The following is a 65,436-nucleotide window of genomic DNA, read 5'->3' on the forward strand; positions in this document are numbered from 1 at the left end:
AGTTTCAGATATTTCACCTGATTGGTCCATGGCAGCACAAACATTGGCTGAGAGAGTACGAGAGAATGTGTGCAGGAGCTTAAAAAAAAAGCTGCCTTGACTTCTTCATTTTCCTATCTAGATGGCTCCCAGCAGAGTGGAGTGAACTTTGTGCCATGCAAATGATAAAACTACACACTTTTGATAAAAAGCTGCTGGGTCTTTTCAACATGCTCTTAATTCTCATGGTTGGGGTTTCTGGTTTTTAAATCGACTGTGGAGAACCTTTGTTTTGTAGAATTACATACCGGCACATGTCATTTGTGCATCGGTGTTTGCGTTATAATCTAAAACACAGTAGGACCACAGTTTTGGGCTGCTCAGTGAACTTCAAACACTCCAGGTACTGGAGGTACACTCCAATACCTGGAGTGGACAATAAGGGGAGTAATGTCATCTGTCCTTATTTCACAAGTACCCACACTTACTTAAGTGTTTGCTTATATTCTGGCAGCCTATCTTTATCTCTATCTACTCAATTATAGTAATGATGTCAGGCTGTCATAGAAAGCGCTCTCGCTGTCACAAACAGGTCGGTAACCAGACAACTCATGCATAGTGTGATATGCACATGCTCTCACTGCCTGGAGAGTGGTTATACTGTTTATCTCTAGTATCTGCAGGTGCTCAGACAGAGCATTTATTGATAAAATGAGTTGTGGTGGGCGCAGGCGTAGGATGCTAGGCTTGATCAACCAGTTGGCCTTGTTTAGGCTTTTATTTAGAGCAGTTCACTGACTGAACTACATGGCAAAATCCAAAAAAAGAAGGGGAAAAAACATGCTACAAAATCAGGACTGGAACAGAATGAAATTCTGTGTCAACTGTGTTGATGTTTCATCTAATTTCCTCTAGTGTGACAATGGGAATAAATCATCCATGTCCAATTTTCTGAAGTTTCCCTAATATGGGTGTCAATTAGTCGAAGAGTGCTGTGGACACAGCTTTACAGCCTGCAAACTGCGCTGCCGCAGGCAGCACAATGCATTAGCGCACGATGAGCTGTCAGAGAGGATTATTTCAGCCACCACAGCCAGCGAAGGGGGTGGGCACCGCTCTGCTGCACTAAACCAAGGAGAAAGAGTGGGCGGGAGACACAGAAAGGGAGAGAGACACACCGAGGAAAGAGGGAAAGAGAAGAAAGTGTCCGTTACACCGGGTGGATTTTTCCAGAGCACCGATGTTGGAACACTCTTCTGAGCTGGCCCTGGTGCAGAGTCTGTATGCCAACAGCATGCGCTGTCCCCCCTCTGCGGCCGGGATCTCAGTCAGGAATGAGGACCTGCCTATGAGGTACGTTGGGTTGGCCCCTCATTCAAATTTGGGCTAGCTTTTGTGGAGCAGCCCGTATTTGGACTGCCTCTTTGTCTGGGCTGGATATTGTCATAGGATGTATTGTTTCCAGCTGAGTCGTTCTCCCATGCTGTGAGAGTGTGCCTGTGGGCAGGGTAGTGTTCCTCTGGTGCGCCTATATGGTTTTCTTTTTAAACAGGAATCTAGAAGCCATGTTTAAATTGAACGCATTTTATAGTTTATGTCTCCTCAACTTCCCAAGAAAGATGTATCACTAAAATTGAATAAAAATGTACCTCCCTTTTTTATTTTTTCAAACTTCCTCAAGGAATTGTAGATTTGCATGAAATATAAATGTTTAAAAAAAAGGTGGAGGTGTCAGTGATGTAGGTGTTTGTCTTCGAACTGCACGGCCCACTGAAGAAGAGCAGTACGAGTGACTGGATGTCTGCTGAAAGCTGCCCAGGCCTCACTGTGCTGAGCCAGTCAAACACAACTGAAGATATCAATTATCTTTAAATGCAAGAAAAGGAAACATTTACATGTGCATTTGCATACATTCAGTGGAACTTTACACTGATAAGGCAGCGCTATATTTATTTAGTACATCCTGAAACAGTTGATTTCCTCTGCAAAGGAAAGATAAGATGAAGTTCACTCTCTCCATTTTGAGAGCACTTCAGCTGGTCGGCCATTCGACAAATGATTTCATGAAAGGCAGAGCTAAGAATAAGTGCACTTTCAAGTTAAAGGCGTCCTGCTTAAAAACACACGATGTGGCCTCTTTTTTGTTTTTAGTTGAAGCTGGCCTATTTTTACACCTTGTACTTTTTTTTTTTTTATCACGAAAAGGTGCACATTTAAATGCTGGGTGAGTGGGCTCTTCAGCTCCCACTGCATGAGGGAGAAAACATTTGATGTAAACAACAAAAGGATGGCACATGTGGAGGATTATGATAGGATTAGAGTAGTAATCATCTGAGATTAAGAAAGACAGTCTAGTATTAGAAGGTGCCAGCAACTAGACATGACACTAGGCATGTAAAATCCAATCTATTAAACATCTTTTTAGAAAAAAACAAATAGTACATACCAACACAGCTGAAATGTGTTGGATGCTGCAGATGCCTCCGTCTTAATGAAACCCGAATCTTCAGAGAGGTTTAGCGTACCTTTTGATATCAGCCCCTTAAGCTAAAGGTGATGCATGTTGCACAGTGGGCTCGTCCGCACTTATGGAAAAAGAGTTTGCATTATCACATTATGCACACAAGCCTCTTTCAGGCACTGTTTAATAGAGCAGACCCGACACTGGTGCCAGGTTGCCTTGAAATTGCTATGGATACAGGGATTAAGTAGGATTTCATAAATAGGATGTTTCTTAATGCTCACTATGAAGAATATTTTAGGACTGTGCAGCTGCTGAAGCAGTAATGAGTGGTTTGATAATTAAGCTAGCCCCCCAACTCGTCTCTCAAACAGCACTTGACAACAGTCCACCTCCCCCCGCCCCCCTCCCTCCCTCCCCGGCCCGTTTACCTTTCCCTCCACGTGTAGAGGCCTCACCTTGTAAGTCCGGCACAACAAAGGAAGATAGGCTCCCCCTCCCCCCTCTCCCCACCTTCTAGGAGATAACAGTCCAGCACAAAGGGGGAATATGACCTGTGACCCTGAAGGGAAGAATGGATGAAGGCAGACAAGAACAGCTACATTTTTACCCATCTAACTTTTTGACTGGGAATTGATTTATGGACCGATCTGCAGTGCAAGGCAATAAACAACCTGGAAATAATCTTATTTATTTAAGTAATCCAATAAAAACAAAAGGCCCGGTTGCCTAATTTAGAGTGCTGGGAAGATATGGAAACAGGAGTGGCATTAGTGTGATTGATAGTAATAGCCTGGATACTATATTTAAACATTTTAAATCGCTCACCAATTGTGATTATTAGATCACTGATTCATTCTCAGATAGAGTCATTTCACAATAAGGCTCGACATGATCTGATTAATACGTTTTTTTGTTTTTTGTAAAAGGGTTGCAGAATGTGGGTCATTATTGGAATGCAATGGCGATGCTAGAGCAGATAAAAGATCGTAAACTAGAAAACAGGTTAGTAAACTCTCCATAGGGCACCACGTGTGGTCTCTAAAGGGACATTGCAGTCATTTAGATAGGGGTATTTAGATTGTTGAGCAACACGCAGCGTGTCTTTCGGACTTTTGTTGACGAGGCCACGCCTCTGCTTTGCTGCAGCTCGGTGTGCAGTGTTGACGGCGGCTCGCCTGAATTTATTTCGCTCGGAGACAGCGAGAGAGAGAGAGAAACAAGAAGGAAGGAATAAGGCGGATACCGGTGCCCTCGCGCTCTCTCTATATATCTCCCTCCCTCCCTCTCTGCAGTTTTAAAGAAGACGCCCCCTCCCAGCACCTGCTCTGCTTCGTCTTCTCGCCGTCTCACAGGAGTTGAGTGGACGTCGCTTTTCGTTGTTTAGACGCTGTGTGTGTTGTTCTTTTTTTTTTTTGGAGCATGACTTCGGCGTACAACCTGGATTTCCTCCCTCTCACCGAAAGTCGGTTAATGACTTCGAGCGACACAATGTAAGTAAATCAGCTAAAGACATGTGCCGAGTTCTCGCCTCGCCTCTTCAACATCGTAAACACAGACTGGCATTTTTATTTTTTTTAAGCAGGCGAGGCGAACAAAACAGTTGAGGGCTAGTTGAGTTAGCTAACGCTAGCTAAACGAGCAAACTGGGATGCTAACGTTGCTAATCACGCAAGCGGTGAGGATACGCTCACCTGGAGTTTAAGTTGCTAGCTTAACTTGGGTAATACAGGCATGTGACCACAATAAATTGTAGTTAAGTAAAGTGTGGCCCTGCTGCTAATCTCTTATCTCGTCACTTTGAGTGGAAACGCAGTTTGCTAACAGCGGTACCCGACGCTTGGGCGCGCTACAATAGTCAAGTGACATGTGCTTCCGGAGATCACACGTTCAGTATCAGTCCAGAAAAAGAAACCACGTAGCTTTAAAAAATATGCAAATAAATAAACATGATGCCCATTTTGTGCCCTTTACGTTGCATTAATGGCACAGACATATTTTTTGGTTTTTTGTTTTTGCTCTGACTTCGGGTTACTTCGTTACAGCTGATCAAATTCTCATTTGAAGTGCGGTCGATCGAAACAAACGGTGGATGTTTAGACGATCAATTGTCGGGCTTTGAAAACAAGCGCTTTTAGCAGACGAAGTGTGAGAAGTTGCTTTAAAGTTCCATAACACTATATGTCGTTGCCAAGCCGTTACTAATGTGACTTCAGTTTCTAAAGTCCAGCAGCGTGCGTGAGCCTGTTTGCAGGCAGGATACGGCACACTTACTCCCGGTCCCTCCCTGTGTCTCTTGCTAGCAGCCGAGCCTGCTAACATGGTTAGCTGCAGCTCACATGCATTTGTACCCCCCTCCTCCCGTCCATGTTGGTTATAGAGTGCTGACTTAACGATAGAAAACACGTGGTTTGCTACATTATTGAGCCATTAATGGAAATCTTGTGACGGGGCATGTAAACAAGTGGGAGGAAAGGTATTTATAAAGTACAGAGGTCCATATATAACTCCCCACCCCGAAGGTAGTATCGACACAAAGTCAGCTAATCCTGTTTGACAAAAACATTTCCAAAATCACCGCCTGCTTTACGACACTGTTTAACATTTAAATGTTTGCAATTCCAGCAATGCTCTCTGTAGTTTGCAACAAAATGGCTGTTATTGCATGGTCTCACAAATGAGGAAACTCAACAGCTGAACAAGGATTCTTTAAATGTTTTAATCACGTTATCCTTTGCTTGTTGTGCTTTTTGTTTTTTGCTCTAGAGCAAACTATAAATTAAAAAGATTAAACAAGAAAATATTTTTGCTTCTAGTCTAAAATGTTGCACTATTTCTAAATGATTTGCTGATTGGGTTGTAAAACGCTTCATATTAAGTGGCCTTTTAAGCTTTTAGAAACTTTTTAAACGTGCCAGTAAACTGCAAATATTTACATTTGTGGCTTTGTGTGTTATATAAACTAAACTGATATACTGAGGATCAATGGCCATTTATGTGACAGTGATCGTTGTAGTTCCACCTTTTTGATATCCTGTTTTCTTGTGTAAAATAATGTGTGAATATTGTAAGGGGTTTTCCCCCACTAAATAAATTTCCCTCCATCCATTCTGGGCTTGTGCCAAAGGAAAATGACCAGGGATATGATAAGAAATAACCAGTTCAGCCTTTTTTTTTTCTTTTTTTTTTCTTCTTCTTTTTGTTTGTCTTTTGTGACTATGTTGACTGCATCTTGACTGATTTTTGTCTAATTGTTGACAGCGAGAATGGCTTTCGGGGCTTAAGCATGATCCTTTGGCAGCCGACACTGCCATAGTGCAATGTCAGTTAGCTAAGTGTCACAGTGATCCCTTTTTGTTGCGGTCAGGGAGTTGTTGATCTGTGTGAAGTCTCGGATCTTGGCGCTGAGTTGGATGGCTGCTCGGGCCAATTGTTCACTCTCCTTGCTGTCAGGGTGCTGGTGGATGAATGCCCTTGTAGCCAGATGTTAAAGGCCAAAAGAAGGACCACTCTGATCTGGATTGTTACTTTTTCCTTTTTTTTTTCTTTTTTTTTTTTTGCTACTGCTGCTGTTGCTGCTTGCCTTAGCATGACAGTAACTGCAAGCCTGTCTGTCCTGGAGCCACAAAACACTCAGTGAGATCCTCTATCTCCACTGTGGGGTGGTGTGATCGAAGGTTGAGCAAATTCTTCTGCGAGCTTTGCAAACAAAAGACGTTGAGGCACAGAGTGAGTTGCATAAGACCACAGTCACCCACTATGTCCATGACTCTATCAGTAGTTGGCTCTGAAGTGATTAACAAAGAGGTAAGAGGTCTGTTTAAGCAGAAAACTATGGGATTAGTTAGAGTAATGGATTAGATTAAAGGCATTTGAGAATTACAACCCTCATTTGGTACAACCCTCATCTTTTGCATAGCATTGAGTATCTGTGCTTTAGATAAATTATAAGCTAATGATTGATCTATCAGTGATCACAGTGCAAGTTTGAATTTTGTGCATAATTGGAAGCCTTGTTTTAAAGTATTGTTTCTTCAATGTGCAGTATTTTCTGCAAACTCTCCATTGGAGCCTGTAGGGGTGAAACTGAGACTGAAACGGAAACACGTCTGCAATATTGTACAACGATAGTGCTATTAATATTAGTTAAACCATACTAGTGAAAGCTGTGGGGTTTTTTTTTTTCTTTTTTTTCAAGATCATTTCCACAATTACTGAAGTGGAAATGTTTACATTAATGGCGTGTGTGGGTTTGTTTTTGTTTTTTAGTTCATGAGAACACACAAAAAAGCCGTATTCACCCATCCCCAAACCAAGGTATGGGCCACAATGGTACAGTAGTTGCTCCAGTTATTGTTGCAGTTAAAAAAAAGAAAAAAAAGAAAAAGTAAAGCATTGAAAAATAATGGATTTATCTGATCAGCTTTTAGTGTGGAACTATTTTTGGTGGAAAATATCGCAATTATTGCAATAACACTAAGTGCAATAATCTTTTCTGGCATCGTATTTTTACTCAGTTGTATATAGCATTTGTATTCTATTTTTATCTTATTGTATATTTTATTCTACTGTATATAGTATTTTATTCTATTCTGTACAGTTGTGTGTACTGTATTTATTCTTATTGTATTCTAATTTTTGCTTCATAACTTTTGCACTGTCCACTTCCTGCTGTGACAAAACAAATTTCCCACGTGTGGGACTAATAAAGGTTATCTTATCACACTGACTAAATTTCTTAAAACCAAAAGGAGGACTTATTAAAGTGTGGGACAAAAAGACGTCTGGCTAGTTTGTACATAAATAAGCTAAAGCTGAGTTAAGCAGACTAGCATTTCTGGTACCAAGGCAAATATCTGTTATTTCAGACATGTTCCGACATCTCGGGACAGCCCTGACAAACGCTGGCACCTTTCTCCCAAGCTTTAGCAGTATTTTAATTTAAAAAATGAGCAGTTGTACTCGGACTGTCAGTGACCTGATCTAACCACTGAAATTGATGTGACTATATTCTGTAACTAATCTGACATGTGTGCTTTTGATGTACACACATTTCAGTTATGGGCTTTTGGTAACTGTTTATCAGATAGCTAGAAATAACAGGAAGATAGTCTTGTCCCAGCAAAGGTAACAATGCCTTATCTATATGTGGAACGGTTGAGCTTACATGCTCCTCCTCAGAGGCCCATTTTGAACAAGGAAGAACCCTGAACGGGTAATTCCCCATCCCACGTAAGCAGGAACATCAGTAGTAGCAGTGCATTTGTGTTCGACCTTCTATGCTCTATTTTGATGATGATAATTTAAAAAAAAAAGAAAAAAGAACAGGTTGGATAATTAAAACGAGTTTTATCTCAATCAAAGCTGTTCTGTTTTCTGTTACAGGTTAGTGTAATGAATGTCAGAGTAAGTCACCACATTCAGGCAAATTGATTGTGCTTGATTGCTGCATTTAGTTGGCTGTTGGTCTCTTCACTTGAGACTAATTGCTGACGCTCTGTCTGACACTAACTGAGGAGAGTTTGTAGTTGCTTGTTTTGACTGTTCATGCAAGCTTTACTTTAGCATCGCCATCTATAACCGCTGGGGACTCTTGGTGTGATTATGTAGCTAATGGGGCGGGCCTTGTCATCAGATGCTGGCCGTCTGTTAACACGCAGCCCACTCAGAGGCTGATTGAACACGTCCGTCTTCATCAGGGCAAATGCAACAATGAAATTAGGCCATTTTGAGCTGAATTGGAGTTAATGCCAGGGGGAAAAAAAAGATTTCAATAATTTTCTCATCAGAACCACAGTGTGCTGATTAGGTCAGCCACTTGGTATGGAAATCAAATGACACACAGTTCTCCTGTTTCTGCCTTGAAGTTGTAAAACAATTTTTTTGTTTGTTTGGGACCAAAAACAAGGAGTTGTATTGATTTTTGATAACAACAGTTATTCTGTAAATCCTGTTGTCTGTGGCCAGTCTTTTAAGTTGCATCTTCAAGCTGTCAGGAGTTTTTATTTTTTTCCCCCCAGGCTCATTATACTTTATTGAAGCTATCAAAGAATATTCTGCCTTTTCTTTTTTTTTTTTGTTTTTTTTTTGTTTTTTTTTTTTTTTCTTCTAGTGTTAGGGAAAATAAATGGAGTTGAGCGAGAGAGAGAGAGAGACTTTGTTCTACTTGACAGCTGTCAGAGATATTACTGAGGCATTAGAGGCATTCTGTGTCTCATTGAATCAGCTTATAAGGCCACTGGTTTCCTAAAAGGAAAAAACGGCTCACGATTTTTTTTTTTCTTTAAGGGTATTACTAGCAAACAGCTGTTTCAGTCGACTGATTTCTCTCTTTTCTTTGAAGCAGCATGTTCTTTGTGTGAACCTTGACTTTAATACTTTATTGGGGATAAAATAAAGTGGCATGCTGCTGATTACCAGGTGATGAAATGAGTTTGGTCTGTCATTTAAACGGGAAGAGACTCATGGCAATTTGTAACATGTCTTTAGTAAGACTTGATCAATATTTTTATTAAAGCAACATTGTGATAGTTTGACATTGAATGTACCACGTTAGTGATTTTCTAGTAATGATAAAATGCTAGCTGGTATTTATTTTTAATGATTGATAATAGCAGGCAGTGAGATTGGTTTCCATCAGCAATGGTGGGGGGAAAAAAACTCTACATCATGTGACATTTGGTGTTGCTGTGACCCTCCTGAGGGTTTCGGAATGAGTAATGTCCACAACCACGAGTATAACCAGGCAAATTGGCTGGCCTTCTATTATGGGCACAGGAAAAGGTGTCGCTGGCATACTTGCGCGGTCAGAGCTCACCAACAGGACAGACACATGGTCTAGATAAATCACCTGTTTTTATGGGTGGCGCAGCAGTGGGCATGCAACTGCCGTGGCTCTGGATGGCTCGTCAGCTGCTGCAGGGTGTCTTGGAGCGCGACGAACTGCCACAACACAGGGCTGTTTGTGGAAGCTCAGCAAAAGACTTCATCACTGCCGTCTGGGAATACTCTGGCAGGTGGTGCTGGGAGCGGAGCTGGGCGGTACTGACAGAATCAATTGCAGTATTTATTTTAACCGGTACACTTGGAGTAAAGTATCGACATTTTGTGTAGGTCTAATAGTTTAATACAATGTTTAAGTGTCTGACATAACTAGCTTATTATAGTTACAGCCAAAAACCGAAACCATGTCTGAAAAGGCATCAAAATAGAAACTTGACTCTGAGAAGAAAAATAAAACTTTGTACTTGGTAAATTAAATAAAATGAATATATACAGTGAAGGACTTTGAATTTAGTCTTGTCCCAGTTTGATTAAATTTTTCCACACAACATACCTGAGGTGGTCCACCTGCTGAGGCTTGGATCACTACATGACAAAGTCAACAACACCCACAACGTTGTCTTATATTGCATGTTTTGAACTTGATAAATTTTAGTGAAATTCAGCTCAGCCTCTGCTTGTCTCAACAAACACACAGATAACAGCAAAGATGATGGCGTCATAGGTGCAATTTACACTTGAGCTGCAACCTTGAGACGGCAAACAAAGATTGTTTCCCGTTTTCACAATCTAAAGCTGTGCAACACAATCAGAAGTGGGAAAAAATGTTGTTTTTTTTTTTTTTCCCTTCTATCAACAACCAACTTGTTTTAAAACTGTGTGGCAACAGTGCATGTTAAACAAGTTGTTTAATTTGCCAAAATCTTCAAAACTGTCAAAAGCTTTGCAGCAGGCTGACAGCTGCACCACCCAAATTGCAGTAGCTTTGAAAAAACTTGAGTTTTGGCAATTCACACAAATCAAAATGTACAATGAGCCTGAGAAACTTTTGATCTTGGGGTGGTCAGTGTTCAGGTTGACACTCTGTAATCTAAAGCAGGCTGGATGATGTGATCAATAAGTGGGAAAACACAGCTGCTTATGTAGATATGCTGTAGATAATGGTGTTTGCTGTAGATTTTGTCATCATAAGGTGAGCGCGTGGCTCTTGCTCTTTGTACGTGGCATTGCATCAACTTTGCGTTTACCCTTCATCCATATTTCTTGTGGACTTCAAAGGAGTATAACAGGAATAACCACTCATCTGTGTCTGCACCTGTCTCTGTCCACAACATGGTTAAAGAGCAGCTTAAGATAGATGATCTTCTTCTGGGTGCTCTGACAAATTCAGAGCTATTTACCATTTGTAAGTTGTAAAATGGCACATCCTTGTAAAATCTACATTTAAAAGCGTTTTTATTTTTGACGCTGTAGCTGCCCAATGAATCAAATTTTAACTCCAGTTACTGTTTTGTTTGGCTTTCAGTCAGTATTAAAACAAGGTAATTGGGATTAAAATGCCTATTGTCACATTCGGTTTAACAAGTATGGTCTTGTTTGGTCTTCAAGTGCCCCACTTTTTGCTGCTCCCAGGGCCCAAATTGTCTGAATGACTATTTAAATGGAAAAAATTATGCTATTTTTTTTCTGATAGCATAATTGTGTTAAATAATCATGATTTTAATTTTTGCCATAATCAAGCAACCTTAATTAGCATGGTATAAACAATGATGCTGTGCCTGTCATACCGATAGCAGTAATTAAAGTTACAAAGTCTGTCTGAATGTCTTGATTTTTCTGGTGTTGCTCCCACTACAGTAAAGTTGATGAAATTTGAATATGTATTTGTTTTTAAAAAAAACATTTAGGAAAAAAATGCCAACAGTGGTATGTCTTTACTTAATGCCCCAGTTCTTCTGACCTTATTGGACCCACGGTGAATGGATATCAGCTACATGTTTATTTGGGTTTTATACCAACAGGTTTTTGTTTTGCAAAACAGCTCTGCAGCTTATGACATCACTTTAAACTGGTTTATACGTGCAAATGTAAATACTTAGTTCGCAGCAGTCACCTTTGTAATATTCATAGGTGACTGTACAGTTGTCAGCTCGGTTATGCTGTATGATGCAACATCATCTTGAAGCAGACAGTTTCATAATAGATTTTGTTTACTTGAATTTTACTTCCTTGAATAATGTCCTAATGTGTATACTAAAAATGCAGCAGAATCATGCCTGAAGAATGTATTCTCACAGTCGCATAGCAGAAGAGCTATGCACAGCTGCAGTGGCTTTGAGAGTTTAATGAATGTAAAGGAGACGGTGTCATATGCAGCCTTCATGTTTTTGAATTCTGACACAAATCCAGTATTTTCAAGTGAGGTTTTCTCTGTGCTGTGAGATCTGAGCAAAGTGCCTATGGCAAAATGGCGTCGGAATGCCACTGGCAGAAATGGACAAATGGTGTCACACACCAGTACTGTGGCCTTAGCAGACGTAGCCTTCGACGTGTTCCAGTGCGTCTGTATGACTTGGTCCATTGTGCCGCAGAGGAACGGTGAATAGTGTTCTCCGGCATGGGGGAACAATATGTGATTGTTCCCCTGCTGTGGCAAAGAAGCTGTAGGTTACTCTCTGTACCATCGCCAAAGCGCCTGAGGAGGAGATGCACTGCAAAATCTCGGCCTGCTAACCACCGATTCTTGGAAGTTTAGAGCTTTGCGGTGCTGTTTTTGAGTAGCTGTTACATGCTAGTGGGAGGGGCCACAATCCCCTCTTTTGGAGAAGAGGTTTTTGTTTCACAGTAGTTCCTTTTGTTTTTTTTGTTTTTTTTTTCCCTCTGGGAAAATTGTTTGTCATCATTCAAATGTATTGAAAGCGTTCAGAGCGAAGGGGCAAGGGCTAATTTGGAGGTGTGGAGTTGGATTTCGGGAGGAACACGAGCAGAAGTGTGATTTGTTAGCATGTCATTTAAGTCCCTCAAGGAGTTTGGTGTTTCTGCTGAACGGCTGGGTTCATTTTGCAAGAGATGGATGACTCGTGTTCAGAGGTTTGTGTGCAAAATAGTTATTTTAAATGTGCAAACATTCATATACTTTTTTGTGAGATTAGTACCACGGTGTTGTCCGTGTTGTCCCCCCCCCCCCCCCCTTGTTTGAAATATTACATATCTGTGCGTTGGAAGTCTTAACCTGTTGCAAGTTATTTCTTTTCCTGTGAAGGGCTGTTACTTCACCCTCATTCATAATTTCCAGTGCCTCTACCCCTGTCAGGAACAGTTTGTGTGTTTGGTTCTGTGTGAGAGTGAGACAAAGATGCTGTAGTCACAGGTACACTGGTGGGTATTGATTCTCTGTCCCCAAAGCTTTCCCCAGAGGAAGCTGGCAATAATTTGTAAATGATATATTGTTTCAGCTTGCACTTGAGTAAACGCGTGTTTAAACGGTCACACTGCAAAATCATTTGACTTTTTGGTAGGAATTCTGAAAATGCAATACACACTTTTAATTTTTTATTTATTTATAATACTAAAAACACAGTGTAACCTATTTATTAAATCTTGGTTTTGTCTCAGTATGTTTAGGTGAATGTTAAAAAAATAAAAGAGATGGTGTAACTTTTTTCTTTTTCTTTTAAAAAAAAAAAAAAAAAAAAAAACTATAAACAGATATACATACATGGTGTATATGCACCATCTAACAGTTGGCGCCAAGAATATCCTGTCACGTGCTTCTAAATTAAATGACCTTAGTGACTTTCTAAACTTCAGCCTCTAGAAGAAAGCAGCATTATGGCTGTTTAAATCTGCCTGAACTACTGGCACTATTGTGACATTGCCTTTTTTGCTGGAAGAATAACTCATTGAAGCTGATCATTTGCTCAGGCCCTTTCTGTGCCACTCTAAAATTTGCATTAGATATTTATTGTAGGGATGGGAATTGATAAGAATTTAGCAATTCCACTATCGATATCACTAATTAGATTCCTTATCGATTGTCATCAGGTTCTCTTTGGCTTAGTTTTGAGAGTGAAAACCGTTGCTTAAGCAGCAATAAAGAAATTACATTCATGCAACTTAATTACATGATGTGGGTCAAATGTTCAAAGAGGTATTTCCTCTTTGTAATCAGTGTTGGAGTCTTTACTCAAAAACGTCATTGTTACACATATTACACAGAACACTTTTCTTAAAAGTAATGCAGTACATTACTTAATTACTCCCGAGAGTAATTTGTTATACAACTGATTACATTACTTTCATGTTACTCAGTGCATTTCAGCTATTTTAATGTTTCATAATCACCATTTAACAATACAAACCTGAGGCTACAACCCCACACACCAATACAAATCTGTAATGAGGGCACATCTCTAAGATTTTTCTCTTAATAGAATACAAAGTGATTCTGCTTTAGAAACGTGAACGGGTAGAAAGGGAGGCTGCTCATGTGCTTGTTGCCTGTTGAAGCTAAGGGTCTGGCAGCTGGGGTAGGTATTCACTCGGCTTTCACTATGGGTTCTTGGCTAGCTTAGCAATAGCATGCTGTTTTGGCAGATGCTTGCAAAGAACCAAAGTTGTGTTAGCAGTATTATGCAGTTATTTCAGTCCTGCATACATTTGTCCACCATTTATCTTGTCCTTTCGTGCAATTTAAAAAAAAAAAAGAAAAAAAAAAGGTGCATATCCATCCTCTAGACCAGTGGTTCCCAACCTTTTTTGCTGCCCCCCCCCCCCCCCCCCTTTGTTTTACACGAAAAATGTTCGTGGGTTTTTTTGTTTTGTTTTTTTTTCCCTGTGTAATAATATTCAACATTGCTATCGATACATTTCTCAAATGCCTCTCTGTGCAAAATGGGTTCAAAAACATAAACAACTGTGGGATACTGTTAGTCTGTGATTTGAACTGGGGGAACAAATCGTGGCAGGATCAGCCTGATATTATTTGGATCCCACTAACTTTACTGTATAAAGAGCTCACATCTCCAAAATGTCAGGAGTTAGTCTTTACAAGAAGTGTTTGTGAACTAAAAATCAAGAATGTGGGATACTGTTTGTCCGTGATTTGAAGAGCCCAGCGCGTGCTGCCGACGCAAGGGAAACTAATTCTGTCACAGAGACCTACCTTGGCACTTGTGTAGGTGAAGCCAAAGGGAAGATGTGCTTCATCACATTTTCTAGCATTTGGCTTGGAAGGAAGTTGGTTTGGAAACATATTTGGCGATGCTTCATCTCCAGCTTTCCGTTTGTGTGGGAGCCCCGTCAAAAAACCTGTCAATGATGCTAGCAGTGTCCAAGGGTTCATTTTAGTTTTTTCTTACTGCTCCCCCCCCCCCCCCCCCCCCCCCCCCCCCAGGGGGGGGGCCCCACACTTTGGGAACCTCTGCTCTAGACAGTGTCACTATTGCTTGCAAACAGAAATCAGCTGGTTGTTGAAATTGTTAGCTGCCAAACCGGACAGTACTTAGATGTGAGTGCAAGTAGTTCTAAACCAGATAATGGTAATTGTTCCTTTACTTTTCGTGACCTACTGAAGCAGTATGGTTATGATATTAAATTTGTTTAACCTCTGGCATACACATTACAAAAATTGTTTTTCATTTCTTTCTCTCTTTTTTTTTTCTCTTTCTTTTTCTTCTTAGCAACGGCAGCAGCAGCAAGATGAACGGGTCGCTGGAGCACTTGGACCAGCCAGACCCTGACTCCATCAAGATGTTTGTTGGACAGATCCCCCGCTCCTGGTCAGAAACAGAACTTAAAGAGCTATTTGAGCCCTTTGGAGCCGTGCACCAGATAAACATTCTTCGTGATCGCACTCAGAATCCTCCTCAGAGCAAAGGTACAGTCTGGGTGAAAGGTTCACTTTCAGGAATAATTTGTTCTACTACCTTGCAGGCAAAATTTCTCCTTAGTGATTTAGATTTCAATATAAACGATCTGGCATATAATAATTTTATTTTAATTGAAAACATTGGATTATGTATCCATCCAGATTATCTTAAAAACCTGTTTTGTTTGTTTTGCCATATGTGAGGAGTGCACCAGTTGCTAGTGGGGAAAACTAGTATAGCATCTAGCATGCTAACAGCAGTCTGCAGGTATTTGAGGCGTGCATTGCAATCTGTTTAAATGAAGTGACACAACTGAAAAGCTCAGATGATACTTTCAGTTTCTCTATTGTTCACTTTCACTCTATATACCATCTCTAATAAGAGATGGACACTAATTAGGTGTGAAACTTTCTGGAAAACCTTCATTGCTCATAGATAAAAACAACTTGGTCTCTTAGTTGGTGCAAACCCCCTTCTCTCCTCATCTGCTTTCAGATTTTAGCACTTGTGCAGACAGGCAGTGCATTGCCTATGCAGTGCAGCTGTGTTTGTGTTAGATCACCTCATATGCAAGCAGTCTTTTGTTTCAGGGTTAAATAATATCTTTTTTTAAATATTCATATATTCTAAATTTCCTCTTCTTTGTACAATGCAGCTTTAGAAGCAGCATTGTACAAAGGGAGTGTTACTTGACTGCAATTTTCCATTAAGACATCCATCGATGCGCTCACCTTAGAAATGGTGCTCGAGTTGAGCGATTCAGTTTAGGCTGCAATTAGAGGAGACGGTGAAGTGGAAGCCTGCTGTCTGCAGAGAGCTGCAAAGTGCCACTGGAAGTGCTCAGTCTCCCGTAACTAACTGCAGGTGAATAAAGTAACGACAGTTTCCTTGATGTAACTGTCCTGGTCACCCAAATCTCAGTTCCCTTGATGGTTGGATGATTCGCTGTAGCTAAAGGCGCTAAACCACTCTTGGCTTTTAATGTGGTGGGAATATACTTGATGCTAAGCTTGAGTCTAAAAGGAACCATATTTGTGCTACCAGACACCGCCCTGGCAATCCAGGCCAGATGTAGTTGTTGTGAGGTGTTTGTTATGAATCACTGACACTACCTCGCTGATCGTGTGTGTGTTGCTGTTAACAAGCCAAAGACAGGTTGACAACAGTTGCACCGTCTGGAGAGATAAATGTCTTTCTGGGATCTCCTTTTCTAGTATTCTTGTAAACATCGGCTGCACAACTGTAATTTAAAAACAAAAAGGTTATATTATCTTGTAATGTGCAGACATTCTGTCTCAATTCGTTGCAGAAGTGGGTTTTTTAATTAATGAGTGTAACTTATCCTGTCTTGTGTTTTTTCTGGGTTCAGAGCAATATAGCAACAAAATAAGCTTGCAGAGCAGGAAAGATGCTAAATAGATGAAAATAAACTTGTGACATGGCATTTATTAGATCTGCACTAAATTCAGATATATCACAATTTCACCATTTGTTCTGAAAGAGCCTTGAGTATCAAACATGTGACCTGACATGGATATCTTTTGACTGGCAACAACTGCAGTGAAATGTGTAACTTTCTACATGTTAGAAATTGCACTTATCACTTTATCTGTTTGTGTTAATTTTTAATTTATTTATTTTTTGAATAGATGTCTTACCTTAAAATATAAATACTATTTAAATTAACAGAAAGGGTGGTTATATTGGTCTGGCTCACTTGAGATCAAATTGGGCTGTACGTGGCCCATTGACTAAAGCGAGTTTCAAACCCTGACTTTATTGTGTCAAGGCCAAAACTGCTGGACAGCATGCCACCAGGAGAGCATTTGAATTCCCATGATAAGGGCCTTGGAACAGATGTACACACATGTAACACCACTAAATAATCCTACGAGTGTTTACAGGTGTACCAGAAAGTCCCCAGGGTTCTTATAATGCTGTGTGTGTGTGTGTGTGTGTGTGTGTGTGTGTGTATAAATATACACACAACGCTGTGCAGTTCATTTGGGAGGCTGAAGAGTTCAAAGCTCCTTATTGTTTAAGCAGCACCCCTCCCCTGCTCTATGCAGTGTCAGCTGTGATGGCCTATGGACATGTTAATGTATTCTATTAGATAATCAGGCCTGATCACAGGAGGTTTTTCACCCAGCCAAGTGAAGTTGAATGTGTTTTGCAACAACACCTCTACACTCAGTTTCACTGTAGGCCTCCTTTCACAGTAGTTTTGTTTCCTACTGCAGTTTCATCAATGACCTACTGATAGTCTGGCTGTTGTTTATTTGCATGCCACACAATGCCACTCTCCAACCAACTCTTATATAATCATGTTGCTTTTGTTTAATTTATTTGTTGAAAGTGCTGTAATCCTACTTCCATTTTTGCTTGTTTACTTTGGTGCAGATCAATTGACAAATCACCAGATTTGCACTATTTTTTTTTCTTTTTTTTCTTTTTTCTTTTTTTCTTTTTTTTAGGTCATGCCTACTGCAGGTCATGAAAAAATCATCTGATGACTATCACGCCTCTCCGGATGGTTTATTTAGCTCCAGTATATCAGAGAACGGGCTTAGCAGTAGAGAAAGGGAGAGCTCAGCTGGTTGTGAGAGAGGAGGAGAGAGAGGGAGGGATAGGAGAGTGCAGCTTGATGCATATTAGAGTTCAACAGCCCTCCCCGTGGCCTGGGAGCTCCAGTAACAGCATAATACACACTATGTAGGTCAGAGACGCTGCAGTGCTCCACTTCCCCAGCCCAGTGAAACTGACAGGCTGGAACGCCACTGGCGGTCTACTGGGACGGAAGGATGAGAGGCTTTTTTTTTTTTTTTTTTTTTTTTCCCTCTCCTCCCCTCCTAACGCTCTTTTCTTCATTCCCCTCCCCCACAAACTCTCTCCTCCCATGGTTTCTCTTCCTTGCTCTCTCCCACTCCCTCTTGTTTCTTTGTGCTGTTTTCATGCCTCATGTTTATATGTATGCACACATGTATGGGACTGGATTCTTATGTAATGCAGCAATATACTCAATGTAATGTGTTGGCCTGGGCTGAGTTGACCTGCCGACTGCACATCAGTGCCTCCTGACAGCCGTCTAACCCTGTGGTACTCTCTCTGGCTGTGTCACATCCTTCAGCTGTCTCATTACTCCTTTGTCCTCGCTGCCAGCTCCTACATGGTGTATGTGCACCATCTAACAGTTGGCGCTAAGAATATCCTGTCACGTGCTTCTAAAATATGATATGTGGTGAAAGTACTTTCATCCATTTAGCATCTTTCCTGTTCTGCAGCAGTCATGGTATTACATTTAATGTCTGTGTGCTGTGTTTTTAATGCAGTTTTGTCTCCTCCCTCCCTCCACCCATTGTTTGTCCCTATTTTTTTTATTTTTATTTTTTCTTTTCACTCTGCAGGATGCTGTTTTGTAACTTTTTATACAAGAAAAGCTGCACTGGAGGCCCAGAATGCACTGCACAACATAAAGACCTTAAGTGGGGTGAGTAGGCACAGCATGGGCTGCTTTTAGCTGCTTGAGCCCCACTACATCCCCTATGCAGGCTGTGAGCTGTACGCTGGCCGATAATGAGCTCTCGGTTCACTGAACGCCTGTCTAGCCTGAGAAATGTCTCAACCCCCACTATCACTTACGCGACACTTAGGACCGGCCTGAACCTCGGCACACTGAATTGCTAAGCGTGCAGGTATCGGGTAAAGCCTGCTTGACCAGGCTGCAGGTTATTCACTGAGACACAGGACCCGATTGCCACAAAGTGGAACAAATTATTAATGCTTGTACTCATGAATTATTGATGCACATCTACATTTTTATTCCCCAAAATTAGAAGCAGGAAAGGAGCTGAAGGCAAGTTGAAGGCTTTCTTTTCGTCCTTTTTTTTTTTTTTTTTTTTCTCCCTCTCTCCCCCCGTTTTAACAATGCAGCCCGGTGAGACAGAATGTGGTCCCCTAATACTTAACCCGATCTTCTAGTGAGATTAAAGTCCAGCCAACTGGAATAAGTGCAGTGGCTTGTTAAACATCCACAAAACTGTCTTGTCTATACGTCATTCTGTATTGCCAGCTTTCCAATCAATTTAATCTATACCCAACAACCCCAGCTGTCGATGAAACCAATAGTCCAGTCTTTCAGTAAAAAGAGCTACTGTCAGTGCGCTTGCAGGTAAATATTGAACCGAGCTGATAAATGAGTCTCACAGGCTGAGAATAATGTCCTAGCTCTCTTCTCTGGAAGACTATCAATCAGGCAGACATTTCAAACAAAGTGTGGTCTAACGGCTCAGCTCTCAAATCCCATTCCTGAGTCCTACTGTTACTGGCATTGACTGCAGTTGACTGATTTTTGATTTGCGTGATAGAGGAAAAGCTTGTTTCCCTGTTTGTTTTCTCTCCCTTCTGTGCCTCTCTCTACTTGGTCAGTGACGCTAGCCAGTCCCCACACTGAGCAGGCCATCTGTCTGCTTCTCCTTAGTGCTTGTCAAAAACAAACCCACCACTTTTCATAAGTACAACCTGCTCAGACATCTCATGGCTAGATTTATTTCTTCTTTCGCGTCACATGGCATGCAGTGTGCTATAGATGTAGTCACTTGAAGTTCAGTCTTCTTGGAGAAAATTGTTCATTAAGTGGCATGAAATGACAGCATTTGCTCTGCCTCCACTTTCTCACATAACAAGCTTGAGAACAAGCGTCATGTTCAGAGATGTTATGCTGACTGAAATGAGATTTTTCACAGCTCAGATTTGCCACACCTTGTTCTATTTGTATGTGATCCAATAGTGTATTGGGTGTTGACAGACTTGTATCTGGAGGAAGGGAAAAAAGAAACAAAACCTGAAGCTCACTGTACATTTCGAAAGCAATACCAAAGAAGCTTGCTTGTCAAACGGAGTTCTTCTATAGAAGATGAGGGATGTTGTCAGTAGCAATCGATAAGTTCAATCGCGAGTCTACATTACAGCGAGAAGTGAAATTGGATACCGGAGAATTTGATCCCTTACCAGCAACTCTTAGACACTTCCTCCTGAATCTGGCGGCGGTGAGGGATGATGGTCTTACAGCAAAAGAACAAAACAAGAGATGGGGAGAAATGCTCGAAGATGGAAGGATGAGTGAAGACATGAGGCCTTTATGATGAGAGATAACAGAGTTTATAATGGTGACAGATGTGAATGGTTTCCCTACATTTTCTTTTTTTTCCCCCCTAGATGCATCATCCTATCCAGATGAAACCCGCTGACAGTGAGAAAACAAGTGGTAAGTGGATTCATGCAGGATGACGTAAGCCATGAGATGGAGATGTTGAGGAAAACCTGTAAGGAGAAGGATTAGGTAAAGGCAAATGGGGTGTGAGATTTGAAAAGGGTAAAATTGACAGCAGTACACAGCATCTATATAGTGCAGTGGTTTAAGAGCAGAGCTGGTACAGGATGATATACTTCTGTGTCTAGAGAAGTAGACAGAAGGAAAACAAAGCGGCAAGTCGCAGAGATTTGTGCAAAAGGCTGGCACTCTGAGTGAGAGGCAGAAAATGTGGCAGCATGACAAAGAGAGAGCGCTTGCTTGAACAAGAAAGAGAGGGGTGCAAGATTTTCGCACCTGATGTAAGTGCTGCTTTCACAGCGCCATAATTGTTTGGGTTTCACTAAATAGCCTTCCTGTTTTCGTCTTCCTGCAGCGGTAGAAGACAGAAAACTCTTTGTCGGCATGGTTTCAAAGAAATACGGTGAGAACGAGGTCAGAATGATGTTCTCGTCTTTCGGACAGATCGAAGAGTGCCGAATACTTCGGGGACCGGATGGTCAGAGCAGAGGTAAGCGTGCCTTCGGTGTGGACATGATGTTCAGCACCGCGCATCCGCCATGTTCAGCACACCAGAGTACATATTCTCATCAAGTATTTATGCAGGGCCCCTCCCTGATTCTTCATTGCAACCCCGGCACCCTCAGATCAAGTGCTATTCACCTCCAGTGGCACTTTTTCTGTCCACATAGTGTATCCTCCCATTACTGTGACACTCTGCCTCCACAACTCGCAGTGAAGGGCCACTGCACTTGCTGTCCGCCACAATGGCCCGTCGCCTAGGCAACCGCTGGCTGCCGGTGTTCGTAGGCTCAGCTGGCAGGCGGCTCAGCTCAGCTCCTCCTTTACCGCCTCCTTCATCACACTCTACAAAGGCTGGAATTAGCCTGTCATCGCATCTCCTACATAGCACTCTGCTGAATAAAGCCTCAGATAGCAGGCAGCACGAGGCTCTAGCGTCGATGCTTATATACGATTAAATCCCACAGAAGACACAGCTAGCTATGAATTTCTGCTCTTTTTCTAGTATACGTACGCAGTGTTCCTACAATTTGAAACGGGCCCTATTAGCCTTTGATGTTTGCAGGCCTTGCATATTTTAGTAAATCAAAGCCCTTCAGTGTGTATTTATGTGTGCATTTTCTGTGTATATAATCACGTTGACTGTCTCACCATGACATCACGTAGTCGAGCCTCTCTGGGTGGCAATTTAATCTGTCGATCACCGCTCATCTGACACGTGTTACTGTTCTCCTTGTTGTTCTTTCTTCATGTGCTAACCAGTGAGGGTGGTTCTGTGTGCTTGGGAGTTGCCATTCTCTGTACTGTAATGTCTTTTTTTGGGGTTCATAACGAGTTGTCCAAACCTTTTGTCTTGTTTTTGTTTCTTCTTGTCCCTCCCCCCCTCCCCCTCTCCTATTGTTTCCCCCCTACAGGCTGTGCGTTTGTCACATTTGCTACCAGGGCAATGGCACAGAATGCAATCAAAACCATGCATCACTCTCAAACTATGGAGGTACTGTACCCCTTAGCACCTATTTCTCATTTCCCTCCCCCCCCTTCCCCATACATTTTGCTGCCCCCTTGTGTTGAAAGATGAGGAACCTGTCCAAGCAGATGGCATCCATTCATCACAAAGCATGAGTCATTTCCAAAACCACTCTTGCTAATTACAAAATTACATTGTCATCTGCAGAATAATTGAATAAAACTCGAAACATTGCCTTTTACATAGCTGCTGAGTTCAGAACTAACAGGACACAAAAAGTGCTGTCATCTTTTATTTTGGGCTGAACTAAATGCATTTCACTTATTGATTCTGATAACAGAGCCTACCCATTAGTGTGCCATTATATTAGTCTGTATTTTGGACTACAGGGGAAAAGAATCCACACTATCAAATATAGGTTATCAGGAAAAAAAATTAGACTGAAACAGCTCCCCTTTTAGACTTCTTAAAAAGTGGGTCTGTGTACTCATATAGCCAATGGAGTCTTTGTGGAAGTAGAGCAGTGGTAATTTGACAGCTAGCAGGTCAGAGGCTCCCCAGTGAAGCATCAGACCAAGTCTAATTAGGAGTCCAACCAAACATAACACTCCTCCTACCAGATTAAACTCTGGGGGGGGGGCAGTAGCAGTGCCACCTATTCTGCCCCCACAATCACGTACTCCCCGATTCTCAGCTGCTGTGGGAGTTGCTGCTGGTGCAGAAGCCATTTTCCCTAACCAGCCTGGTCCCCATCTGGCTCTCAACTCTTAAAATACTTTTGCACCGCATGCCTTGTCCATGCGTCTGTCTGAACATGTGACTGTCTGTTTGCGAGAGTCTCCGTATTGTAATGCATTTTTCTTAATGTCTGACATATCCCTGTTTGAATGTTATTTATTGTTAATGTTGTCCATCTGTTGTCTGCCTATTTGTGGACTCGATTAAACTCTTTAACGTGCTTAAATGATTCACCGTCTGCACCATTGTCCTGTGCTTTTATTTATTTGGAATGTGGCCTGGTTTAGCTATGCATGGCACATGTCCTCTCTTTTAGCTTTGATATGAATGCAACAGGCATACAACTATCTTGAGGCATAGAGGAACCAAACCCACCCCACTCCCCCCTTTAAAAACAAAAACAAAACAAAAAAACGAATTCAAAAAAATCCCTATGCAGTGACTGTCCTTGCATGGGTAAATAAACTTGGTGTGCTTTTGAACCGGTCTAACATCTCTTAACTCTTCACCGCTCCAGGGCTGTTCCTCACCTCTGGTGGTGAAGTTTGCTGACACACAGAGAGATAAGGAGCAGCGACGCCTGCAGCAGCAGCTAGTACAGCAGATTCAGCAGCTCAACAGCGCCTCCACCTGGGGAAACCTGGCTGGGCTGGGGACTCTTTCACCGCAGTACCTGGCTGTGAGTTTTATTAAAGAACACACAGATTAGCCTTAATGTACTAAAACCTTTATAGTTTATCTGTTTAAATATATTGAGTGTACAGAATACACTTGGTAGAGAGCACTGAACCACCTGATAATTATCAATCTATCCCGTGGGTGGGTGAGTGGGTGCGTGAGCGTGCATGTAAGAATTTTATCACCAAGCTTTATGAATGTGTTCCTGTGTTAGGATATTAAGGTCAGGTGATCCCTTTTTTTTTTTTATATTTTTTTTTTTTTTTTTTTTTTTTTTGTTAAGTTTTGGTAATGACTGTTCTAGCTGGAAACACAGCTGCCATTTTGTGTATGACATATCCAACCATATTGTTCTAAGTAATAAAATAATCTGTTGCAAGCTGAAAATGTATTAGGTCATTGTGTAAGCTGAATATTGCACAATACTTTGACCAAAAGTACAAACTGAAACTTGGCTCAGAGTAGAATAATCTTCCTCCTCGAACTGTTTTCTGGCTAAAGGACACTGACATGTGACTTGCATATGCCTTCTCTAATTCAGAGCCAAAGAACATGTGACTTAGATGGCAACAGCTGAGGCGTTTTATGTTTCTGGGACAAAAATGAGACATTGAGCCTGTTGCATGAAGCTGTAAAAGCTGTCGTGCCGTTTATTTAATTTAAACCTCACATAACTTTTTGCCTTCTGGTCAAAATGTGTTGCCTCTTGCTAACATTGTCAAAATAATGACATGGAGTATAAATCTTGGTCCCGAGTTGTTCCTGTGCATCAGATAATTTTCCACAGATTAGACAAACAGTGAATAGTTTGCTACGGGCCATTCGATCCCTATACAACCCTTGCAAGAGCTTGGTTCGTATTGCCGGCAATAAGTTGGACTCGTTCCCGGTGGGTGATGGGCTCCGCCAGGGCTGCCCTTTGTCTCCGGTTCTGTTCATAATTTTTATGGACAGGATTTCTAGGCGCAGCCAAGTGGCGGAGGGCTGTCGCTTTGGTGGCCTCAGAATCTCATCTCTGATTTTTGCGGATGATGTGGTTCTGTTGGCTTCATCGGGTGGGGGCCTCCAGCTCACACTGGAACGGTTCGCAGCAGAGTGTGAAGCAGCGGGAATGAGGATCAGCACCTCCAAATCTGAGGCCATGGTTCTCAGCCGGAAAAGGGTGGAGTGGCCACTCCGGGTCGGGGATGAGTTCCTGCCCCAAGTGGAGGAGTTCAAGTATCTCGGGGTCTTGTTCACGAGTGATGGGAGAAGGGAGCCGGAGATCGACAGACGGATTGGGGCTGCGGCTGCAGTAATGCAGACGCTGCACCGGTCCGTCGTGGTGAAGAGGGAGCCGAGTGTAAAAGCGAAGCTCTCAATTTACCGGTCGGTCTACGTCCCTACCCTCACCTATGGCCACGAGCTGTGGGTAGTGACCGAAAGAACGAGATCACGGATACAAGCGGCAGAAATGAGCTTCCTCCGAAGGGTGGCTGGCCTCTCCCTTAGAGATAGGGTGAGAAGTTCGGCCATCCGGGAGGGGCTCAGAGTAGAGCAGCTGCTGCTCCACATCGAAAGGAGCCAGCTGAGGTGGTTCGGGCATCTGACAAGGATGCCCCCTGGGCGCCTCCTGGGTGAGGTGTTCCAGGCATGTCCCACCGGGAGGAGGCCCCGGGGCAGACCCAGGACACGCTGGAAAAATTATATCTCTCGGCTGGCCTGGGAACACCTTGGTATTCCCCCGGATAAGCTGGAGGAGGTGGCTGGGGAGAGGGAGGTCTGGGCCTCTTTGCTTGGGCTGCTGCCCCCGCGACCCGGCCTCGGATAAAGCGGATGAAGATGGATGGATGGATGGATGGATGGATGAATAGTTTAGTCCCCAAATTTAAAGAGGATTTAATAATGTTAGGAAAAAATAATATTAATTATCATGTCTGATCTAATTTTGTTTTCTAGATTTGACTTTTGTTTTCTTTCATATCTTGACAGCTGCTCCAGCAGGCCACTTCTCTCAGTAACCAAGGCAGTCTCAATGGTATTCAAAGGCTAGGAGGTGAGTTTCAGAAGATCAGTTTACGAGTCGTAGGAATGCAAAAAGAACAAGCTGTTAGGGCTGGGCGATATGGCCTAAAATTCATATCGCGATATAATTTGAAGCACGTGCGGTAACGAGATATATATCTCGATATATTCTATTCTTCTGTATAACGTATTTTCCACAGTATAAGGCACACTTAAAATCCTTTAATTTTCTCAAAAATCGAGAGTGTGCCTTATGTATGAATTCTGGTTGTGCTTACTCACCTCGAACCGATTTTGGCGTTATGTTAAAAAATGTTTTAGTACAACTTTGGCAAGCTGCACGGCTTGATGGATTGTCAGAGCATTATGGCTGCCGTAGTGAGGAGCTTTGCGGCGTAATCTGGGTCCAAAACTCCATCCCTTCAGGTCCCAAAGTCAAACGAACATTGAGTTAAAAACGGTCTAAATTCTTTCATCTTTAATTAAATCATCAGCGTTGCTGCTTTATCGGGTGTAACAATTAAGTTTAACATCCAGGCATCCATGAAAACAGAATTTATTAATTTTAACAGAGTTAGAAGTTAGCAGGAAGTTAGCTCGCTAGTTTCCACTTAAACATGACATGCCATGTTCTGACTGAGAGATTTTTTTTTTTTAAACTAATTAAAACGTACAGCTCTGCTACCACTTCCAACATAAATGAAGACAGAAAACTAAACAGGAGTGGCGTTTGCAGGGTTACTGAAGTTGGACTACCTGGTATATAATGTTGTGCTATGTGATTGCTAGCGACACAGCTATGTTAGCATAACATTAGCACAGTGAAGCTGGAGGATGAACGCCAACTTTTTTTCCACTCGATAAAAGTTAACGTGAGGGATTCTGGTGGTTAGAGACAAATGCAATCGCATAGCGGGATGCTATACAGGGGCCAAACTTCAGTCAGGAGAACAATTAAGATTATTCATCCACAATACAAGGTTAGTTATTAATATACTGCAACAACATGGGAATAGAACAGCTGCGAGAGAATACAACATTAATGAATCAATGTTATGGAAGTGGAGGAAGCGCAGTTTTTGGCTTTCCCCATATTTCAAAAGTGCTTCATCTCTTTGCTATGACTGTCGCCGGGCATAATTTGAATCAAATCACTCAAATCACTTTTTTATTGTCATATCACATGTGCAGGTACATTGGTACAGCACATGCGAGTGAAATTCTTGTGTGCGAGCTTCACAAGCAACAGAGTTGTGCAAAATACAATAACATAAACAGGCAAAGTATACGAATGGCTAAATCTGAAACTAATAAATATATGTACAATATATAATAGTATATGCAAAAAAAATAATAATTCTGGATGTATATACTAAATGTTTTTCTACGTACGTGTGTGTGTGTGTGTGTGTGTGTGTGTGTGCGTGTGTGTGTGTGTGTGTGTATACACATATTTTACAAATTAAATAGTCAATAAATAAAATATATAAAAATATACAGAGTTGAGACATGTGCAAAACAGTGGCATTACTATACAGTATGGAGTGCATAATGTTGAAGTTCCAGTAGTGGAGGTGAGGTGTCTATGACGTGCAGATGATAATGGTTGTAGCCGCTGCGATGCTTTCAACCAAAACAGGCGCAGCTTGATGACATCAACATGCGCAATCGTGATAGAGCGATATAGTCAAAATCTCTATTGTTGGCCAAATTTATATCGTTTCTATCGCCCACCCCTACAAGCTGTGCTGCTCATGTCACCAGCCCTCTGTCTCGCTGCGCTTCGCCCACATGCTTTTAAGTACCTTAAATTACATTACTCTTTTCAGATCAGTGGCACGCTAATTGCCAATAATGCTATTTTCAGCCTATTCCGGCTGCTTGAAGACAAACTGCTCATCCCTCTGCCTTGGTCATATTAAAAGCCAATGTGAAGAGCTTGAAAACTACAGATGGGGTGCTAAAACGAATGATAAATCTTCAAGTTGGAATTCATATTAGATGGATTTGATAGATCAAGTCTGCTTCTTTTGTTGGTCATGCTAAAGTAATATACTGTATTTAAAATGTTAAAATAGCTTCCCGATCCAGGTTTAAGTGGCTTGAATTTGCACTCTCCCTCATGACCAGTGGGGGGCGACTTCTCTTGTCAATTTATTGTGCCAGCATTCAAAAAGCAAGGCGTTTTGTTTTTTTGTTTTTTTTTTTTTTGTTTTTTTTAATGTGGCCCTACCCTGTAATTGACAAGTAGCCACTGTATGAGGATGACATTTGTCACTAAGTCAGAGCCATCCTGGTTTTAAATCTCCAAAATGGTAAATGGAAGAAAAATATGAGGTTTTACAGCCGTGTCCATCTTGCATTCTCTGAGATCTGAGAATGTGATTTGGTGATGGTAAATTTCCCAATATCCAAGCAGTTTAATATAGAGGAAAGCTTTTAAATGAATGGCAGCACATCCTATTTTAAACTTTAAAAATTCATTGTTTGTTCTTTTGCTTTTAAAATCTATGTATTTCTTCCATGACTACTTTCAAATTTATGCTGTATGCAGAAAAATTCAGTCTTTGATAATTCGCGTGTCTTTGTACTCTCAGCGGGTGTGAATCCACTTCAGCTGCAGAACCTGGCCACATTAGCTGCCGCTGCAGCTGCAGCTCAGAGTTCTGCCAGCCCAACTTCCACCAGCGCTCTGTCTACCAGCAGCGGTGCCCTGGGAGCTCTTGCCAGTCCAGGTAATTAAACACAAACATGAGATGAATTTTGAATGCTGCCTGTACAATACATACAACAGTTCTGTGAGTCGAGCCCCATGGCAGCATCATGACTAGTTAGTTTTGTTAGGGGTGTGTTTTGGCATGGCCTGGCTGTAATTGCTTGAGTCGCCACCTCTGCTCTTTGTGTACTAATTCATGTATAATATATTAACTAAAGTATAAAGATTCACTCTCTCGCTGATTGAGGTGTACAGTGCATGTCCACAGTCGGGCCACTTCTCCTCTGCAAATCTCCCTCATCTACTATTTGCCTAACAGCCCTCAGCCATTCCTCATTTACTTTATGGGAGTTAATCACCCACATATAAAAATTTTATGAGAGCCCCCATTTCCCTTCAATCTGTGTAAATATACATTGGCTCCATCTGTCTAAGTTTAACATATGGCTGCTTTACTAATGACCGCTCCTCTCTGTGAGACAGATTTTTAACTGCCTCATCTCTGCCATGTCCTCCTCTATAACCATAACAATGTGAGGCAGATGTAAGGTTTTAAGAATATCTTTTTTTTTTTTTTTTTTTTTTTTTTTTTGTCATTTGTCAACAGTTGGGTCAACAGCAGGGTCCAGTGCTGCCGCTGCCGTGAACCCCTTGGCATCTCTGGGGACTCTGCAAGGTCTCACTGGGACCTCTGTGGGCCTCAACAACCTTAACGCTCTCACCAGCAGCGTCAGTGGTGAGAATCTCCTTATTTAAAAACTGGATACAAGCCAAAAAAAAGGAAGATGCATGTTGATGTTGGGTCCCCATGCTCAATGGGTACTATTAAACTTTTGCTTCTTACAGGTATGGGGGCCATGAACGGGGGTCTGGGAGCCTCCATGGCCAACGGGTCAGCAGTCAGCTCTATGGATGCCCTAACCCAGGCCTACTCAGGGATGCAGCAGTACACAGCGTCTGCCCTGCCCGCCCTCTACAGCCAGTCTCTCCTTCAGCAGAGTGTGGCTGGCAGTCAGAAGGAAGGTGAGAAGATCCCTGGCACACATCACTCAATAAGAATTTTCAGAAGTTTCTTCCTAAATGCAATGAACTTTTATGTTTACAGTAAATGTTTTGTGTGCATTTGAATTCACGTCTAACTAGAGTATCAAAATTTCTTACCAAATGGAGTAGGGCCAGAGGGCGCCAACCTGTTCATCTATCACCTGCCCCAGGAGTGTGGGGACCAGGATCTTCTGCAGATGTTCATGCCTTTTGGAAATGTGGTCTCCGCCAAAGTTTTCATTGACAAACAGACCAATCTGAGCAAGTGCTTTGGTAAGTGTGGTGACACTGCTGGCGTTTCCCTGGTTACATCAGTTAATGGCATAGCAGCTTTGTTTCACTGCAGATTTAAAGTTTAAATGGAGTCTAAGTGCTCTGTAAAGATGAACATGTTGATACTTGTATTTTCTATGTAAATGGATTAGATGCATGCATGTATGTCTGACCGGAGGTGGTATTAAATATCATTTGCATTAGTGTTTTACTGAGTGCAAGCAGTACACCAGTATTGTGATGTAACACCACCTCAAATGCAAATTTAAAGCAGTGAGTGAAAATGGTGCAAAAATTGAAGAGGAGTATGTAATAATGCACATGCTTTTGTGCATTACGTTAACATGGCTAAGTCGCAGTTCACTATCAAAGTGCTAGAATAAAGGTAACTCTGACTGTAGTTGAGGGAAGCTGAATAGTTTTATGGCCTTGGGGACAGAAGGTCGTCAGTCTCTCTGTCAGAGCAGGTTTGAGACAGCAGTCTGTTGGACATGCTGCTCTTCCTGCCCTCTAAATCTCAGATTCACAAGGCAGTATTTATAGTTGTGACCCTTCTCTCTGACATTAACTGGCAGAGAGAAAATTAAAACACCATGTGGCTTTCCTCTGCAGCCTGTCCAGCCACATGGTGTCCAAATATGTGTAAAACTGATGAGTCATCTTGTTTAATTTCCCCTTAAAACCAAAATAAATTACACAATACACTTTTGAGGTATAAATTACGAAAACACCCAATGCAGCAAATATGATTCACATTTAAACTTTGATATGGAAATTATTTTGTACATTTTGTCAGAAGGTTCACTAAACACTCAGTTTAGCTAAAATTAGATTTTTCTGGTAGTTATTTCATGGTTTGTGCTTTTAAAGGGAAAGATTGCAACCTCTCCAGTCACTTCCTCATCCTGTGGATGGGCTCCAGCTTTCCTGTTGTGAACTGCAGGTAGTGACTGCAGTCCTTGTTTTGCTCTGCTGTCCGTTTGATATAGAGGCACGTGAACCAGTACTCCACCTGCTGGAGGTTCTGGTTAGTGGCTCTTAAACTTTTAGTGGATTTCTAGAGCAGAAAAAGAACTACATTCACCATGTGCAATCCATGATGGTGAAGATGGAGTCTGTCTGGCTACAGGAAGGCAGATGCCAAGGAGAGGGGGTGATGGTCAGCCTGGTGATATGGAAATGAAATGTTGGCATTAAGTTGCTGTTTTGTAATGTATTCAGTTTAGTTTTTCTTTTTTCTCAGGGTTCGTCAGCTATGACAATCCTGTGTCTGCACAAGCTGCCATCCAGGCCATGAATGGTTTCCAGATTGGCATGAAGAGGCTGAAGGTTCAGCTGAAACGCTCCAAGAACGACAGCAAACCCTACTGATCCTAGCCCCGGGGCCTTCCCCCTCCCCAGCTCTAAAGCTAGCACTGCTAGGGTAAGTTCACCCTCCAGCCAAGGTCACCACAGCAGAGACTCAGTGGGGCAAGGGGACAGAAGCCCATCACAGGAGGGAGACTCGGCCTATTCCTTAAAAAAGAAAAAAAAATGTTTGCAATGATCTTTCCACATTTTTGCTGTATTTCATTCCTGCGGTTTTGTCATGTAATTTGAGTCTGATTTAGTATTTTAATGTATATGATTATTTATGACTATCACTGGAGTCAGTGTTCGCTGGAGGTATTTTGTGTCACTGTATTTAGTGGAGAGCATCAGATGTTTCCATGCCATTTCATTGCCTTCAGGTCAAGCTAGACAGGTTGACTAAGGATCAGTTGTTGTTTCTGAAGCTAGGTCACAAGGACCCCCGAGCCCAGAGCTTTAGCCTGTGTTTGGCTGTTTACGTGCAGTTTGTCTCATCCGTATCATTGTCAATGTGAAACTCTTTTCTACGCTAGATTTTCCAGTCTTCACCACACCTCTCTTCTACCCCCTCCCCTCTGTTTCTCTCTCTGTCATCTTTCATTATCTAAGCAATGTTGAGCTAGGCTACCTCTCTGCGTCTTTATTAACAACCTCTTCCAGTCATTCCATCCATCCTCCAAGTCTCCCACAAGGGACTGGCTCTAGATGGATCTCTTTGGGTGCCAAGTATACAGTTTGTGCATGTTGGAGTCTCTGCCATATGTCCTGGTGGTGTCACTTCCTTAAATCTGTGTATTATTGTTTTGTTTTTTGTGCGTTGGGAGAGGAGGGGGGGTTGCCCGTCCCCCCTGTTGTCCTTACTGTATATGTGGTGACTGGCATTATTTTTGTTTTTTTGTGCCTCATGGCTAAATGATTCTTGTGCTGTGCCCCTAACTTTCTCTTCTCTCCTCTTTGTCCTCTCTCTTTCTCTCTCTCCTCTCTTCCTTTTGTGTTTTTGTTCCTTTTTAGAACAAATCTCCATGCCTGTTTGCTCATCATTAGCCTAGCATGTCTTCATGATGTTGAAAGACAAGCCAAACTCCTGGCCCACATCATCCCACCATTGTCTGTGATGTCTCTCTAAGCTCGCCTGACCCCAATACCTGGCCACCCACTGACCTTGACCTTAGCTCAACCTGATTTTTCTGCATGTATATTCATTTTTGTTTTCGTTTGCTTTTTCTGTATAGAAATGTGACGGGTGGGAGAGAGGTCAAGCAAAATCAATGTGAAAACTTTACCTAGGTTAAGTTCATTTGAGTGACCTGTTTTGTTTTTGTTTTTTTGCGAATGTTTTAAAAAGAAAAAACCTGTGGGATTTCTTACTTTTAATTTAGCTTTGTGGGACTTTTTTTTTTTTAATGTTTTTTCTTTTTACCTCTCTCAGTAAAGCTCACTTGAAAGTTGATTACAGGGATTGGCACACAGCTGTGCTATTTGGTGCCATTAGCAATATGTTGGCTTCTTAAAAAAAATGCTACAGACCACTTTCCAACACTTTTGAAAGTCTGACCATTAAAATCCCTCTCAGTGCTCTGTAATGATCTCTACATTTTGCAGGCAGCGTGAAGACTTACACCAAGGCTATTTAAAAAAGAAAAAGAAAAATTCATTTATAAAAATATCCAGTGTTTTTCTTTTTCTTTGATTTCTTTTTGGGTTTTTTGTTTTTGAACTATTGATGGCACAATAAAAGGTACATTGCTCTGTTGAGAGAAATGACTACCTACATGAGTCAACTTTTTTAGAACTGATTCACAAATAGACAATCTGTGGTTTAAATGCACACTTAGATTAACTATATTTTATACCATTGAATCTATAGAAGTTTAACTAACAGAACCCAGGCAAACGTTGGGTTTTTTGTAGATTACGTTGTAATGTCATCTGTGTTTGGGCAGGGAGGGGGGGCAGGGGCGGGAGGGTCTTCAGTGTACTACATTTTTAAAGAGGACTAAAAATCTGTTTGATCAGCATGACCATTTGAGGGTCATTTCTAGTAAATTAAAAAGTTCAAAATTCCTCTGCTTTAATTGTAATTTTGTTTTCTGGTTTAAATTCTTTTTTTCTTTTTTTTCTTTTTTTTTCTTTTTTTTTAAGGGTCATATTTTGAGCCTTCCCCCCCCCCCTTTTTTTTTTTTTTTTTTTTAATATCCCTGCTAAACTTCCATGGTACGTACATCTTGTCAACTTTCTGTGAATTTCTCTTTGCTAATTTAATTAATGAATTTTTCACTTTGCTTTTGTTTGGATGCCTCGTTGAGAGATGATTTACAATGTCTGTTAATCATACAGATGCCAGACAATGTTGTTCTGTTGGATTTTGTTGTTGAAGTGCCCATGTGTCAAATATTTCTTGTGCTTTTTTTTTTTTTTAAACTCACCACTTTGTTTGCTGTAATATTACCTAGTTTGTCTGTACACACACACACACACACACGCTGCAACACATGCAAACACACACAAACACTCTTTCGTGGTTGCAAATGTGGGAGCCCCTGAAGAGGAGAGAACTCGGACACAACACGCAACCTGTGGGTCTCTGCACGTTTTGTTTTTCTTTCCTCTTTCTTTTAAAAACATGCACTCGTGTGATGCTCAAGAAGTCACACAGCACATTAAATCGACTTAATCCACCACAGTAGTGTTGGTTTACAAATAACATTCCATTTTTCTCAGCACGAAAGTTTACACTTTTTTATCAGGGTGGCATTTTTGTGTGACGACCCTGGTAAAACTACCACTTCACCCTCCCCTTCCCCCAAAGAAAGGGTTCCCTAAAACTGCGTACCTGATGGCGCTAAAGAGTTGTCAGCTCAGGGCTCTTTGTTTCTTTTCTTTTCTTTTTTTTTTTCTTTTTTTTTTTTTTTTTTTTTTTTTTTTTTTTTGGTGTGTGTGTGCTTGTGGGGGGGGGGGGAAACTAGACACTGACGCAGGATTACCACACAAAATGCACTGTTAACCACCATTTGACTTTCTTTTCAGTTGGGATTTTTCCCCTTTTACTCTAAACTTAAATATTCCTAAACAAAAGGAAGGTACCAAATTTGAACCGGTGCGGGGGGAGGGGGTGTTATAGTTTTGTAAGGAGATGTTAAGCACAATTGTGGGAGCTAATCATTTTTGCAGAATGTCGTGTGTATGTGTGGTTACAATCCCAAATTTTTCCAAGGTACCACTGATTTCTCTTTTAATATGGGCATGTGCTTTTTACAGTATTTTTGTTTTGTTTTCTATCCAAATGCAATACAATATTCAAAGTGCCATATATACGTCTAGAAACTGCCTACACATTATTAGGCCTTGGTTTAGAGATTGCTGCAGTTCGCCTTTCTATTTTGTTTTGGGTTTGTTTTTTCTTTTGGGTCTATTTATGCCAGTGTCATGAAAGCTCTTGTCACCTGCTAATGTCTCCCCTTTGCCTTTACTGTGTTGAGTTATTGGTAAATGTGTATTGTGATGTACTCAATTTGAACAGTTGGTTTAAAACCTTGTAGATAAACAATAAACTTCCCTATACATTTGAAGGTTAAACGTCTTTCTTAGTGAGTGCGAGCGCGTGTGACACTTGGCGATACAAACCGTGGGGGATCACGTGTGTTTTGGTGGTGGTGGGATATTTTTGAATTTAATAAAACAGAGGTACAGTGCAGAAGAGTCAGTGTGGGTGCCATGTGTCGGCCACTGAAATGACTGCAGGTCTGTGGTGATGCAGTGCATGGTGAAGTGTTACTATGAGTGAATATAGTTTAAAACACTTAAAGGGGGGGAATAAAGCACAATGTATAGTCCACAGCAGTCCCAACAGGAACTCTACTCACTTCAGGGGCTTCCATCACAAATCCTGATTAAGCTCTAACAATCACGGTTTCTTCTGTTGGTTTTCATATTCTGAAGTGCTTTTTTTTTTTTTTTTCCTTTTTTTGACAGTGTGGTAGCTTTGCATCTCTATAGATATCGTCTTGATCTATAAGAAAAAGAGTAGAGAAAAACTTTGTTATTTTTCTTGTCTGATAATCGGTAGGACTCTGTTCATGTTCCACCAATAATTTAATAGATGTTTTTTGTCTTGTCTTGATGAAAGCCAAAGTGAGTGCATCTTGATGTAATCTGTATTATACACACAGTACAGTTATATATAAATATATATTTTTCGTTCTGTTCAATTACAAATTTTTGAAACTGGGTGGGATTTGAAAAAGACAAAAGACAAAAAAAGACATACACAGGCTGTCCAATTTCTACAACTGGTGGTTCATATGTATTTTGTACCCGTGAAGCTTTTTATATTGGAAATTAAAGGAAAAAAAAAATCTATATTGGGGGAGGGGAAAAAAAATAAAAAATTGCCTGGCCTATCAATGTGGCCTTGCCTTGACCAGGTCTTGAGTCTGGCCTCTTGCTGGTGTCAAGCAATTTTTTTCTTCTTCTTCTCTCTTGCTTTTGCCACTAAATGATGCCTGATTTTTGATCTTCTTTATCCCCCTTGGATCTCTGTGTCCCTCACTTCATGAATCAGTTTCAGGGGAGGGGGTGGGGTTAGGATCCTCTAAATTGTGGTAAGTTTCATGTTAGTATATTTGTGCTGTCCACATACTTTAATGGTCATCAGGATTTTTGACAACTTGTGTGGATAATTGTCTTAGTTGAAAAGGTAACTGTTTAATTTGAGCCTTGCTTTTTACCTGTGTGTAGTTTTGTTCTTTCCCATAGTGGAGTGCGTAGCTGAAAGACTGTTCTGTTTTTTTTCTTTTTTTTGGGTCGATGTTTGTTTGTGTGGTGTGTTTCTTTGCCTCTGTCTCCGAATTAAACCATTTCCCCTAATATGGACTGTGTGTCTTTGTGTGTTGTGCTTGTCCAGTGTTGTAAAGGCATTGTACAAACCTCCACCCACCCTTCCCCAGTGTGTCATGTCTCACTAACTTGTTCTCTTTGTTGCGCTTCTTTCTGCTTTTACCTGAGCTGTAACAGGTGGGGTGGGCAGGACGAGCCATATCGTATTGTATTGGGTTTTATCGGTAAAAGTACTACTGATCTGTGACCCTGCACCCAAGAGCCAAAGAAATGCAGGCACTTTAGTTGCATTTGCACAAAACATCAGTTCAAACTCAGATGTTGTGGTATAAAGAATGAGCAAGTCCCGTTAAACTGATTGTTTTATTATTTTTAAAAATGCACAATTGCAGAACATCAATGAGCTCAGTTCTTAAAAGCAAAGATCTGAAGCAGTTTGCCTGAGATAAATGCAACTCTAGTTTTGTCCCCTCTTTTACAGGTTCTCCAAAGAGGGTTATTTGCTGCTCTGCTTTTATATTGATTTGAAATGAATATACTTTCTCTCCACACAAACATGTCCAGTGTTTACCAAGAGTGGTCCACAAAATAGACTATCCATTGAGAGGCAGTTCCCTGGGTGAAACTGCATTGGAGAATTTCCAGACTGCAATGAAGGGAAGGCAACTGTAGTTCACCCGCCTGTTAGAACAAAGGTATGCAGTAGAGCATCTCTGAATGCACAACACGTCAAACCTTAAAGCAGATGGGGCTGCTACAGAAGACCCTACCAAGGCCCAGTCCTGTTAGCTAAGAACAGAAGCTGATTGTCCAGAAATGGACAATAAAAGACTGGAAAAAATGTTGCCTGGTATGAGTCTTAATTTCTGCTGCAACATTCAGATGGTAGGGTCGGAACTTAACATAAACATTTAAAAGCATAGATGTCTTCTTCCCCTCTTATGAACAATTCAGGCTGCTGCTACAGTTGGTGTAATTATGTAGGGAATATTTTCTTGGCACACTTCAGACCTTATTTATTTATTTTTTGCTGATGTTCACTGTGCTTAAATAACCTCTACAGATTCCAGATCTCATTCTGGTACAACTCCTTTTTGATGTCATGGAACAGGTGCTTGGCATCATGAAAGTTCAGCAGCTGCACAATGTGGTGCTAACATGGACCAAAATCTCTGAGGAATGTTTCCAGCAACTTAAGTCAAGTCTATTGTTGTACTGAGACTGCTCCGAAATCAAATGGGGGTCCAGCCTGGTAGTGGCAAGGTGTACCTAATCAAGTGACCAACAATAGTATGTGATTTGGTGTTCTATTGGACAAAATATCCAATTTGAAGATGAACCCATGGAATTTTCCTGTTTCCTGGTATGTTCTGGTAGTTGAGAAGACAAATACCTGAGGCTAAGTTAAAACATACTGACTTTTTTCTAGAATGTATCTCCTTTTAGTAAATATAAACAAGAATTGACCACAGACCAAAGCTATTGTTTCTTAAAAAGTCTCATCTCTAAGATTTCCCCCAAATCTATAAAAGGTCACATCTTAAATCCTCCTTTAGTAACAGGACACGTTTATTTCCCAGAGTGTTAGGGAGTGGATTTAGCAGCATTACATTAGCAGTCTAAAGGCATACAAAGAACCTCAAGATCCAACTTGTTCTGTTGCGAAAATGGTGTGAGAGGAGAAACTGGCATCTTTTCCCATGTACAGGCGTTTCCATGTTCTCAGTCATCAAACACACAGGATGTAAGGAAGTAGGATGTGACACGTCACAGTGCTGAGACGTTATGTGACTTAGGAAAGCACTTTCTGTACAGTGTAGCAAAGGTCTTTTCTATTTAACCATGAACTTCTGAGGAGTTTAAAAGTGGAACTTAAGGTAGTACAATAGCGCCACCCAGTGGTGGAGATCCCTCTGCAGAAAATGGCAGGCAGTGAGACGATACATAAAGATGCTTTGGCATTTTGGATTAATACAGAACATAAGGGAAAATTTAATAAGCTTAACACTTTGCAATTAAACTTTACATTTTCAATCGTGCTTTGGTTGCGCTTCAGCTATCAGAAAATGTTAGTTCTTCTGTTGTAAAGTAAACCAGGTCTATGAGCTGTTCGAATAATCTGATAGTGCTGGTGAAAAATTTAGGCTGTGTATAAAATGCACTGTTATTAAACTCCAGAGCTCTGGGATCTTTAAATCTGATCACAGTTTATGTGGAAGATCCTGAAGTTTGTGTCCTGGACTAATGAATGGTTGATCAGTCCTTATTAGCCATTATTAATTTAACATTAATTAACACAAAACATCAAAAGTTGCCTGTTACAAACTGCTCGGTGCAGGAAACCTGTGTGTGGGACTTGTGCATGTGTTTCATGCACTCACTGAAATGGGAGTTCGGGTGCTGTTTCATTGTTTGGAGATTCCTACATGATCCATGAAAGACCAGCAGGTGTGGGAGTCTGGGCATATGGTGGGAGCACAGGCATCTATTGTTACAGCGTCAAGGCTCACCTTGATCTCTGTCACCACTGGCCCTTAAAACACACAGACATGGCATACTGTCTCACCGTTTCAAAATCCCCCAATTCCCCAAAACCACCATTTTCATTCATTTGACCTCAGAACAGCCTCAGCATATTTAAAAAAATAAAATGTAGCAACAGTTTGATTTTACCAGTTAATATTTTTAGTTTTAGTGTTGGTGTTTTTAAATAATTTTATGGTTAAATATTTGTCATGGGATATTTAAGAAGGTTAGAACAGCGATTTAAAAATGCACTTTTTATTTTTTCTGAGTTAGAACATTATAGACCTTCCAGTCTGTAAATATATGAAACAACTTTTTTTCACGTGGTGTGGTGACAAATTCGACTGAAAAAACCCAGCAAGTCTTCTATATTTTGTTTTAAGTCGTTTTGTAAGTATTTTTCCCGCAAAAGCGAAAAAAAAAAATCAAAAATAAAATTTATTTTAAAAAAAATAAAACGTTTTTGTTGATTTTTTTCCCCACACCTATTTTCTTTCTTTCTTTTTAGTTATTTCAAAGTGTTTTTCATGCCTTAAATGCATGCTTTTATAATTTTTAAGTTCAGTTTCAGTTAATTATAATAATCTTGCTCTCCAGTGGTAATTACGATGTTTTAAGAAGTCCCTGAACTCAGCACATCGTCGTCGCTTGGACACCTGTTGCGCTACTTCACTTGCTTCTGAGATTTTTAGCCATCTTAAAGACAACATAGCGCTGGCCCGAAATGTAAAAATGTAACCTCGTGCCCTACAGATTCAAACCTTGTGTTTAAGTAAAATTAAATACCATTTACTCGACTTAAATATCGACCAGATAAGCTTCAGCCAATCGCCTGCCGATGCGACATCTCCTCCCATTAACGTGTCCCTCCTCCGGGCAGTATGGCTGCCGTCCTGTAGCCTGTTCTCAGATGTGTGCCGCTATCTCATGCGAGACTAAAGACCTGGAAACATGTCGGCCTTGATTTTGCTGAAAAGCTCGCTGAGCAGACTGCCGCAGAGCGTCGCTCGGCAGGTTGTCGGCTGCAGTTATCACACCGAGAGAGGTGTTTACGGGTACCGACCCAAGAGCACCGAGCGGGACCAGAAGTGGCAGAGCGAGCGGGTGGCTGCACTAAATCAAGGTCAGTATGGAGTTAAATTGCAGTACGGTCCCCTTAAGTTACCGTCGTTTAACATAGAGGCTCCGCAAAGACAGTTGCATTAACACTTGTTTGTGGGGTTATTTTATTCCGCGGTATTTTTATACGAGTTTGAATGATATTCTGTTTAGGTGGCTTATCGTTGACTCTGGAAGCTGTTGTAGCTGTTAACTGCTGTGCAGTGAACGCGTCATTTATTTAATGTGAGCTCGCTGTCACGCGTTGTTCTCTTCTCTTGTGTTCAGATCATGCTCTAGCTAGACTGGTGGAGGCATACAGAGCTCACGGACACAAGGCTGCTAAAATTAACCCTTTGCTACCCCAAAAGCCTGTTGTTGACAGTGTCCCGGAGATTAGCATGCTGACTGGCACCATGAGTGGACAACTCAACACCTCAGGTAAAGGAATCCTGCAGAAAGCATGCACCTGAAGTTAGCATACTCACACTTGTTTACCTTTTTTAAACTATGAGGGGGAAAAATAACACCCACAATGTCATTTCACTCTGAGTTTTTAAGTGTTAATCACGTCCAACTCTCTACTTTTTGCTGTTTAAAAAGTGTTAAACTTATATGGCGTTTGCCTTTCATTATGAAATCCTGCCCATCCCAGTATTTGCTGCACTCCAGTTTTGATGTTTAACTGAGGACTCTGTGTTCAACACAACTTGTACTTACTTGTTAGCATGTGCCATTCTTGCGCAACACCTGGTTGATCATCAGTTGTCTCTGAAAGTGAGGAGTCCAAAAATGGCTGTAGGGGAGAAAACAAAACGACACACACCATTTTATCCATGACTTAATGCTAAAGCATGAACTCTTTAAGGTTCATGCACATAAAGTTGTTTTTATGTTTTGTTATGCAAAATTTGAGTGGTTGCATCTGTTACTGCACCATTATTACGCCTAATTATGAGGTTAAAATTTAAAAGTTCTCTACAGGCTTATGTAAAGAAGCAAAATTTGATCCATTGAACACAAAACGTTTTTTGTTTTGTTTTTTTAACTTTGACATGGTGTGCTGTCCAGTCACAACGAGCCATCAGAAGACGTCTACACGGCGCTCATAAAAGGACGTGGTCAGCACTAATACTTGGGCAAGGCAGGATGGCTCTTTATTCCAGGCTGTTTACACCTGAGCTGGTCATCTTGCTGTGATGTCACTGGCCTGTTAAATATTTTCATTAACAAGCAGCTGTACCCAGGGTTTTAATAGTTTTGCAATTTTCATTAGTTTTTATTTTTTATTTAGTTTTGACTTCAGATTTTCAATTTTATATCAGTTTTAATTAGTTTTTACCAATTGTTTGCTAGTTTAGTTTTTTATTTTTTTGAAAATCCTTAGTTTCAGTTTAGTTTTGATTAGTTTCAGTTATAGTTTTAGTTGTGTTTGCAATAATTAAGTGTAACAAAATCCCAGTTTCATCATATCAGTCATTCTCTTCTGCTTATCCTTGGGTATGTTGCTATTCCAGCTACCATACCCTGCACAGGTCGCCTGTCTGTCGCAGGGCTACACCTATGGGTTCTTTAAATAAATAAATGAAGGCAGATGAACAACCATTGATACCAGGCAACTATAAAATGTATATCTTGGCCCCAATGAGACTATTAACTCTCGCAGCACTGGGTGTTCGTAATTTTGGTTCAAGTGAATTGATAAACTTTTTGAAGGCAATTTACTCAAACAGTTATGTAGATACCCCAGTCCTGTTGTCTCGGGATGCATCACGCTGCCTTGCCTGGGGTTAGCTTCTGTTTTCTGGGGATGAGGGTTGAGTGTGCTCCCTTACCTTCTCAAGGTAAGCTAGGTTAGCCTTCTTGTGTGAGCTTTTCAAGTGCACTTTAAGGTTTGTGGGATTTTTTCCCTTTAGAAATGTCCCTCATAATTTGTCTCTTTCCACTACAAGACACTTGCTTTATTCAAAACACAGTCATATTCAAAGTAATCCCAAATAGAGATTGACAGACCACGTGACTTTCGCGCATTGCATGCCGGTAACTCGTGGCAAAACAATCCAAGTACCTGCATCAAATGCAAGCATTTGCAGCACCGCAAAACGTTCATTCTTCGGTTCCAATAAATTCTTGCTTTTTCTTTGCCCCCCAAAAAGGTATGTACAAAACGAAGGAGAACAATGCCGGTCCGTACAAAGACAGACTTAATGAAAAGTCAAAGAAAAGATACGAGGAAAAAAATCAAACCAGTGAAAGGGTTAGACCCTTACGAGCACACAGAGGGACAAAATACGTTAGCGTGCTGCCCAACTTTCACCACGCTCATATTTATAATTATACGGTTCATGAAGTTTAGTAACTTCAGGTCACTGCAACAAGCCCAGGTACAGTTTACCGACGGATGGGTGCAGGACTTTGAAATGCACCGTGTAGAAAGTAAAGACCATCGTACATATCATAAGTTTACCAGTCTCACAAATCGTCTTCATAAATACACATTCGTTAACCGTTTATTAATAGGACCTTTGAGCTCAATGGTAATTAATTAGTAGTAGAAATAATTTCTGGTACGCATCACAGAAATGTAGCAGTGACAATAATATTGTATGCTGTAATCGTACTGGGCAATTAGTGATACAAAACAACTGTTTTATCCTGTGAATAAAAGTATATGTTTTTGTCAATGTACCATAATAACAGAAGCGAAACGCAATATTGTGTCAGGACAATTCACTATTTATGCACAATAAACAAAGGAGCATAGCGCGACAATTTCTGTTCAGCGCCAGACTTGCTTGTAACCTATATCACCAATTATGTTAAGAAAAATGACGCATTAACTACAACAGCAGACTGACCTTTGTGGAAATGCTTGGAGCAGACTAACCTGTGAGCTGGAGTGTTCTGGGACGTTATATTTGGTCTTTGAATGGCTGCAATCCAGTCGCCTCTTTGTTACTTCGGAAACATGGCTCGAACAATTTCTCTTCAACGACGTAATCCGAAAACAACCGATCTCTTTACCCATCGGCTTCCCGTGGCTGTCATGCGACCGGCTATTGCAGTTAATACAGTTTTTCTCAAATGCTAAAACACATGTCACAAACGTTACCACCAGGTCCCCCAATGTCCAAACACAACACCCTTCTCTAAAGCTACATAAACACAACCACACCTTCCCACTGCAAAACTCAAACTCCCACACCAAGAGAGCAGCTCGAAGCTGTCAAAACTGTAAACCCTATACACAGCATTACACACTACAGCAAAACAATTGAAAACACAATGCTCAATTTGTGAGAAGGTTCTTTGGTTCATAACTGCCAATGCATATTTTTATAAACTGTACAGTAACGGATCGTCATAGAACCCTGCAGAGGATTAGGCATTTAGATTTGTGAGTTTCACATGAAGACTATAAATCTATAAAAACATCCTGCATGTACGTACACTACTGTAACACAACTCAATGCAAAAACAGAATCTATCGCACACAACAGTACTCTCGGAAACATGATCAGGGTGTGAAGTCTTTTTTATTGTCTACACGGTCTTTTTACAGTATTACACACAGTCACTGTGCGGCATCATGTCGCCGAGCTGCATTGGGCCACATCACCTCATCCACATCACAGGCTATATTGTCCCTTGCTAGGCACCGTGGGAAAAACGCCCTGGAATGGCGAATCCATCCCTGGAAGGCCTCCACTGGGATGTCAGCACAGGCCAGCTCCATTGCCCGTACGAGGTTCTCTCTTGTGTATGGCTGTCTGTCATACACCTTCCATCTCCATGATGAGAAGAACTCCTCTATAGGGTTCAGGAAAGGGGAGTAGGGTGGCAGACAGACGTTTAAAAAGTGGTCACTGTTGGTGGTGAACCACTCTCTGATTTGGTGTGTTTTGTGGAAGCGGGCGTTGTCCCAAATGATCACATACATGTGATGTGCTAGCCTAGGATGGTGTTGTTGACGGTCCAGGAGGATGTCTTTTAGCTCCTCTAGGAAGGTGAGGAGACGTTGGGTGTTGTAAGACCCAAGGACAGCATGCCGGTGGACAAGCCCCTCTGTACCCATAGCTGCACAAAGAGTAATATTATCCCCCCGTTGGCCAGGAACCTCAGTGATGGCTCTTTGGCCAATGATGTTACGGCCTCTTCGCCTTCGTTTCTGGAGGTTGAAGCCAGCCTCATCCAGGAAGAGGTACTCATGGGGTCTGGCCATCGCGTCCACCTGCATTATCCTCTGTGAACATGGAAAAGCGTACAGGTGTTCAGAACGGTCAATCAGGTAGCACAGTATTGTCCAGAAGTAATGTAGGCCACTAAGCAACACAGTATGTCCACTAACTGTACTGTGGACATGGATGTATACGTACTTGCACATACTCGTAACGTTGTTCTATGTGTCGCGCAGAGTTGCGCTCAAAGGGAACCCTGTAGACCTGTTTCATCCTCATCTGTTGGCGCCTGAGAACTCGGTCTATTGTGGACACGCTGACAGCATCAATGTTCTCAAAGTTTACATTATCTGCAATGACTTTGTCTCTGATCTCTCGGAGTCTAATGCAGTTGTTCTCACGGACCATATCTGCAATGAGGGTTTCTTGTGCCGCTGTGAATATGGCAACCCTCCCACCTCTATGTGGCATTCTTTCAGCTCTAAAGAAAGAAACATGTGTTGTCAATTGACTGATTTATATGTAAAACTACATGTAAAGTAACAGACCACTTTCACAGGCCTGTAAAACTGTAGTGTGACAAAGAAAGCAATAGCGTACTACACCTGTTGTGTTGTCTAAATGCCTTGATAATGGTGGCCACGGTGAACCTACTCAGGTTTGGATGTACTCTTCGTCCCGCTTCAGCCATTGTCATGCCATGGACAATGACATGATCAATTACTGTTGCTCGCATATCATCTGTTATGATGGTGCGAGGTTGTCTTCTTCTCCCACCTGGACCTTCTCCTCTCTCTTGTTGGCCTCCTTCTCTTCCTCCTCTACTCCGAACTCCTCTTCTTCTTAGGCCTTCACCTCTTCCTCCTCTGATCTCAACCCCTCTTCCTCTTTGGCCTGCAGCTCTTCTCCTTCCGCACGCTCGAATGCCTTCATCCATTGTGATTGTTTGGCATCTTCACCAAACTATGCTTTTATAGGTGGGGTCACATCATTAGCAACAGGTGTCTTCAATTTTGAGTCGTTGTGTGTAGTGACTGACGCCAGGTGTGTTCCCTGTGTTCAAAGATTGGTGACTGTGGCAAGCATTTTGCATCACATGGGCTTTCATTTGAGAATATGAGCAGAGTTGTTTTGCAACATGTGTTTTAGCAAGGAAAAATGTGTTTAGATTTATGAGTACAGAGGGTTGTGTTTTGTGAATTGTGTCTTCATGTGACATGTGTTTATGGTACTGGAATATGGTGGCTACATTTAGTAAATGTGTTTAGACTACTGGTCATTTGGGTTACAGGATTGGCTTTTGTGTTTTAACATTTGAGAAAAACTGTAATACAACAGCTTCTTGCCATTTTTTGTGTTTCTTTTTATCGCTGTATAACTGATTTCAATTGAAAGCCTGCGTGCGCTAGTACCTCTTGCCACGAGTTCCCAGAATTCTTTGCGGTTTTACCCCTGAGCGACGTCACATTTTCAATCTCTATTGGACTCTGGCGCTTTCTCCCGACTTTTCCTGACATGATTCTGCGCGTGGATGGAGCAGCAACACAGACGACTCGACTAACGTACTGGCCACCTGCTGGCATAATGAGACAGCAAGCAAAAAATCTGGAAACTAAACTTCATTTTCACCCTTGACTATTGTATGACACGCACACATCAATGAAAACTAAACACATTTTTGCTATAAATTCAGTTAATTTTTAGTTTTGTGAACACTCATTACAGTTTTAGTTAGTTTTCCTTTTTTTGTTTTTATTTTTATTTCCGTTAACGAAAATGTTTTTTCACTTCTAGTTTTCGTTATTTCGTTAGTTTTCGTTAACGATAAAAACCTTGGCTGTACCTGTTAAAGCGGCGTGTGAGTGTATATAACCGTTAAAAAATCAAATCCCTAAAGGAAACCGTTACAGCAGACATAGCTCCACTTTTACTTACACATTCAGCTTCCTTAACTGTCTTGTGTTGCTTACTTGAAGGACCGTCCTCTTCATCCAGGATAACCATATTATTAGAGCCACATGCTGAAAGGTCTAGATCTGAACTGGTTACAACAACAAGCGCTGGACTGGACAGACCCCATCTGATCACAGGCTTACAGGGAGGGAACGTGACCATGTGACCCACTGCACTCAATCATCACCCATGTTCTTATGTGCTAGTGATGCGTGTCAATGGATCAGACTAGTCGCAGTAATTCACGGTAACAGCAGCTTGTCGTTACCTCGTTAAGTCTTAGGATTCGATTTGTAAACAGGTGCATTCTGTTTTATTTACATTTTATGCAACATTTGAGAATTTCGATTCTTGGTTTAAAAGTGTAAAGTCAGAGTAAAATGATTGCAGGTTAAAGTCCTGGAAAAAAACCCTGTAAAATTTTAAAGTATGCAAGTTTTATTATTAAAATGTAGTTTGTTCTCATTAGAGCAGGGCGATATGACCAAAAATATTTATCACAATATACATTTGAAAATTTGCGATAACGATATAACTGACGATATAATTGACACTAGACAAAATGCTTTACAACTCCTCAACTTTATTAGTGCAAAAAACCCCATCAATGTATTTTCACTTAAACAAGCAGCTGTTTTTTATGTGCATTAAAGTTATATAAAAATGTAACAGTGCAAATTCCTTGCTGACAGTTTAACCAAACGGCATTTCCAGTGGAAATTGGCCGACATGTCCTCAGCATAACCATGTAAAATATCCACAAAACTTAAAAAGAGGTTATTACCTATTGTGTGTGTATATTATGTTGAAGCACAGTACGTATCACTCCGCGAGGCCCACGATAGCCCTAATGCTCCTACAATCCATCAAGCGGTGCGGCTTCGTAGTTTAGCAAAGTCGTACTAAAACATTGGACAGATTTTCGAGCGCCGTGTACGACATAAAATCGTTTGGAGGTCAGTAAACACAACCAGAATTCATACATAAGGCACACGGGATTATAAGGGGCACTGTCGATTTTCAGAAAAATCAAAGGATTGATTTTAAGTGTTTCCAAACAACACGGTAATAACGACGGCCTGCTAGCATGCTGTACCAAAAATAGTGCTTTGTTGTGTATCTGACGGACGAAAGCTAAACCAGTGCCACACCACTGAAGTTGCAGCATTTTTACAAACCAATTCTGGTTCATCTGTGTCATTCAAGAATCCACTTTCGCTCTCCTCATTCTGCGTCGCCATCATGTGCGTATGTAAATATAGGCACTGCGCATGCGCGTTTTACCGATATTCTATCGCGATATTTCATTTTCCTATCGTTGCCCAAAATTACACCAGTGAACGGTATGATATAGCCCAGCCCTAGTTCTCATTGCTTTCTAGCATGTTATCTAGCTTCATATCATTTGTGAAATATACAGTGTTTATTCATCTGTGAATACAGAACACTAAAAAAATACATATTAGGGCTGTTTTTGTTCTGTGACCCTCCCCCACCCTTACAATTCACAGGTAGGTGTTGCTTGCTTTACTCGTTACATGTGATTCTGCAGGTTTGCGGCACTTTGGGAAAGCGCAGGCTTCTGTGGAAGAGGTTCAGGCCTACCTGGAAGAAGCCTACTGTGGCCACCTGTCAGTGGAGCCCGGCCAGCTGAGCAGTCTGGATGAGAGGGAGTGGTTCGCTGACCGCTTCGAGGAGCTTAAGAGAGAGAATTTCTCTCCAGAGGAGAGAAGGCAGCTGGCCAAGATCATGCTAGAGTCGCAGGCAGGTTTCAGAAGAGTAATAAAAAAGAATTGTAGCACGTGATCTCAATGACATCCACTTCATAATATTCCTCTTTCGACCTGCAGGAATTCGACCACTTTCTGGCCACCAAGTTTGCTACTGTGAAGCGTTATGGAGGAGAGGGAGCAGAGAGCATGATGGGGTTTTTCTTTGAGCTCTTCCACCGGTCTGCCCACAGTGGAGTCACTGACATTGTGATCGGCATGCCTCACCGAGGCCGACTCAACCTCCTGACAGGCCTGCTCAAGTTCCCACCTGAGGTTTGGATATTTAATCTGACCCGTATACTGCATTTTAGTCACGGTATTCAAGATTATCTTTTATTTTCTTTAACATCACTGAACAGCTTTTGTTCGCCACGACAAACAAAAGCGAGACGGTCTCGGATAACGCTGTGCTTCCCTCATTTTTCTCTCCAGCTTATGTTCCGTAAGATGCGCGGCCTCAGCGAGTTCCCCGACACCTCGCCGGCCATCGGTGACGTCCTCTCCCACCTCACCTCTTCGGTGGAGTTAGATTTCAGAGCCAAACACCCCCTTCATGTCACCATGCTGCCCAACCCATCTCACCTTGAGGCCATCAACCCTGTGGCTCAGGGCAAAACCAGAGCCAGGCAGCAGCTCCGGAAAGAAGGGGACTACTCGCCCGAAGACGACGCCCAACCTGGGGACCAAGTCATCTGTCTGCAGGTATCACAGCTGCACGCACGCATGAGGACATATTTTAGAACTTGCTAGAAAAAGTGATGAGTCTGTTAGTGTGGAATTTCATAAACGAACACAAATAGCTCTATTGGAACAAATAAAAAAGTGTTTTACTTCTGTGTGCTGAAAAAGATTCCCTCTCCCTTCCAAAATGCTTAAGAAATCACTGTATGCTTTAATGAATTAATGAAGAACAATTATTACTTTTAATTTGACAATTTTACATTTATTCGCTCTACCTCATGTTAATATTGTGACTTACAGACATCACAACTTTAACTTGTGCTTATTATATAATGTTATACTAACTAACCAACCAGGAAGCTCATTCTCTTCCTCTTCAAAACATTTTCTTTGAAGGTAAAGTGCTTTTTGGGGTCACCTTGAAAGAAAGACAGATGTGAAATGTAAAAGGGAGGTCAGAGGTCAAATGGGACATGATATTTGGTTGCTATAACTATAATGCAATATTTAGAATCCCCATATCCCCTTTCCATAAATGCCTATATGTTGTCAACTAGAGCTGGGCGATAGAACGATAACAATATGTATCGCGATATAACTTTTACTCGATAGAGAAATTAAGCTATCCCGATAGACCTCGCCGCTCTTGTCCTCTTAAAATAAAATAAAAAATAAAAAGAACAGCCAATCCAAACTAAGTAGCGCAGAGCCGAACCAATCACAGCCGCAGCGTCACGTCGCGTGACTTGTTACGTACAGCACAAGTGCCAAGCCGCACGTGTGTTTGTTTGGGAGGCAGCCAGCGGGTAATGGAGGAAATGAGTGTGCCGACTAGAAAAATCAACCGAGCGTGACCGAAGAGAAAACAGATGATGGTTCCAATGCCGGAGAGATTGTCAAACGGAAGAGCCATAGAAGCTCCGTAGTGTGAAGGTATTTCGGCTATTTCAAGTCTGACAAAAAACAGAGTAGCGTGCACTGTAAATTGTGCCGAAAGCAAGTCTGGAAATACAATAAACTGGTGCATGTGTCACACTGTGCGCCACGTTATTGTTTCGGTGAAATGAATTTCTACAATACTGTTACTGTTAATTCTACTCTCTGCAGTGTTTAAATGCTTACATATACACACAGTTACTGTCCCTCCACACATACGACTCGGTTCTGCTTCTATGCCCCAGCTTTGTTTACTTTTTCCCACCGAGGCTTCTAGACTTCTGATTGGCCAGCATTTCGGCACGGTTAGGAATCTAGCGCCACCTGCTGCTTTGGCATGTTCATAGCAGCGTTTTCCTTCATTTCTGCCTTTATGTGTGGACGGGATTATTTTTAAAACGAAAACAGAAAATCTCAGTTTTCAAAAATACCCGTGTACGTGTGGACGTAGCCTCAGTCTCTGACTGGAAGCGCTAATTCGTCATTCGGCTTTTGTCAGACTAAAGTAACTGTTAAAACTGTTTGAAAAGCTAAGCTATACAACAAGGAGAGATTGAGAATTTCCTTTTAGTTCTCAGTTTATTTGATATTGACAAAAGTTAGTCAGTTTTGTCTGTTCTTCTGTAAAACAAACTAAGATTTATTTTTAGAATTAATATTTTGTTTCTAAGTGGAATTGACAATTTAGTCTGTTTCGTTTGTTCTATTTTGAAACTTAAACGCTTTAGCGGCTGCCTTTTGTGTAGTTTGCAATATTTGCCTTTATTTATCTGAAAAAGTCTCATGTTCCTTAAGTACATCTACCCTGTTGAACTTATTATGGGAAATAAATATTTAAATAAAAACAAGCTGCTGATTATTTCACATTTTACTTGTGAGCAACGGCACATTTAAATCTTACAAATATAGTTATTTGGCTTATATCGTGATAGATATCGTTATCGCCTGAAATGAAAAAAACATATCGTGATATGAAAAAATCTCATATCGCCCAGCTCTATTGTCAACACAAACACTGGTGGTAAGAATAATAGTTTTAAATAGCTCTGTATAGCATTGCTATCAATTTGACCTTCAGATCATTATGTTGAAGGAGAGGTCAGAGGTCAAATATGACATATTTTAAAACTTTATAATTGTACTTTCTGCATGTTGACTACACACACCACACCAAAGAATCATAGCTAATCAGGTCAGTATAAAAAAAGCAGGATTTGTTAGATGATGTTCGTTTGTACGATGAGATAACTTCTTCTTTCTTCCTTCTTCACAGATTCACGGCGACGGCTCGTTCACTGGTCAAGGCATCGTTCCTGAAACTCTGACCCTTTCAAATCTTCCTCACTACAGAGTGGGTGGGAGCATCCACCTCATCGTGAATAACCAAGTGGGCTACACCACCCCGTCGGAAAGAGGACGATCGTCTTTGTACTGCAGTGATGTTGGTCAGTGAAAGCTTCTCATCAGTATTCCCGTGTACAGAGAGAATACGTTATTAGCAAGTCATTTATTTGAAAGCGCTTTGTGTGTATAAAAAAAGACTTTGAGAATAGGCGGACATGAGATAAAAAGCGTGTGAGGAGAGTTGCAGATTAACTAAATATAAACTTTTAAAATGTCACAGCTTCAAAGTTTTTGGAGCTCATTCTAAAGTATTTAAACCCAGTGTTTCCAAGACCAGTGTCAATTAGAGGTACAGCGTAGGGCTGGGCGATATATCGAGTTTTTTAAAAATATCGATATATTTTCATACGAGATATAAGATGTGACAATATCGTTTATATCGATATAGTCTATGTTACGTTATAATTATACTTGTGGAGCAGCAGGTTTGCCTCTCTTTCGTCCACTTTTGTCTCTACGCAACGTTACTCGGCCTCGCCTCTCCTTCACTGAACACAACTCCCCCTCCCCCATAGCTTCACCTGCAGGCAATGACAAGATGAAAGCGGAAAATCTCCGTTAGCGAGTTACCGCGGATCGCCCCGTGCGTGGGGCTGGACGGCGTCAACGTGTTAGCGAGCTAACCGCGCTAACGACATGCAGCCAGGAGGGGCTGCACGGCCTAAAATCCTTTCATTTTCTCAAAAATCGACAGTGCGCCTTATGTATGAATTCTGGTTGTGCTTACTGACCGCGAACCGATTTTATGTGGTACACAGCGCTCGGCAATCTGTCAAAAAATGTTTTAATATGACTTTGCTAAGCTACGGAGCTGCACCGCTTGATGGATTGTCGGAGGATTACGGCTACCGAAGAGGAGCCTCGCGGAGTGATACGTACTGTGTGTGTATAAGGACCACAAATGGCACCTGTTCAGAGACGTGGTGCAGCTGTGAAATCTGTCTCTTTGTTATTATGCTCAGCGTCTATTAGTTTACATTTTGACTGCACAATTGTGAGCTTTTTGTTATGCACAAAAACAACATTGTTTTCTTTTATTTATGGACCATGATTATTTAATAAATGCTGATAATTTATTTTTGAGTAATTTCTTCATGTACATCTACGCTGTATGTAAATAAAAGTGCCCGTGTGACATCTGGGACACAGTGTGACTAAGAACTCTCTTTTTGTTCTTAACTTATGGCTTTAAAAAAAAATCGAGATATATATCTTATATCGCCATCCAGCTAAAAAATATCGAGATATGAATTTTGGGTCATATCGCCCAGCCCTAGTACAGCGAATGTCAAAATGTCCTGTGACCTGACATTGTGTCTACTGTGTTTCAACTTAATCAAATAGCAGGCTTTAGTCAGGCAATCTTTCCAGTAAAGCCTTTTTTCTCCTGACGTTTTCATATAAGATGAATGGTGAGAAGGAAAAAGAATCAGTGGGGTGCTGCTTTAGCTCAGTGGGCGAGTGGGTGACCACATGGCCACAGAATTCAGCAGCCCGTATTTGAGAGTGACCTGTGGCCTTTTGCTGCCCTCTGCTCTCTTTGCAACTACCTGCCTGTCTTCACTGCTCCGCTATCCAATAAAGGCAAAAATGCCCAAAAACTAATGTTTAAAAAAACACTTCACATTACACGATGCTTCATTTGTTTCTATGCAAAAATCCAAAGTAATGGGGCTAAAAATGAGTGTAGCATGCAGCCTGAGGCCTAAGTCAAACAGTTTCATGAGGGTTTCGAATATGGATTATTGTCATGTATGCGTCTAATATGATACACACGGTGAAATAGGATATCTGAGAGGTCTTTTAAATTAGCCAGGGTTAGTGCAGTTTTACTTTGTAAAGTGGTACCTTCATCATGTGTGTAATGGGCGATTTCTTCTACAGGTAAGATGGTGAACTCTGCCGTGATCCATGTAAACGGAGATGATGCCGAGGAGGTGCTGCGAGCCGCTCGCCTGGCTGTCGACTACCAGCGGCACTTCAGGAAAGATGTCATCCTGGACCTGATCTGTTACCGTCAGTGGGGCCACAATGAGCTGGACGAGCCTTTTTTCACCAATCCGGCAATGTACAAGATCATCCGGTTAGTTAAAGCTATCGCTTTTACTTTGATTTGATTTGATAGTTTGATTTGAATTATTCTTGTAGGTGCACTGATGCATTTACATGATGGGTCTACTCGTGTAGCAATGGCTGATGTTTAATGGTGTATTTGGGTAATTGTGGAATTTTTATTTCTGTGTGAAAGGCAAGCATAACTTGAATTGTAGTGTTTCAACTATTAAACCACTACAGTGCTTTGAAACTATAAAAACTCACAACAACAGTCATTTTAGTATGTTGCTTTGGATGTTAAAGACCCTGCAACATTAAAGAGAGAACTGCAACAATTAGCCGAGCCTCTAAAAGCAAGCAATTGGCGACCGTGGCGAGAAAGAACTCTCTTAATAGGAAGCGACCTCCAGCATGACCAGGGAGTGGGAAGCAATACACTGTGACTGGTTAGGAGGATGAGGGGGAAGAGAAGATGGATGAAGAACAACAAAGAGGAGAAATCATTAACTGCCAGAGAGAGATTAAAGTGAATGCAAGAGTGTTGTTTAATCACATGGGGAGTGAAAAAAAGGTGCTAGGTTTGTTTTGTTTTTTTAAAGATGCAGTTCTTGGGTCAGTTCTTTTATGCATTTTGTTTTAATTTTGCCTCTGTACACCACCTCAATACATTTTAAATCGGTCGATATGTGATTTAATTCAAGGGGTTTAACAGTTTAGGAATTGCATTATAATAGACAAGTCCCAATTTTGAGAAGCTCACAGTTAATTGGACAAATAAACATCATATTGAACTACTGGGATTAAAATCCTTGGGCATGAGGTGATGTGTTTCCGTCACTGAGATGCTCAGCCAGGCCTTCACTGCAGCTGCCTTCAGTTGCTGTTGTTTGTGGGTCTCTGCCTTCAGTTTTGTCTTCAGTAACTGGAAAACATGCGGTTTGTGCTGAGATCAGGTGACCGACTTGGCTTTTTAAGCATATCCCATTTCTTTGTCTTGAGAAGCTCTTGCTTTCTTTTGCAGTATTCTTTGTGTTATTATCTATTTGCACTGTGGAGTTCTGTCTCATCAGTTTTGCAGCATGTGGTTAAAGCAGACAGTACAGCTGTGTACAATACATAATTCATCCTGCTACTTAATACACAGAAACGGTCCTGTTCGCTGGCGATCATACATCCCCATACCATTACATCATCTCTGTATCTGTCCCTCCTCCTTCATAATTTCCTCTTCCCATCACTTAAAGGTCCAAAAAAAGTTTTTTTTTTCCCATCAGTGCGATCTTCTTTTAGATGTTTTCTGGCAAAGTCTAATCAGGCCTTGTTGTGTTTGTAACGAGTGTTTTTTCACCTTGTTGTAAACCCTCTGTAATTACATTCATCAAGGCTAGACCTTGACAATTATACGCCTACCTCCGTGTGAGTGTTCTTGACTCGGCTCTGTGCTGCAGAGGGCTGCTTCTTAACCAAGGAAAGAATTATGTCTCCATCCACTTTAGTTGTCTTCAGAGCTTTTAGTGTTTCTGAGCTGGCCAGCATAGCCATTCTTGTTAAGAACAAACCAGGATTTTGATTTGATCACTCCAAAGGTTTTTGCGATCTCTCTCATTGGTTTATTTGAATTTTTCAGCCCGTAATGATAATAATAATTCACTTACATCAGCATCTCCTTGAACCTCCTTTAACATCATAATAAGTCAAGTGAAAAATTTACAAATGCAATTTGTATACTTTGAATCACTTTCAGATTTTTATTTATTTACTTTGTTATGAACTAATAAACAGGCCTAACCTGGACAAATAAACATCTTAGTCAACTGCCCAGTTCGTTTTGAGCATCTGAAGGTGGCTGTAATACCCAAACAGTTAATGCAATGCTTTTGTCGAACCCCTTGAATTAAAGCTCGAGTCTGCACCCGGTCCCATCTCGGGCGTCTGATTTAAAAGAATACAGGGTAATAATCAGATCATCTCCTGTTTGCTCCTTGCAGGTCTCGAAAGAGCATCCCAGACGCCTACTCAGACCAGCTGATTTCAGAGGGTCTGATGACAGAAGTTGAGCGTGACGAGATCAAAACCAAATACTACAGCATGCTCAACGACAAGCTGTCCAACATGACCCTGTACAGCCCTCCACCCACCAACCTGCAGGGCCGCTGGGGGGATCTTGTTGAACCCCAGGCTAGAGTCACCACCTGGGACACTGGTGTCCCCATTCCTCTGCTGCAGTTTGTGGGAGTGAAATCTGTGGATATCCCTGAGCAAATCCAGCTGCACAGCCACCTCGGAAAAACCCACGTACAGGTATCGGGATCTTTTGCTTCTAATCCTTCTGCCGCGTTGCCTTGTCCAAACATCACAGCAGTTAAATTATTTTGCTTTTGTAAACTCAGGCCCGGCTGCAGAAACTGGAAGAGGGAACCAAACTAGACTGGTCGACAGCAGAGGCCCTCGCTTTCGGCTCTCTCCTCTGCCAAGGTTTGTCACGTTTTGTCTGGTGTTTTTAGCAGTGAGTAAAAATGACTCATTTCCAGTTTGGGAATTCCTGGGGTTTCCTTTAAACTCGAGCTATTGTCACTGCAGGTTTTAATATCCGTATCAGTGGACAGGACGTTGGAAGAGGTACATTCAGTCAGCGGCATGCCATGGTTGTGTGCCAGGACACTAACGACATGTACATCCCTCTGAATCACATCAGCCCCGAGCAGACAGGTTTCCTGGAGGTAATGCCCTCGCAAAGCAGATAAAACCATCAGTGTCAACATGAAAAACACAACAAATTGTGGTGTCTTGTGTTTAGGTGTGTAACAGCCCGCTGTCTGAAGAGGCCGTGCTCGGATTTGAATACGGCATGAGCATCGCGCAGCCGAAGCTTCTGCCCATCTGGGAGGCTCAGTTTGGAGATTTCTTTAACGGAGCGCAGATTGTCTTTGACACCTTCATCTCGGGAGGTGAGCTTCTCACCCCTCTGCCGCATTTTCTAATAAACTTGGTCAAAAAAAAAGAAAAAAAGAAAGATTATTTCATCAGAGGTGAAACTGTCGTGTTTCCAGGTGAAGCCAAGTGGCTGCTGCAGTGTGGGATGGTGATCCTGCTGCCTCATGGATACGATGGCGCTGGACCTGAACACTCCTCCTGCCGTATGGAGCGCTTCCTCCAGGTCAGTGAGTCAGGACTGTGTCGGTATTTCTAATCTGCAATCGTGTCATATCAGTGTCAATCACTTAATTTCACTATTGTTTATTTAACCTGCTACTTAATATTACAGAAAGACATGACAGTCTTAAAGCTACTTAAGCTCAGATTTGATGGACTAGCCATATGAGGGCCCAGGTGAAGCCTTTTATTCAGGCTGAATGTCTGTGCTCTTCATTACATTATTCCAACCACTCTTTCATTTGTCTACACACAGAACACGTTTTTCCTGACAATTCCTATCAGGAATAACACCGATGTGCAACCAATTCCTTATGCACTGCACCAACAAAATTAAAGAAACACTTGATCCTAACAGTAAAAACAAAGTCAGCATAAACTATCATGAATCCATTTTGCCTGTAGCCATCACTCCGGAGGGATGAAGAGAGGACAGTGTTATCACTTCAGTTTGCACCAAAGCAGCTGAAATGGATTCAGAATGGTTTATGATTCATAACAGCACAGTGATATCCCTGAAGCTTAACAGACTTTGTGTTATACTGTGATAAACAAGTGCTCTGTCAGTGTATCATACTAGTGCAGAGCCTGTTCACAGAGATTATGAAACCATTTTGTTAAAGCTACAGTTTAAACATCCCTTAAATGTGTCGTATACGGGCAAGCAAGATGATTTGAAACGAGGGCAATAATAATATCGTGTGTGTGTGTGTGTGTGTGTGTGTGTGTGTGTGTGTGTGTGTGTGTGTGTGTGTGTGTGTGTGTGTGTGTGTGTGTGTGTAATGAGCAGATTGTGGGTTACAGTTTTTTTGTGACTACCAAAATGGTAGAAGTGCTTCAGTGTAGTTGTTCAGGTATCTTTGTGTAATAACTATTTGTTTTCAGCACTGTACTTACCCCACCAAGTTTGAAATGAATCAAACGAACAGCTGCAGAGAAAAGCAAAGTTAGTCGGATATAGGGCAAAGATTTCACCACATAGTATTCTCTAACCATTACACAACTTTTGCAGTAATAAAAAAATCTTAAACTCTGCTAAAGTCAAAGACATGGGAGAAAGACATCCCACTTCTCTCTTTTGGTTCTGAAACAGTCACGACATGACTATCATTTCAGATCCTGCAGATTCATCAGTTGCTTGACAACACATTAAAAAAACACCTGAATAGTTTCCATGGAGGTTTAATCTTTTACCTCTGCCAGGAAACAGATTATCTTTTCACTCATGCCTTTGTAGAGTTGAACTGTAATAACAAATGCAGTGTCACGCAGAGAGCTTTATACGTGAATAATACCATAATTTAAACAGACACAATGGTAACCACATAATGAGAATTAAAGGTTCTATAAGTGAGATTTTAAACATTAATATAGCCCGTAGGATCTAAATGAAAAGCTTGTTGTGTGAAGTTACAGATGGTTTCTTCGGTGCAGAGGAAGGCTGTGTAGTCAGGAGCACATTATGTACAGATTTGATCAATGGCAAATCATCACCGATAATGTTTCTTAATGGGCTGCAAGCAATCAGCAGACAAATTGCATCGGATTGAGGCTGCTTCTAAAATCATTTCCTCGATAATAGGCGCAATTTATTGAACACCAAATTGAAATTTTGCATACTTAACACTTACTTTGTGTCATCTTTGGTAGGTGAGGTATAAAAAAAAATCATTCATATTCATGTTACAGCTTTACAAGAGTGGAAGCTACTCAAGCTAATGTTTAGTTACACATTACCTGAAATATAAATGAATGCTAACTTTTCCTCTTTTTGTCTCGCAGATGTGCGACAGTAAGGAGGAGGGTGTGGACGGCGATACTGTGAACATGTCAGTGGTCAACCCCACCACCTCCGCTCAGTACTTCCATCTGCTTCGGAGGCAGATGGTTCGAAACTTCCGCAAACCTCTCGTTGTTGTGGGACCCAAGACTCTGCTGAGATTTTCCGTGAGTACTTTAGGCCGCGCTCAGCCGGGCTTAAATGCCTCGAAAACAGCGGTCGCTAGGGAAAAATGCGAAAATTTCTGTGACTGTTTTTGCGGGTGGTATTTGAAGGTTGCTGGCCGTTGCAGTGAAATCGACTATTAAAGCTCCAATCACACCAAGATGCAAAATGAAGTTGGTCACAAACAGGTATATGGTGCTGCACCAAAAAACACCCAAAACCAAAACTCTGCGTGCACTTTTCAAAGTAAAAGCTGGACCTTTTGAATGGTGTTGGCTGCAGCAGAGTTTCACTACTGCTCGGCGAGTACTTGCTAAGTCTTCGCAGTCTTCCATGAAACTACCAGTCTGCTAGCAACCAAAGCAATCGCAAGGAGGGTTTTTGTGCAGCACCCTCTTTGCAATCAATTTTACCTAGCAACAGCCAGCAGCCTCCAGTAACCACTTGCCAACCAGTTCAGGAATATAATTTTTTTTTTCCCTAGCGACCAGTGGTTGCCAGGAAGTCACCAATCGGTCTCTAGGACAGATTTGACACATCCAGCTCCTCAGAGATGCTTCCATCTCGATGCTTGAAGGACATATTCTGTTTTCCCAGGGGGCCGTGTCCAGTCTGACTGAGATGGCACCAGGAACGTCTTTTAGGCCAGTGCTGGGTGATACTTCTGTGTCAGCAGAAAGGTAGAGAAGACGTTATATTAAATCTGCAGTGTGGGTGTGTGATTGTTTCTGTGTGTTTAAATGAAACTGCAGGAGCTCAGATTTTTGAAAGAACCATAAAAACACATATGTAAGTAGCCCAAACCCTGAGCCCAATCCAGTGTTTTTTCTTTCCACACAGTGTCCAGAAGGTGGTGCTGTGCTCTGGGAAGCACTACTATGCTCTGCTGAAACAGAGGGAGACATCAGCAGCCAACCAGAACACAGCGCTCATCCGCGTGGAGGAGCTGTGTCCGTTCCCTCTGGATGCCCTGCAGCAGGAGCTCAAAAAATACCCCAAAGCCAAAGGTAGCGTGACCGCTCACTAATCTCTGTTTTCCCACCTACATGCCTACACCGGCTACACACCGGCTTTATAGATGAAGGTGCACTAGTAGTTTGCTTTGAGTCGTAGTTGAAGTTTAATCAGATCAGTTTACGAGTTTTGTTTCGTTTTTCAGAGTAGATTTGTTTGTTTCATTTTAGTTTGTGTTGTTTAAAAATGTTTTGTTTTATTAGTTTTAGTGTTAGGGTGGTGCGGGTGGTGTTTGTCCTTTCAGAGCAGTACAATAATACATTTAAACATTACTAGAGATGGACCGATCCGATATTACGTATCGGTATCGGTCCGATACTGACCTAAATTACTGGATCGGATATCGGAGAAAAATAAAAAATGTAATCCGATCCATTAAATATCACGAAAGCACCTCACAAAACTTGCAACACGCCGTAACTCACCTCAGAACGTTAGCACGTCGGAGCAGTATGCATCACGTGATAGAGCGGCTGTGGCATGCGGGACCTGTCGGTGGTCTGGATAGCATTTGGAGCTTCGCTAGCAACCCGGCATTTCATCTCCGACAAAGTTATCCCCGAGAGAAGTAAAGCAAGTGTATAAGTCCATCTCTGAATGTTTGTAAAGCATTCCTACGTTAAGCTTAACAAGCGATATATGGAGCGACTGCCTCTCCTGCTGCTACTTCAATCATGAAACTGCTTAACGATCAGCTGATCGGCTTTTCTGTCGCGAGTCCGTGTCTCTAGTTTGCTTTTGGCCCACTTTGCACCAGAAAGAGGAAACCAGCGGCTGAACAACAGCAGCACGTTTAAGCTTGATCAGCTGTTGTTAGAATGTATTTAATATTACTTTCTACTCAAGGATCTTTTTCTACGTAGCTGACGGCTGGTAACTGTGCAGGGGCGGATCTAGCAAAGTTTAGCCAGGGGGGCCGATAGGGCATTAACAGGGAAAAGGGGGCACAAAGACATACTTTTCTTTCTTATTCTCATTTAAAATGTCTAGCTTTTAATAAATAATTATCTGACACCCAAAGTTTTAATTTGATGCAAAATGAATAGAAGTCCATTATTGTATATAGTGACTATTAAGTCTAATATATATACCCTAGTAAGCTATAGTACTTTTTCCTTTGGGAAGGTACCATCTGTGCAGTCTGCAATTTTGTTGAAGAAAGATGTTGAATCTATTTAATATTTCTTGAAAAATAATTGATTTCTGTGCATTCTCTTTCACACTGCATCAAATTAAAGTTGATTACGTCGATTAAGCATCATGAGGTGGAGCGTGAGGGGTGGTTCCCTATTTTTTATTTATTTATTTTTGTTGTTGCTGGGAGTTGGAACCCTATTAGTTAGGTTGCTTAATATTTATGCTAAGTACTCTTTAAAATACCAGAATAGGGAGGATGGTGTAGGTTTAAGTTTATTAGATTGATCAGTATTGCTGAACTATGAAATATTTTTTTTGTATACAGGTATAACAGAATAGCTTTAGTGTAGTTGTTGTTTTAAACTTGAGTATGAACTTATACAAAATGCAGCAAGATATTTAAAAAACAGTTTTTTTTATATCGGATTCATATCGGTATCGGCAGATATCCAAATTTATGATATCGGTATCGGTATCGGACATAAAAAAGTGGTATCGTGCCATCTCTAAACATTACAAACACTTAAGTTCTCAAATCTAAATATCTTTTTTTCCACTTAATTACAACGGTACTTTATTAATGAGTCAGAATAAGAATCACAAGTTTTCTGTCGTGAAATCTTTTTCCAGTCTCTGCTTGAAATCCATTTCTCTGTAAATTATTTTAAGTCAATCTTTTAGAAAATCCAAACGTGTTCTGTGAGTAGATATTGGTTGTAGTTGATTGGTTTCAGTCAGATTATTTGTAGAAAAAAAACTCAGAATAAGTTCAATTTACTACATTTGCAATCCAGAGGTTTCAGTATACACAAAAATGGTGTATGAACGGTTTTTTTCATCAGTGCCACCATGTGGCTGACCGATGTTCTGAGCTGCTGCTGCTGCAGCCTCGCATGTCCATCAGAGAAAGTCTCTCATCTGATTGAGCTTGGTGGAAATCTCATGGAACAGAGATGAGTAATCGTGCCAGGCCTGTGGTGGCTGCTTGAGTGGGACGGTGCCGGTTCCCACACCGCCAGAATAGTGCAGGCCTTTCTGGATCAGGAGAGTACTCAGACACTTCCTTGGCCTTTTCCTTTAGTCCTGACGTGTTTCTTGCTGAACATGCCTGGGTGGATGCGTTCATCAGAGGCAGCTACAACCAGTGACCATTGCATAGCCAGCTGTCAGCTGCACTCATTCAGGAATGGAGAGTAATTCCGATCCAGACAGGTGACGGCTTGCATCACATCCAGGAGAGGTCATACCTCATATGAAGTGTCTTCTGTATAAGTTATAAACGTTAGTGTTGGGGTTAACCTTTAAGGGTTGGTCTATAAAATCTATTTAACAAACTACTGGGGTTTTTTTTTTTTTTTTTTGTTTGGTTTTTTTTTAAATTATTATTACATTTAACAGACCACCTGTCATAAAATCAAGAAAACGGATACAATTTAGCAATCTGTCAAAAACTTTAGAAGGATGACTTTTTGCCAGACAGAAGAGGGTTACAAAAGCGCGCTGCTGAAGTCTGAGTCAGAGTAATTTAAATGTGATCCAGCTGAAAGCAGAAACGACATTCGACCGTTTAGTTGAAATGCCAGATCATCAAGTATCTGACAAACTCTTACCTACTGCACAGCTGTTGTCTCACAGGTTTCTCTCACTTTATCCTTTACTGTCCCTGTGAGCGTCATTCAAGGCGTGATGGACATGCTTTCCATACACGAGAAAATTTCCTTGCCAACATTGTCTTTTTTTGCTTATTCACACCATCCTTACTTGTTTAGTTTCACAAGAATGCATTTATGTAAACAGCAGTACAAATACTACGTGTGTGTTCAACTGGCAAAGTTTAGCTGAGGACTCAGAGTAGATCAAAATCTTGAATTGCTTTTCTGAGCTGGCCTCTGTTATTACCCTGTGCTCACAGCCTTTGAACCTTCAAAGCGGTGAGTGATTTGCATACTTTTTTTAGGTTCCTCTTTTTACTTTTTAGGCACAGACAGCTTTTGTTTTAAAGCTAAATGCAGCTTGTGAGGATAAGAAGACTTCAAACACGGGGCTGAAAATATCTTCACATTTTGGGGTATAAATCATAGGTTCTGGTCTTACAAAGATCCTGATTATTATTTAACAGTAATACAGCAAAGGACAGTCAGAAATATTTGTTCTGTTTTTTTAAAAGAAAAATTGATGATTCAGATAATGGTCTTCAGATGGTAACTGAGGTATATGACGAGGAGCTTTTTGACCAAACTGCTCAAATTATGACACATGGCACGTTATGTCTGTGTGCCGTGCCCTTAAACTAACTATACCCTTCTTCTACAAGAATTGTGAGTATTAGATTAGATTAGATAGAACTTTATTAATCCCTCGGGTGGGTTCCTCTGGGAAATTCGATTTCCAAAAAAGCACAGCACCGACAGAAGTTACAGAGTTACAGAATATTATATATATATATATATATACACACACACACACACACACACACACACACACACACACACACACACACACACACACATATATATATAAATACAGAGACAATATAAATAAAATATATGAAGGGGATAAATAGAATAGGAATAAAAAATAAAAATACAAGTGAATTGCACATTTCAAGTATTGAGTCTATTGCACTGTTGACTATTTACAAAAAGTATTGCACAAGGTATTGTACAGTGAGGTGAAGAGGCACTACAGCTTAGTTGTTCCCCCCTCCTTTGTCCTCCTGTTTCCCCTCCCTCTCCCCTCCAGAGAGGAGTTAAACTATAAGTAGTAGCCAAGAGCTGATAGCTGACAATCAAATGCATCGTGCCCATAAAAGCAGGAGTTCTGTGAGTTTGCTGGTTCAGGTGTGTGTTAAAACAACGGCAAGGAAGAATGACATCAGCAGTGACCTTAAAGAAAGAATTGCTGCTGCCCATCAATCCAGGAAGGGTTAAAGACCATTTCCAAACAATTTGAAGCCTATCATTCTACATCTAATGTTTTTCACTATTATTATTTACAAGTGAGCGACATTCAAGACGGTAACCGGTCTTTCTAGGGGTGGACATCCCAACAAATTTACCCTGAGGTCAGACTGTGCAATGCTCAAAGAAACTGCAAAAAACCAAGAGCTACATGTCAGATTCTGCAGGCCTCAACATTTAACATTTAACATACTAAACTTCATGACAGTAGAAAAAAAGATTTAAGAAATATGGCTTATTTGGTGTGTGACCAGGAGAAAGTGTCTTCTCTCGAAAAACCAGAAACAAAAAAAACATGGCACGTTTGCAAAGCTGCGTCTGAGCAAACCACCAGACTTTAGCGACAGTGTCCTTTAGACAGATGAGACAGATAAGGAAATGTGTGACCTTAATGCACAGCATCGCAATTAGATATGAGCACACACATGTCATACCAAGTGTCGAGCACGGTGGTGAAGGAGTGATGATTTGGTTTTGTTTTGCAGCCACAGCAGCTGGGTAGTTTAAGGTCATCGAGTCAACCGTGAACTTCTCTGTATACCAAAGTATCCTAGAGTCAAATGTGAGGCCGTTTGTGTGACGGCTAAAGTTTGACTGAAATTGGGTCGAGCAACAAGACAACGATCCCAAGCAGAGCAACAGATCTACAACAAAAAAGACTGGAAAAGAAAAGAAATCAAATTATTACTACCACTCAGCCAAAGTTATATTTAAATAATTTCAAGACCCGATAAAGACCACGTGACATTTCATTCAATCCTGTTAGAAATGAAAGATGGCACATTTTCTTTAGCGAATGACTACATGTTTATTTATTTATTTATTTTTTTACATGTATGTTTGTGGGGGGTTTTTTTTTAATTAAAACGGAGAGACATAATTTAGATTGGCAGTTGTTCTGAATGGTCATTTTTGTGTGTGTGGATGAGAAACAAAGCTCAGGTTTCACTTCAGTTTGCTGTACTATCGTTCTCACCAAATACTCTATAGCAAACTGGTTTCACACTGAGCTGAAATTTCACTGAACTGCAAGAGAGGAACTTCAACCAAAGTGCTAACCTACATAAATCCTGTATCACTGTAGGTTATAATCACATTTTTAAAATCCTCTTGCAGAGTTCATTTGGAGCCAGGAGGAGCCTCAGAACATGGGGCCCTGGTCTTTTGTAGCTCCCAGGTTTGAGAAGCAGCTGGCCTGCAAGGTGAGCACAGTTTGAAACAATTCTGTCTACACTGTGAACCTCAGTGAATTATATTACTCGAATTGACTTCCTCCTCTGTCCTTGTCAGCTCCGGTTAGTGAGCCGGCCCGCTCTGCCCGCCCCTGCTGTCGGCATCGGGACCCTTCATCATCAGCAGCAAGAGGCCATCCTCACTGCTACTTTCTCCTAAGACTTAAACAAGGCTGCAAACCAAAGCATATCAAGTTTGCAGGCATCGGTACAACACTACATGCTGCATCTGCTGCACTACAGATACGCGGGACCCTTACGTGGCGTGGATGGGCTGTTTTTAAACAAATTGTTCAGTAATGAAGATCAAATCAGAGAAATGTGTGAAAGAGGATAGTGTTAATGATTTTATTTGTTCTCTTGTAGTTCTTAAGTGTTTGTTTTTAATGAAAAGCCTACTTCTGTTCCCTCCTGTCATTCAGCATGCCTGTATTTAAGGATGGAGGCACGAAGCCTTACAGACGGCATTTACAAGGTGACTGTGATGGACGCCTGTCAGGGGGAAATCTACAGATTCCATGTTTCAGGAATCGGAACTGCTTATTTGTCTCGTGCACACAGGCTGCATGAGTTACTGTTTACATCATAAAGTAGTGGGAGTGTATTTGTGCATTAACCTTGAAACATGTAAGAATGTGAGTGCTAAACTAGCATTACACTTGAAGATTTGAAAGTCTGTCGTGATCACCAGGAGGAAGTTACCATTGAAACTGTTGAATGTTTATCAGACCAGTTTCATTTCTTATCTTACAAATATGAACTAAAGTTAATTGTTTTAACCATTTTACCAAACTGAAGCTTCAAATCAGAATATTGGCATTAAAGGGTATATTTTAAAATAAATCTGTTTTCATGTAAGTGTGTCTATTTCTTTTTGACCAATAACGTGCTTCGTTCTATAAGAGTAGTCGCTCCTGAAGTTTGTAGCACGAAGCAGGATTCGTGCTTATTCCACTAACTTCCAGTTTAACTCTGGATTTTATTTTTTTATTTTTAAAAGGGCAGCTTCACTTGTTACTGGGCTGTGCAGCAGACATAACCTGCTCAAGATTACAGCAGGTTAGATTAGTCTTAGATTAGAGATCAACAGGTATGAAATCACCACCTACTGACCAATCAGTTTTCTGGGAAATGGTGTCACCATATGGACTGAACTGAATCTTCTTTAGTGCTTTTCTACTCTACTCAAAGTGCTTTATACAACTTGCCTCATTCACCCATTCATACAAGCACTTTGTTCTATGCTTAGGTGCTTTCTGTCTAACATTCACACTCTGGTGGATGCACTGGTGAGCAGCTAGGGGTAAATATCTTGCCCAAGGATACTTTAGCGTGTCAATGACCTGCTCTACCTCCTGAGCTACAGCCACACATTTGTGGAAGATACCTCGGATCTCTGTGAGCAGGTAGAAGGAGGGTCTACAGCAGGGGTGGGTAGCTCCAGGCCTCGAGGGCCGGTGTCCTGCAGGTTTTAGATCTCACCCTGGGTCAACACACCTGAATCACATGATGAATTCTTTACCAGGCCTCTGGAGAACCTCAGGACATGTTGAGGAGGTCATTTAGCCATTTGAATCAGCTGTGTTGGATCAAGGAAACATCTAAAACCTGCAGGACACCGACCCTCGAGGCCTGGTGTTGCCCACCCCTGGTCTACAGGGTTTTTTTCCCCCTCACCATCTGTGAGAAATACAGATTCTTTAACCTCCTAGGACCTGGCATCCACATATGTGGACATCACATTTTGGGTTATTTAGACCAAAATACTAAATCTTGCTCTACAGGGGCCTAATATCCACTTACGAGGACACTCTACTGCTACTGTTCTATTGAAATTTGTATCGAAAATGAATATCCTCATAT

At 41.3% G+C, this 65,436-nt stretch overlaps 3 protein-coding genes across 5 annotated transcripts; 2 read left to right on the forward strand and 1 right to left on the reverse strand.

Annotated features, from left to right (window-relative positions):
• Window positions 1-1,065: 1,065 nt before the first annotated feature.
• Window positions 1,066-30,766, forward strand: LOC113026547 (CUGBP Elav-like family member 2). 3 transcript variants are annotated; one of them, XM_026175461.1, is made up of 13 exons: window positions 1,066-1,332; window positions 14,905-15,101; window positions 18,498-18,580; window positions 20,308-20,356; window positions 20,778-20,912; window positions 21,838-21,917; window positions 23,146-23,307; window positions 25,278-25,341; window positions 27,908-28,045; window positions 28,634-28,762; window positions 28,873-29,049; window positions 29,200-29,343; window positions 30,587-30,766. In XM_026175461.1, exons 1-13 carry the CDS (start codon window positions 1,220-1,222, stop codon window positions 30,712-30,714), a joined length of 1,599 nt encoding a protein of 532 aa, XP_026031246.1. In that variant the 5' UTR covers window positions 1,066-1,219; the 3' UTR covers window positions 30,715-30,766. The 3 variants fall into 3 exon arrangements, with proteins under 3 accessions (XP_026031246.1, XP_026031245.1, XP_026031247.1); XM_026175460.1 differs by having other exon boundaries at window positions 1,067-1,332; window positions 29,197-29,343; XM_026175462.1 differs by lacking the exon at window positions 1,066-1,332 and adding an exon at window positions 3,535-3,933 and having other exon boundaries at window positions 29,197-29,343.
• A 7,944-nt stretch (window positions 30,767-38,710) lies between these two features.
• Window positions 38,711-64,431, forward strand: dhtkd1 (dehydrogenase E1 and transketolase domain containing 1). The gene is made up of 17 exons (XM_026175463.1): window positions 38,711-39,178; window positions 39,442-39,594; window positions 46,837-47,048; window positions 47,135-47,329; window positions 47,489-47,758; window positions 49,947-50,118; window positions 51,962-52,160; window positions 54,121-54,433; window positions 54,523-54,607; window positions 54,713-54,852; window positions 54,930-55,080; window positions 55,183-55,289; window positions 57,068-57,232; window positions 57,828-57,910; window positions 58,071-58,237; window positions 63,458-63,543; window positions 63,632-64,431. Exons 1-17 carry the CDS (start codon window positions 39,007-39,009, stop codon window positions 63,731-63,733), a joined length of 2,772 nt encoding a protein of 923 aa, XP_026031248.1. The 5' UTR covers window positions 38,711-39,006; the 3' UTR covers window positions 63,734-64,431.
• LOC113026550 (uncharacterized) lies at window positions 42,404-44,420 on the reverse strand. The gene is made up of 2 exons (XM_026175464.1): window positions 43,937-44,420; window positions 42,404-43,812 (listed from the first exon to the last, which is right to left on the reverse strand). The coding sequence occupies exon 2, from the start codon at window positions 43,535-43,537 to the stop codon at window positions 42,728-42,730; it is 810 nt and encodes a 269-aa protein (XP_026031249.1). The 5' UTR covers window positions 43,538-43,812; window positions 43,937-44,420; the 3' UTR covers window positions 42,404-42,727.
• Window positions 64,432-65,436: the final 1,005 nt, after the last annotated feature.

This window comes from Astatotilapia calliptera, chromosome 7, assembly GCF_900246225.1.
Source record: "Astatotilapia calliptera chromosome 7, fAstCal1.2, whole genome shotgun sequence".
NCBI classification, from domain to species: Eukaryota; Metazoa; Chordata; class Actinopteri; order Cichliformes; family Cichlidae; genus Astatotilapia; species Astatotilapia calliptera.

Coding starts and splice junctions, on each gene's coding strand:
- dhtkd1 (XM_026175463.1), top strand. CDS start 39,007: ATGTCGGCCTTGATTTTGCTGAAAAGCTCGCTGAGCAGACTGCCGCAG. Junction 47,330..47,488: donor TGCTCAAGTTCCCACCTGAG/GTTTGGATATTT, acceptor TTTTCTCTCCAG/CTTATGTTCCGTAAGATGCG. Junction 54,434..54,522: donor TCGGAAAAACCCACGTACAG/GTATCGGGATCT, acceptor TTGTAAACTCAG/GCCCGGCTGCAGAAACTGGA.
- LOC113026547 (XM_026175460.1), top strand. CDS start 1,220: ATGTTGGAACACTCTTCTGAGCTGGCCCTGGTGCAGAGTCTGTATGCC. Junction 15,102..18,497: donor GAATCCTCCTCAGAGCAAAG/GTACAGTCTGGG, acceptor TTCACTCTGCAG/GATGCTGTTTTGTAACTTTT. Junction 20,913..21,837: donor ACCGGATGGTCAGAGCAGAG/GTAAGCGTGCCT, acceptor TCCCCCCTACAG/GCTGTGCGTTTGTCACATTT.
- LOC113026550 (XM_026175464.1), bottom strand. CDS start 43,537: ATGTGCAAGTACGTATACATCCATGTCCACAGTACAGTTAGTGGACAT.